The sequence below is a fragment of the Megalops cyprinoides genome, chromosome 3 (assembly GCF_013368585.1).
Source record: "Megalops cyprinoides isolate fMegCyp1 chromosome 3, fMegCyp1.pri, whole genome shotgun sequence".
Classification (NCBI taxonomy): domain Eukaryota; kingdom Metazoa; phylum Chordata; class Actinopteri; order Elopiformes; family Megalopidae; genus Megalops; species Megalops cyprinoides.
This window is the reverse complement of record NC_050585.1, coordinates 51,754,739-51,825,753: the sequence shown is the minus strand read 5'-3', so window position 1 is coordinate 51,825,753 and position 71,015 is coordinate 51,754,739. Positions and strand designations below refer to the sequence as shown.

General features: G+C 43.1%; 5 protein-coding genes across 8 annotated transcripts in view; 4 read left to right on the top strand and 1 right to left on the bottom strand.

Moving 5' to 3' along the window:
- The window catches only part of LOC118775230 (claudin-15-like), a 4,217-nt gene extending 2,823 nt beyond the window's left edge, over positions 1-1,394 (top strand). For both annotated transcript variants that reach the window (XM_036525041.1, XM_036525040.1), the window contains exons 4-5: positions 360-467; positions 657-1,394. In XM_036525041.1, the coding sequence (XP_036380934.1) occupies positions 360-467; positions 657-753 (205 nt within the window). In that variant the 3' untranslated portion in view covers positions 754-1,394. The remainder of the gene's footprint in view (positions 1-359; positions 468-656) is intronic.
- A 2,143-nt stretch (positions 1,395-3,537) lies between these two features.
- On the top strand, positions 3,538-13,591 carry LOC118774955 (dnaJ homolog subfamily C member 3-like). The gene is made up of 12 exons (XM_036524590.1): positions 3,538-3,731; positions 4,510-4,620; positions 4,965-5,089; positions 5,230-5,304; positions 7,202-7,345; positions 9,177-9,358; positions 10,454-10,573; positions 10,795-10,900; positions 11,021-11,141; positions 11,637-11,769; positions 11,971-12,119; positions 12,895-13,591. Exons 1-12 carry the CDS (start codon positions 3,647-3,649, stop codon positions 13,038-13,040), a joined length of 1,497 nt encoding a protein of 498 aa, XP_036380483.1. The 5' UTR covers positions 3,538-3,646; the 3' UTR covers positions 13,041-13,591.
- Positions 13,592-17,632: 4,041 nt separating this feature from the next.
- On the top strand, positions 17,633-52,094 carry LOC118773953 (chromodomain-helicase-DNA-binding protein 3-like). 3 transcript variants are annotated; one of them, XM_036523005.1, is made up of 40 exons: positions 17,633-18,020; positions 20,300-20,433; positions 21,082-21,258; positions 22,329-22,453; positions 23,414-23,649; positions 23,798-23,925; positions 24,404-24,539; positions 25,499-25,671; positions 26,355-26,621; positions 26,718-26,921; positions 27,043-27,260; positions 27,770-27,901; positions 28,449-28,545; positions 29,024-29,215; positions 29,652-29,852; positions 30,159-30,296; positions 30,427-30,548; positions 31,057-31,230; positions 31,631-31,772; positions 32,732-32,863; positions 33,337-33,454; positions 33,728-33,852; positions 34,011-34,242; positions 34,399-34,568; positions 35,856-36,033; positions 37,866-37,931; positions 38,436-38,521; positions 38,685-38,818; positions 39,380-39,524; positions 39,887-40,043; positions 40,759-40,895; positions 41,371-41,572; positions 42,049-42,168; positions 42,450-42,578; positions 43,025-43,133; positions 43,524-43,656; positions 43,943-44,138; positions 44,851-45,014; positions 45,815-45,941; positions 48,883-52,094. In XM_036523005.1, exons 1-40 carry the CDS (start codon positions 17,858-17,860, stop codon positions 49,110-49,112), a joined length of 6,249 nt encoding a protein of 2,082 aa, XP_036378898.1. In that variant the 5' UTR covers positions 17,633-17,857; the 3' UTR covers positions 49,113-52,094. The 3 variants fall into 3 exon arrangements, with proteins under 3 accessions (XP_036378898.1, XP_036378900.1, XP_036378897.1); XM_036523007.1 differs by having other exon boundaries at positions 37,845-37,931; positions 48,907-52,094; XM_036523004.1 differs by having other exon boundaries at positions 37,845-37,931.
- A 6,305-nt stretch (positions 52,095-58,399) lies between these two features.
- On the bottom strand, positions 58,400-62,227 carry sat2b (spermidine/spermine N1-acetyltransferase family member 2b). Its single transcript, XM_036525491.1, has 6 exons — positions 62,073-62,227; positions 61,692-61,743; positions 61,412-61,495; positions 59,354-59,455; positions 59,119-59,159; positions 58,400-58,595 (listed from the first exon to the last, which is right to left on the bottom strand). Exons 1-6 carry the CDS (start codon positions 62,133-62,135, stop codon positions 58,407-58,409), a joined length of 531 nt encoding a protein of 176 aa, XP_036381384.1. The 5' UTR covers positions 62,136-62,227; the 3' UTR covers positions 58,400-58,406.
- Positions 62,228-70,697: 8,470 nt separating this feature from the next.
- LOC118775481 overlaps positions 70,698-71,015 on the top strand; it is a 4,710-nt gene continuing 4,392 nt past the window's right edge. The window contains exon 1 of the mRNA XM_036525424.1: positions 70,698-70,991. The gene's annotated coding sequence lies outside the window, so the exon portion shown is untranslated. The remainder of the gene's footprint in view (positions 70,992-71,015) is intronic.

Genomic DNA, 71,015 nt, shown 5'->3' with positions numbered 1-71,015 from the left:
AACCTTATTTCTCGTCAATATTTCCCTTCAATAAGTGACCATATGTTAATTTATTTTACACACTTTGAGTGCTGTTCTCTTTGTGGGCTGCTCGATTGGGTCTTTGTACGGTGCTAACACGTGAAATGGCACTGAGCAATTGCTAAATTTAGGGTTCAACATTTAAACGGGTGTTATGTTGTATGTGTGTGTTCAGCTAAGCTAAATGCTTTGTGTGGGTATGTTAAATGTTATTCTAAAGTAAACACAAATTGAGTAAAAATTTATGTGTATCTGGACCAGTGCATAATGTGTAAGTGTACATAATGAACACAACAGACATATTGTGACACAAATGTTGTTTGTGAACCCTGTTGCAGGTATGAAATTGGCGAAGGCTTGTATATTGGCTGGTGCTCGGCTACATTGGCCATCTGTGGGGGATCTTGTCTGGTGTGTGCCTGTAAAATGGGAACTCCTGAGAAAGTGTGAGTTCATGAGTCACCCTTTCTGTGCGGCAGGTGTCCCCTTTTAACGTCACAGATCGTTTGTCTGCAGAGTACCTTGCTCTGTACGTCACTATCTGTCTGCCTGTCTCTTTGTAAGCTTTCCATTTTTAAGTTATTGAAGTGTAACCTATCCCCTGTCCACTTTGTCTGTGTCCCTCTCCTTAATAGGCCTTACCCCTACCAGCCCACTCGAGGTACAGTGTATTCTGGGGGTCCTCCATCACAGAGTGCCCCAAGCAATTATGGCAGAAATGCATATGTCTGATGGAAGGACTACTCCTCAGAACGTCATGGGTCAAGTCCAGCTCCTCATCTCGGTACTAAAGCAGAATGATCAGCACACACCAAAGCTCCTTCCTGGGAATCAGGTCGCCAGAACTCCATTCAAGCAATAGTTATGTCCCATATGAAACTGTGACTATTTATGTATTGTCATGGCTATTGCGAATAGCTGAATTAAGTGAGACTTTAACAAGCTTAATACATGCATTTTAGTGTGTCCAAACATGGAATATTGAATACTAATATATTTTTAAAGCCCAAGTAAACATATGATGAAAATAAATCCTCCCTTATAAGAAAATCAACATGCTGTAAGGTTTTGGACAGTTCTTGATTTTTATGGTTTATAATACATCAGCAGCAAGTATGTTAGATGTATACAGAGATTTACATTGATTTTACTGTACAATACAGATGGGTGAAGCTGTGGCACAATCATTTCATTAATGGAAGGCCTATTTTCATATCTCTTTAAATGGAAAGGCCTCCAGCACAGTTAATATAACGTTCTTACACTGTTCTTACAATTTAGTAGCTTCCTACAATACTAAAGCATTTTGAGAGCATAATGTGTTAGCTGGTAAATTTATACATAATGGTTAACATTACATTACAGTCTTACTTCCCCCCTCACAGAGAGTTACAGTTGTAAGTTTTTTTTTCTTTTAATTGGGTTCAAGCTGATATTAAAACATTAGGCTACACTTAATAAGTAATGAAAGTACTGTAACTTTGAAATAATACATAGCTTGAATTCCTCTCTGCTTCATTTCTCATGTACTTCAAAGTTTTATTGCACATATCTTTTTCTGTCTCACTGCATCACACGTTTTATATATGTGTCACCTAATTTTACTCAGCTTTTGAATGTCTGGACATTGAATAGATGAAGGTCAATACAGTACTCCACTCACTCAAATTGTAAAGATGTTCAAATACTGGTATTTGAATTTATACTTGTAATAATTGTTTTATATTGTTTCATTTTATACATGTTTGTATGTGTCTAAAATAAATATCTTTGGTAAACTACATTTGTTTGTTTTATTTGTTAGTTGTCAATGCATGTCTGCATACTTCAATATGTCTGTTGTATAGAACCAAGGTAGAGCCACATTGACTTAATATGCATTACAGTGCAATATCTATTTACTTAACAGATATCCACATACCCTTATCCAGGGGAATGTGCATTTTTTACAGCTAGATATTTACTAAAAGCAATAAAGGCTTAGTTTTGTGCTATGACATAACAGCTGTGCTACTACTGGGATTCACTTCTGCAACCAGCTGTGACCATATGGTCTCACAAAAATTCATTTTTGGATACTCATAATTTAAATAACACTACAGGACATGAAAATATAGATATGTACGTGAACAAGCTGATGATCTTGTTGAACCACCACTCAATAACACAGAATGTTCAAAACTTTGCTGATTGTTCACCTAAAAACAAATTGTAGCTTTATATGATGGCTGCTTAAGGCCATCATAAAGGAATCTTAAAACCTGCAAATACTAATCTTACATAGCATTTGATGTCAGACATGATGCTGGGACCACAGTGTAGCATAGTGGAAAGATTAGAGCTTAAACAGGGCTTGTAAACTAAGGTTGCCAACTCAGTTCTGCGGTGGAGAACTGCTGTATTGCCTTAAATATCCAACGGTATGAATGGATAGCATGTATAAATTGTTAGCCAAGTAATTGGCTTTGGGTAAGAGTATCTGCTAAGCTGCAAGGTACTGTGACCATTTTGTTACATTAAGTTATGGAGGAAAAGTTATGGAGGGATCTCAAAATATCCACTTTGGTAATATCAAAACCCTGAGGTAAATATCTTAATAATGCCGTTTTATTTTTAGTAAATGGAGTAACAGAAATGTGTTACTCACAAATGCATCTTACAATTTTTTTCTGAACATGAACCAACCAGCAACACCTGCTACTAAAACCACAGCATGCTCTTGCTCTTTGGATGGATGTTTGGATTACAGTTTGAATGTTTAGATTGCATGGCTTTACACCCTGGGAAACATGGAACTCAGAACATGCCCTAAAATGCACCAGCTCCCCCTGTTTAGTCAAAACCTCCAGAGTAAATTTAGAATTTCTCTGAGCGACAGGACTGTTATCTGATCCACATGAAATGTACCACAAGGGCATCTATCTCACCATGGAGATCGATAATAGACACCATACAGCATTTCTGCCTTGGGCGGCAAGCGACTCCCAACAAGCAGATGTAATTATTAGCCAGATATGGGGAAAGATCGATGGGGAGAAGTGTGGGTTGCAGACGACCAGATAAACAAGATAAGAGAAAGTCTGCCTGTTTATTGCGTGGTCGTGTGAGCGTGCAAATTCATCTTCAAATGAGGGTGACACAGAAGTAGAAGTCTGTAAGGCACAGCCATGCGATCAGCATGGTCATCCATTGTGTTATTTCTATGGGAATCCCCAAAAGAGCGGTGCGTCTCTGTGCTGTAGGCTATAGTTTTTGGGCATGCCCCGTAATTTGACGGATCTTATACCCGCTATCCCATTAAATACAAGGGTCGTTTATCCGTAGGCTGGGATTTTGAGGCAATTACATTACACAATCAGCCAAAATGAGGATCCATCCATGTATTTATAATCCCAAATTTAACAATGAAACCGAAAGGGACATAACATGAAGAATGCTTAGATTACGTTGTATGGGAACCTTAGAGCTGAATCCCGGTAAGACACTCGGGAAACTTAGTTGATCGGACCACATCAATATTATGATAAGGAGGCAGGACATATTGTGGAAATATTTGTAGTTAGTTGTCTTTATTCCTTTACCATCTTGGTGCTCCCGGGGATAAATAACTAGCCACCTACTCGATATGGAGACGGGGAGGCGGAAAGGTCTGAGTGGTGTCTTGTCTTCCCTGTCGCTGCTTTGCGTAGTTTTGGATTTGCAGCTGGATGGTGAGTTATTATAAATCCCTCTGAGGTTGCGCGCCGGTACGACAGAATGTCAAAAACGTTGCGACTGTACGCCTGTTTCGTCCTTTAAAGTTAAGAAAACCGGACTGGCGATCGGAGGTAAACAAAATGGTCATGGAAAGGGTTAACAGCCAGCGTGCCCCAGGCCGTATTGACATCTTTCAAAGCTAGCTAGCTGGCTCGCCAGCTACGCAGTAAAGCTTTATGCATTCTTTACATTAATTGTTCACTCTTGATTCATATTCATATTCATATTCAATTCACATAGCTAGTTAATAGGCTACATTGCAGAAGAGCAGTTTGCTAGCTAGATGTCTGCTGCGGAGCTGTCACTAGGAGCTTTACCAGTAATGGAAAGGAGGGTATAACATTGCCAAGCACGCAACGATAATGAGGGAAATCTGTTTGTTGTGGCCATATTAACTTGAAAAAGTTGGAATCTTAAAGTTAGGACACTAAATATTTTGTAAATAAAAGTCACGGATGCTGTACTTCGTCTCCATGTTACTTTACGGTGATTATAATCAGTAGATAACCTCATAAACATATCAGAAAAGATAGTGGTTACTACACACAAAATAGAGCCCAAGTAAACTAAAGTATGAACTGTTAGTTTTGATAATGGAGTTTGCTTTGGCATTAGCTCTTCTGTCAGTGATATGATCTGATGATCTTATTATTACCACACGTGATGCGATGCTCTTTGAGCCACAGTCCCTTTAAAAGTTGCGCTCTGTCTCACCAGTGTCTTGTGTTGCAGGTGTTTTTGGCGCCACCCCTGTGGAGATTGAGCAGCACTTGGAAATGGGCCGCAAGCTGCTTGCTGCTGGGCAGTTGGCAGAGGCGCTGTCCCACTACCACTCCGCTGTGGGTGAGCAGTGCACAGAGGCAGACAAATTTATGTTTTATGACAGACAGGAATTCAGAGCAGGAATTCAAATTCAGACAGGAACTGACCTCACTAGAGCAGGAAGTCAAATTCAGACAGGAACTGACCTCATCAGACCAGGAATTCAAATCAGACAGGAACTGACCTCATCCCTTTGACCTCATCCAGACTTAGCTCAGTAAATATCCAGCTGCATGAATGGGTAACATGTAAAAAAAAAATTGCAACCTATGTAATTCACTCTGGATAAGAGTGTCTGCTAAATGGCAGTAACTTAATGTAAAGTATCTGTTTACCAAATTATGCTGTTGTGTCTCCACACACAGAAGGTGACTCCAAAAACTACCTGACATATTACAAGCGTGCAGCTGTGTTTCTGGCTATGGGGCGGTCCAAATCAGCCCTTCCAGACCTCACCAGAGCCATCCAGCTCAAACCAGACTTCCTTCCTGTGAGTCTTTCATCTTTGATTAACTGGTGTTTCATCAAATTGTGTGTTCTGTTATTTGCTTTTGTTTGGTGCATTAGATGATGTGATATGTCACTATGTGGAAACAATGGCTCTCCCTCTCCTCTTCTGCCCCAACCAAGGCCAGGCTCCAGAGAGGCAATATCCTGTTGAAACAGGGCAACACTCAGGAGGCCCGGGAAGACTTTCAGGCAGTGGTAAGCCATGTAACATGTCCTGCATTTACCCCAAAAAAACCAACAGATACCGGGGCGGCAGTGTAGAACAGTGGTTAAGGAGCAGGAGTCATAACTGGTTCAGTTCCCCACTGGGGCACTGCTGTTGTACCCTTGATAGACAGATAGATAGATTCCTTTATTGTCATTGTACAGAGTACAATGAAAATGAGTAGCAATGAGTGCATTCACACATAACCAACAGCAATTAAAAATAGAAAAGAGTTCAAGCTAAACATATTTAAAATGCTAGATATATAAATAAAATATAAAATGTATGTATTTGCTGTAACCTGTAAAACAATAAGATATAAAACTTTTATTATTAGCAGCTGAGGTATTGCACTTCAGGATATTGCACATTTACTGAATTGCAGTGGCCCTATGTACAAGTAGTGCAGTTAGGAATATATGCATAAAAGGTACAGTTGAAATGTAAACATCTGTGCATAAATGTAACTGCAAGTGTCATAGCACAGACAGTCACACAGGTCCCAAACAGTCAGTGTCAGTGTTTGGCAGTGTTCAGTTCTCGTATGGCTCTGGGGTAGAAGCTGTTCCTAAGTCTGTTTGTCCGTGATGTGATAGACCTGAAGCGTCTACCAGAGCGTCCAGGATGGGATGAGTCTTTCAGTATGTTGGCTGCTCTACTGAGGCAGCGAAAGCTGAATAAGTCTGGGCAAAGAGCAGCCAATGACCTTCTGGGCGGTATTGATGACCCTCTGAAGGGCTCTTCTGTCTGCTGCTGAGCAGCTGGTGTACCACGCAGAGATACACTACGTCAGCACACTCTCGATGGAGCAGCGGTAGTAGGACACCAGCAGTTTCTCCTGCAGGTTGTTGGTCCTGCCTTCTTGACTACTGCGGTGGTGTTTGTAGTCCAGGAGAGATCTTCAGCGATGTGCATACCCAGGAACCTGAAAAAAGGGACCCTTTCCACACAGTCCCCGTTGATGTATAGTGGATTGAGGTCTGCACTATTCTTTCTGGAAATCTATTATGATTTCTTTTGTTTTTGAGGAGTTCAGGACGAGATTGTTCTCTGAACACCAGGCTGCCAGTCTTTGGACTTCATCCTTGTAGGCTGTCTCGTCTCCTCCTGAGATAAGTCCAAGCAGAGTCGTATCATCCGCGAACTTGATGATGGTGTTGGTGAGGGCACAGTCATAAGTATAGAGGGTGTAGAGAAGGGGGCTCAACACACAGCCCTGTGGGGCACCAGTGCTGAGTGTAAGGGTGGAGGAGAGGTGGGGGCCTGGTCAAACAGTCTGGGGGTTGTTCGTCAGAAAGTCCTTGATCCAGTGGCAGGTGGGTTGGGAAAGTCCTAAGTCAGTGAGTTTAGTGACCAGTCTGCCCGGGATGACGGTGTTAAAGGCAGAGCTGAAGTCTATGTAAAGCATCCTCACATAGCTCCCCTGGTGGTCAAAGTGGGTCAGTGCAGTGTGTAGAGCAGTATCGATGGCATCTTCTGTAGACCTATTCGCTCTGTAGGCAAACTGATGTGGGTGGGAGGCTGGCTTTGATGTGCTGCAAGACCAGCCTCTCAAAGCACTTCATGATGAGCTTGGCCAAGGTGTTTACCCCAGAATTAGCTCAGTAAATATATCCAGCTGTATAAATGGATAACATTATAAAAAATCGTAACTGATGTAAGTTGCTCTGGATAAGAGCGTCTGTTAAATGACAATACTGTACTGTAATGTACTGTAATGTAATGTTTACCATTTCTCCCAACCTCCCCTTCTTCCTGCTGTCCCGTTCCTCGCTCCCTGCCCTGCCGTTTTCCTCTCCTCCACCCTCCTGGCCGGTTTCTGCCCCTCTCTCGGTTCTCCTCCTTCCTCCCACCTTTTGACTGGTTTGGCCTCCTCCCTCCCTCCAGCTGAGTGGAGATGCAGGCCATGAGGAGGCTACATCTCAGCTGCTGAAGGTGGAGGAGCTGGAGAAGCTGCAGAGAGAGGCCCACAGTGCACACCGCAAAGGGGACTACATGGCTACCATCACTGTGCTGGACCGAGTCATAGAGGTAGTGTATGCAACAGGGATGGGCACAGGTATGATTACCTGGTTACCTGTATGACAATCTATTACTGGAATACTGAAAATATTGCTTGAGTATGGGATATTGCCAGATTAATCAGGTAGTATTAACAATGAACCTCTTTTACAGAACCATTTGTGTGTGTGTGTGTGTGTGTTTGTGTGTCTGTGTATGTAAGCGTAAGTGTGTCAACTATTGGTTAAAGTTGTTACGTAAATAGAACAAAAGTTAAATCAATATTCAAAACTTTAAAATTTATTTACTAAGGATTATTATATATCATTATTTATTTAAGTATTTTTAATTTTGAGTAATTAAATACTAAAATTGCTAGGTGCCCACCCCTAGTACTGAATAACACGTGGGTGTAGGCAGTTAGTGGCTAGTGTACTGGACTTCAGACCTTAGGGCCATTCAACAAAGTACTTTTCCTTGCCCCAGCAAACATCCTGTAAATGGGTCACATAGTGCAAGATGAAAAGTTGTTAGCATTGTAAACCTAAAGTCAATAATTAATGTTAATAATAAGGGGAACAAGAGGTTTCGACCCACAGCGATTGAGGACAAGGTCTGAAAACACAGAAATATAGCACTGAGAAAGATAACAGACCAAGTCATACAAGTGCTAGAATGCTCAAAAATAAGCCATGTGTGGCTTCGCATGTTATCTACGTGGGCCAAAGAGGTTGTCCATGGTGAAGTGGTCAAAAACCACTGCTGTGAGATGCCTCAATGGTAACCAAAAAGAGTATTATCGAAGTCAACATAGAGTGAAGCATATACATGATGTGTGTTGGTGTATGAGTAAAAACAAACCATTTTGTATTTTTTTGACAGATTTACCTTCACAATATTAAACATAAATTGTTTATGATACACATTTACATTACATTAACATTTATTCACTCGGCAGACACTTTTATCTTTTATGTCAAAGTGACTTAGAAGTGAGTACAACACAAGCAAAAAGCCACATAAGGAGTCAACAATATTAGAAGCGCTGCACCAAGTTTCAATAGTTGGCCAGACAAGGTACAAGCTAGCTGGTAGAGATACAAGTGTTTGAAACCATAGAATTGATTTATTTTAAACACATATTACCTTCACACATACTATCTATGCACTGTGCTGACACGTAGTCATTTTTGTCATACCATACAAAGGGTATGAATAAATTAGGAGTCATGCTTATCTACTGGGTGATAAATTATGCTTGAAACGAAACTCAAGTATTTTGTGTTGTAAATTCAAGACCGATACCAATAAACCTGAGAGTCAGCATTGCTGCCTTCTGTTGTCCTGTGTTGGAGATAGAGCCTTATCAAAGACATGGACCTTTGAAACTGGGCATTTCATTGTCTACACCATGTTAGATTCTTAAGAAAAATTACTATTTTATTTTTGAACATAGTTAAAGTCATTGACTGCCATGTCAGTGCTAGCAGTTTGCACAATGACATTCAAATAGCGAGAATCATGGTATTAATTTCATTTTATGAAATGATTGAATAAAGCACTCTTCATTAACATAGGTTCCATGTTTGAGGCATTTAGCTAAGGTCATTTCTCATTTAAGTATGAAAAACATTGTCAGTGTCAGTAAATATATGAATGTTGTTTTATTTATTCATCTGGAACTGTGCTTCTACGAATAAACTGCACTTGAAGAGTCTGATTTTCTTGGATGGATGTGATGTGTACATGATGTGCACTGTAGTATGTCTTAATGTATTTTGTGTGCATGCCAATTGCCCTACCTGCTTTTTATCCCCCCCCCCCCCCCCCCCCCCCCCCCCCCCTCACCTCCCTATCCCAGCTCTCCCCTTGGGACCCAGAGTCCAGAGAGCTGAGGGCGGAGTGCTTCATCCGGCTGGGGGATTCTCGCAAGGCCATCCAGGATCTGTTGCCCACCACCCGCCTCCGAAATGACAACCGGGCCGCCTTCCTGCTGCTCAGCACCCTATACTATGGGCTGGGGGAGCACCAGGAGGCTCTGAGGTAGGGACCCAAATGTCACATCCTACTGCCTTCGGTGAGGAGGCCCCTGTCATGTCACATCTACAGAAAATAAAGCAAAAATAACAACGAAAACAAGAACCAAGAGCCAGTGGCAAATTCCCTGGGTGCCTACTCTGCGTGCAGCTGTGTAGCATAGTGGTAAAGGAGCAGGCCCCGTAACTGAAAGGTAGCTGGTTCGATTCCCAGCTGGGGCAATGCTGCTCTACCCTTGGGCAAGGTTCTTAACCCACAATTATCTCAGTAAATATCCAGCTGTATAAATGAAAACTGTAAGTTATGTAAGTTACTCCGGATAAGAGTGTCTGCTAAATGCCAGTAATGTATTGGAATGTCTGCTTGCTTGTGTGCATGACTGATCCATGCTGGCTGTATATAATGACTTGTTACGGTGGGTCTTTGTGTTGATTCGCGCTGGCTGTATGTAATGACTTGTTATGGTGGGTCTTTGTGTTGATTTGTGCTGGCTGTATATAATGACTTGTTACGGTGGGTCTTTGATCTGTGCTGGCTGTATATAATGACTTGTTACAGTGGGTCTTTGTGTTGATCCGTGCTGGCTGTATATAATGACTTGTTACGGTGGGTCTTTGTGTTGATCCATGCTGGCTGTATATAATGACTTGTTACGGTGGGTCTTTGTGTTGATCCGTGCTGGCTGTATATAATGACTTGTTACAGTGGGTCTTTGTGTTGATCCGTGCTGGCTGTATATAATGACTTGTTACGGTGGGTCTTTGTGTTGATCCGTGCTGGCTGCATATAATGACTTGTTATGGTGGGTCTTTGTGTTGATTCATGCTGGCTGTATATAATGACTTGTTACGGTGGGTCTTTGTGGTGATTCGTGCTGGCTGCATATAATGACTTGTTACGGTGGGTCTTTGTGTTGATTCATGCTGGCTGTATATAATGACTTGTTACAGTGGGTCTTTGTGGTGATTCGTGCTGGCTGTATATAATGACTTGTTACGGTGGGTCTTTGTGGTGATTCGTGCTGGCTGTATATAATGACTTGTTACGGTGGGTCTTTGTTCTTTCTATCACTGCTTTGTCTTTTCTCTCTTCTTCTCTCAGCCAAGTCCGTGAGTGTCTGAAACTAGACCAGGATGACAGGGAGTGTTTCTCCCACTACAAGCAAGTGAAGAAGATCAGCAAGCAGCTGGATTCTGCAGAGCAGCTGATTTCCGACCACAGGTCTGTTCCTCACTGTCTGCTTGTGGGAACAGGCGTTTCCAGTCTGGGGACTTGTTCCTGCGTCCTTGGAACTGAGTCTGCACTAGCTTGGTATTCAGATGTTTCACAATCATATTTGAATTAATAAGGGAATGCCACAGAGCACATTGTAGAATGCATTGCAGAAAATGCAAAAATGCATTATATATGCGATGTTGAATGTTTTAAAAACTTTGTGTCAGATACCAGCAGGCAATAGAGAAGTACGAGTCAATAATGAAGACAGAGCCCAGCGTGCCATATTACACTAACAGAGCCAAGGAGAGGATCTGTCACTGTCTGGTCAAGGTGAGCAACCTGCCCATAATGAACAGGTGCCTCACAGAACAGAGACACGGAAGCCTAGTAACAAGCATGAACACACCCTCTCATCTTCTTCGCTCTTCCTCGCCCCCTCCTCTCCCTCAGAACCAGCGAACCAGAGAGGCACTGGATGTGTGCTCCGAAGCGCACCAGAGAGACCCTCGAAACATCAACATCCTCAGGGACAGAGCAGAGGCGTACATCCTAAACCAGGACTATGAGAAAGGTAATCTTTGTGTCTGTCACTGCCCACCCTAGGGTGGCTCTGTCCTTTCTCATCCATACTGCCTTTTAACAGGGAATGAAAAAGCTTTGAAGAATCAAAGGGAAGCTCCTGCCCCCATTCTAGCAGATAAGACAGCTACACAGACTGAAGAGCTAACTGCTTAACTGCAGCAGAGATTGCAGATCGATTGACTGAAAGTGCATCAGACAAATGTATGAGTTTACAAGATCATATTCATTGTGTTCCTAACACAAGCTGATAATCTGAAAGAGCTTTCAGCCAATTATATCATAACTTACCATTATTCAAAACTTTGTATAATGAGTAAAAAAATATGCTTAAAATGCTGATAGGAAAAATCTCCCTCTAAGGAGCGAATGGAAAATCAAGCAGAGGATCAATAAAGCAACAGTGTTCAATTAGCAACAATTAATTACCCTACTTCCTGAAAAGACATGACCGTCACCTCATTCTGACCTGCCGTTTCTCTCTCAGCTGTGGGAGATTATCAGGAGGCACGAGAGTTTGATGGGGACAACCAGGAGATTCGGGAGGGGTTAGAACGGGCACAGAAGCTACTCAAACAGTCCCGCAAGAGAGACTACTATAAGATCCTTGGAGTGCACAGGTACAGGGGCATATAGAGTTACCTAGTGATTCGGGATTAGGGGAATCAGTTGTTTGTTGTACTTGTTGAAATCTACTAGGTGAGTACTGTACAGACTGGTAAGTGCTTAGTGTTTGGACAACATTAGACCTATACTGAAAAGGTCAAGTACGTTTAACAAGTAAAATCACTCATATTCTTTTCCTGCCTTTGTTCGACAAGGAGTGCTAACAAACAGGAAATCATCAAGGCGTACAGGAAGCTGGCCCAACAGTGGCACCCAGACAACTTCCAGTCTGAGTCTGACAAAAAGGAGGCGGAGAAGAAGTTCATTGACATTGCTTCTGCCAAAGAGGTGCTCACAGATCCAGGTGAAACATAGAAATCCCTAGACACATGCTGTTTACATGCATTTATATGTTCACCACCAGACTGGAAAGACCATTTCTCATATTTTATAACATAAAACACCACACAGAACGAAATTTCAATGTATCATTTGTAATTCAGTAAAATGTGAGAATTGGTCAAAGGTCTGAATACTTTTTCAAGGTTCTGTATATTCGATTAAGCTGAACATTCTTAAAACATGAATACTTTATAAATGTTCGTAGATTTAAATATGCTTGCATGTAAAGTACAATATTCAGTAAATATTTCATATTGGGACACACTGCATGATGGGAATGACTGGACCCAACAGTAAGACACAAACCATGGGCTTCGGACCTGTGATGGTGAGCAAGGCAATGCATTTGCTCAGAGAATAGCAGAAGTACATTTTCGGTTCCCCCTCACCGCTTCACTAAATGTAAGCAACAAATTAGAAGAGGCCTGTGTTGCCTTTTTAGATTATTTCTCCTCATTGCTTTTGCTAATAAGCTTTCTTTCTCACTTTCGATCTCACTCCCTGACCCCTCTCACATCATAAGCCAGGACTTTGTGTTGTAAAATAATTATTGGTAGCATTTTTATAAACATCATAAACACAGATTGAAATGGGGACTCTCTGCACAGAGAACCACCAGTGCCCCAGTAGGTCCATTCTTTTGCTTCACTGTATCTAATAATCAGCATAATCCAGTTAGGTTCATTCAGGTTGGCTGTTTCATTGCCCCTTCCTCCCCCCTTTCTTTTCTCTCACAGAAATGCGGCAGAAGTTTGATGCAGGCGAAGACCCCCTGGACCCTGAGAGTCAGCATGGGGGTGGTGAAGGAGGACATGGCTGGCCCTTTGACTTCAACCCTTTTGGGTCTGGTGGAAACTTCCACTTCAGATTTCACCACAACTAGTGTTAGCGTTGTGAGGACTTCGAGAGAAGGCGAGAGGGAGGAGACAAAGGAGTGTTGAGGAAGTGCACAAAGAAAAGGAACGTGATGACGGGCGCTTGGAGAGAGGCCCTGACCATCGGGACTCGAGGTGAACGATGGACTACACCTTGCTTGCTTCATAGGGGAATTGGAGCTGAGGTATTGGTGGACATGAAGATTTGGACTTCTAGCATCTTCTTCCACAAAAGACTTTGGAACTTATTTAGAGGTGGGGGTGTAGGGGAAGGGTTGTTTGCACCCCACCCAACCCCCAATGTGGGGGTTACTGCACTGGGACTTGTGCTAACATGCTGTCCTGTTGTTAATTAAAGAAAGCACAGAGGTGAACAAACATGGTTGAAGTGCAGTGCATTGCATTTTTTTTTTCATTCATCAAAATCAGCCTAAAATCCAGACTGTTTCTTTTTAAGTCTGTTCTCATATTTGCTTTGTTTTTTGTGATGTTTGTATGAAGAAGAAGACCTTTTGTTGTCACTTCTGTGTTGCTTCTTTTTTGAAGCTTCTAAACTCCACGGGTGAATTTTGGGGGGGGGGGGGGGGGGGGGTTACAGTACTTGTACAGTATGTCTGGAGCAAATCTCAGACAAAACCATACATTTAACTTTAACAATATTTCATGTTTGATGCTGAGAGCTTTTGATTGTATAGTCACATCATTTGAGTGTAGACTGGAATGGTAAACAGGCCGGCAGACAGTGGCGTGTTCTAGCACCACCATGCAACAGGACCAGTAGTATTTTATTTATTTATTTATTTTCATTTTTTATTTATTTTTGTCTATATTTGAATTATGATTTGATATCACATAATTTTTTTGATGTTGATGTAATCGTACTGCAAAAAATGCCTTCCGCTTCTTGTTATGAATTAGGTGCGTTGACACTTGCTATCCTCTGATTCACACATTGTGAGGTCTTTGATGATTTTAAAAGTAACATATGTAAGGGATGGGTGATTTCTCAAAAATGAAAGTGTTAACTTTTTAAAATGGTTTTCGTGCTCAGTCGTATCTTGAAAGAATTCCACATTTTCCTACGCCTTTTTTTCCTGCATATATTTGTATTCAGTTCAGCAGTTGACCCCAGTGTCATTTTTCCAATGTGTCCCTTAGTTCTGGTTTCCAGGCCAAACCCAATACTGCAGCACTGGTACTGACTTAGGTACAGAAGACATTGCCAAATGGATTAATAAAAGTATTGATGTCTACATTTGATGCTACAAACTAAATAGTGTAAAACTGGTTGTGTCTACATTCTTTGCAAATTTAATGGGCAGCGCTACAAGTCAGCAAATTGATGAGCAGTCATATGTTTGCATTTTTTTTCCCAAAATTTACTATTTGCTGTCTCAAATGAGACACCAGTCAACAGACACAAGTTCATTCTGTACATCAGAGCTAACATGAATAACCTTCTGAGTGAAATGGTAACAATGTATGTAAGATATGCTAGCAAATGGTAAATGGTAATACTATAGTGATCAGCAAGACCCTCTAGTTGAATGTAACACATGGTAAGGTATTAAGTAAGCTATTTAGAAAGCAAATGAAAAATCAAAAATTTGATCTTGTCACACTATCATTGTCCTGTACTAACTTTATCACTTAATTCTGAGGTAGCTTTATACTTAGCTTTGTGAGTAGGCTACCTACATAATTATGAAAAACACACACACACACACAATGCTATGGCTATATAAACGGTTATAGTTATAGTGTTGGGAAAGTGAAGCCTCGTGAGCAACGGTGTGTTGTCAAAAACTTGAGAACACATAACAATCTGATAACACAAGATAGTTCCATGCTTTTGCGGTTCATGCTGGGGTTCCTTATCCCTACATCATTTTTAATCTAGGTATATGAGTCTGTGTTTACCGGCTGATTTAAAAAAAAATCTCTACCCGGTCAACGGAATGCCGTCGTGTAACGGAAATACAGTACGTCCCATAAGCGTGTATCCCGTCATTCAGGGGGATGCTCGTGTCTTTCGGTAATCACTGCCGCAGCCCCTGCCAGCTGGCATGGCTCTATGGAACGCTGTCCTTCTTATGGAACAGTTGGAAAGTAGCATTTTATCACGTTCCCCACAAGGTTAGCAACTCCGTTAACGACCTCCTTTCCACATTATATCTTGACTGTTGTTCATTTCCTTGTTGTCGCACACCAATTGGTAAGGTTTATATTTGGAATGTACAACGTGAACACTTGTATGCGTCGCCCCCTTTGCTGCTAAATCAGAATACAAGTGTAGAATTTAACTTAAGCGAATATTATCTTACCAAATCGAGGTTGTAGTAACTTGCTATTTAGCTATCTGCAATTTAGCACGGACAGCGTATGACATTAACGCCATGCGATAGCCTACATATAGTAGGTTACTCAAGTCAGATTTTTGTTTGTAGTTCCAGAGTGCGTGGATTATATAGTGCGCATTATCATATATTATTTGTGTTGCTTTTTGAAACAGGGTATTTTGCATTTTAGTATGACTTGTCTTGCCAGCTAGCAAGCAACTGCAAAATTCATTGCTATAGCAAGCAACAAGCTAATGACGTCATATCTGGCTAACTAAGTTAAACGTTGAAAGACTCTCACTGGATGCATAGCTGCACATTTTGTTCCGACCTCAGGAGTGACCGTCTTTAGCGTCACCATGAACTCCTCATTTACTGATCCGTTTTTCTGAAGTTCCAGACTAGGCTGTGTGTGTCCAGCTGTGACTGTTGCTTGGTGCTTTGAAATAACCTCACAGACTAACCCAGAGACTCTCCCCAAAATCAAATGAGCTGAAGCACAACATACCCATAGCAGTGCCAGGCAAATTCTGGTTTCTAACGGATTACTCTTCTGGTAAGATAGCAGCTGCCAATCAACAAGGCAGAAATCACACCTTGATGTATGTGCCTTATGATAACTGCAAAGTGTTTTAAAAGGCAGCACTGAATAGGATAGTGGGGTGCAGCTGAATTTTTATAACTGCGAAAATCACCCCATTGGAATAGAAGGAGTGTAAGACAGTGCTGGTAGTCTCTTCTCTTCGTTTGATTATGCTTTCGGGGTGGCAGTATGGCATAGTAGTAAGGACTTGTAACCAAAAGGTTGCCAGTTCGATTCCTCGCTGTGGCACTGCTGCTGTACCCTTGGGCAAGGTACCTTGCCCAGAATTGCCCCAGCAAATACCCAGCTGTATAAATGGGTAACAAAAGCTGTAGCCTATGTAGGTCGTTCTGGATAAAAGTGTCTGCTAAATGACAATAATGTAATGTAATGTAAATGCTTTTGGGACAGGCCTTGGCTTTCTTTACTTACCATGAAACCAAATAAAAAACTGCTCTCTTTAATCTTTCTTTGTTATAATCAAGATTATTTCAAGTAACCTAAATGATTTGCTATAAAGTTACTGTAATGCTACATCATTTGATACAGCTGGGGAAAAAAAAACAAAAACAGTTCCAGGACCACAAATGCTGCAGATGATCCACAGGTCTCTACTGACTCTCTGTGATGTCCTATCGAATGATGACCTACAAGAGCAAGCTCCACCTTATTTTCTTCAAGTTGTACATCCAGTATCTAAATGGACATACTGTTCTGGCCAATGTATGGAGTCTGCTGTCTCAGTCAGTTCAGGAAAACCTGTGAATCAAGTTTGTCTCCGGTGAAATGTACTTCCACCTCAGAGGGACAATGCTTTGAAAAACTTCCAGATTGTCCAGAATCCAGGAGGAAAAGATTTAATTTAAGGGATTTGATTTTATAACCTTATGTTTGTCGTAGATGGCTTAAAATGACGAATTACTTTTATTACAAATGAATAGAGAGGTGACAGAAATAGTTGTTTGTTTATTAGCAGTGGATATGTTTTACCTGTTCTCCCCTATCATACAGGACAGAGTGGTATGCCTTCTGAAACCTCGGAACACTCACAAGCAGCCTATATCGTGTATGGGAGCTTCATCTGAGTCATTTCAGAGACAGATGTGGAAGAGTTAAAAAAAAAAAAAAAAGCAGCAGGAGTGAGTGCTACTCTTTGACGTTCCGCTGCTAAGGCGCTGAGATCAGAGTCATGATGCCTCTGGTGCTGCATTTTGACAGTTTTTAATTCTTAACTTGGTAAAGTGTAACGGACGTGCAGTCTGTCTATTTCTTGCGTGATTAAGTAGTTAATTTATGAGCGTGAGTTCCAGCATGGCCGCTTGATATCCCGCTTCAGACCAACCCACTCTGTCTCCGACGCACAATCCCTCCGCTCGCTTCTCCTAAATAATTTTACACTGCGGTGGGGGCCTTTAAGAATACAGTATTAAGGCGGCCATATTTGTTAGATTTACATTTCGCTCTGTCTGCAGTGCGGAGCGACGAGTTATCATGGGAAAGTCTACAGAAAGACAATGTAGCCGGTCAGGTCTGGCTTAAACATAATGAGGGAAGGAAATAAACTTGTAACAATAAACTATATACCCCACATATGCGCCACTTTTCTTGGAACAATGTGAATGCAAGAGGGAGGAGAGAAAGAAGAGCGATAGAAAGGAGGAGGGGGGGGGGGGGCGTTCTGAAATAATATAGTCAGCCATTTTTTATGTAAGGGGATTTTTTTCTTATGGGGGGGTTGTTAAAAAATAAATATAAGGGCGGCCATCTTTATTCCTCTCCCTTGTAGTGTAAAATATTCCAGACCGCCCCCCACATTTTGAGTGTCGATTTGAATATTAAATAAAATTTTAAATTCCAGAGATACACTTTATGTGTTCGTGCACGAGTCGCTGACAGGATTATAATGTGCTCTCCTCTTCGCATGAGTGAGGAAGACGAGGGCATGGTGGTTAATTCCGAGGGAGGAGATTTCGATGAAGAAGACGAGGACAACGGAGACATAGACGAGAAAGCAAGCGACATAAACTCGCCGGCGGCACCTAGAGAAACTACACTAGCCACACCAGGTACAGTAAGGTCTCTGGCTGACACTGAGCGCGCTTGCAAAATAGTAACGCAAACCAGACACATGCAAATTGAAAGCAGCTCTAATTTTATTTTAACATGTATATATTTATATCTATATAACAATGTGGATAATTCAGTAAAAGTGGTCATCAGACATTCAGTCGCTTAACGCGTTTAAAGTTTAAACACAACTTTATGCTAAACTTGACCTCCCTCCGCGGCTATTTTTTCGAGCGGATCTTCCTCTAATTGCCCCCTTACTGTGCATGAATCCAAAATTAACAGTGACGAGGCACATCATTGAATAGTTTTACACGACATGGTTAACGACCCAATTTCCAGGCAACATGGACATCTTCTGTTCCTGAGCACGGTTTTTCTGACCGGTGGCACTTTGCCGAAACCGGCCGCAATGGCAGAGTAAAGAGCGCGAGAGTGGCAGCAGATGCGATGGGAAAGCGCGTGTCTGGTGGGAAAGGGGTTGTGACCCAACCTTGACCCAGACCACCAGTGTCGCAGTACTGACAGTCACGGTTCAGGATAGGACACAGAGGTTGGTTACCACCGCCCGGCCATAAGAGCGCCTAACGTGTCCTCCCACTTTAATTGCATTTCTTATTCTCCGGCTACAGAATCGCTCTTAAACTGAATCGCCGAACAAAATTCTCCACGAAAGATGTGGTCATCGCCTGTAAAATTATCTCAGAATGAAAAGTTGGAAAGATGTTTGGGCCTATGTTCAAGATTATTCTTGTTTAATATGCGTTAATATTAATGTGGATATCAATAAAATATTATTAGTATTTTATTCATAATAATGTGCATAAAATTAGCGAAATTCAAATGAAATGGAGGCATTTAATTACGCAGTTGCAAGTGAAAAGTTTATGTTCTACCCTAAAGTAATCACTTTTTAAATCCATAAAATGTACGATAGAAACGTAAAAAAAATCAAAAGCCTCGCCTAAGGCGTTTTCGTGTAGTTTGTGAGGAATTAAAATGACTGTCATTGCATAAGATCGGGCCCTAATTTTTTATAATATTTTTACAACAATCCACTGAGCTTGCCGCCCGCTAACCCCTAGCCCGAACTTGTGGTCAGTCTAGCTGTCAGGACGCAGATGTGGGGAGCAATAGGTGGGTGTCGCGTCAGTTCACAGCGCTCCGCTGCGTGCGGCCTCGATCACCGAGCCCACAGTGCGCATTGCTGCCGCCTCTGGCTATGCTTCGCGGCTGAGCGGAGAGAGCAGGGACCTCCACCGGCGGGAGCTGCGGGTACATTCCTACCAAGGGATAAAATCAAACTACGGCGGCCTGTTGAAAGACATTTGGTGTCAGAGAGTGTGCTGACAGATGTGTCTGCCTGTTGTGTAAATAACGTGGGAAGAACACAAATAGGGATAGCCTACATTACGTTACACCTAGCAATATAAACAGAAGCATAGCCAGTCTTTCTTAGGTTTTTGCATTCGAACAGAAAGCCAGAGGTTTCCGTCAATAATGTAAATAATATGTCCGCCAAAAGACATTTTGTGTCTGTCGGCTATTCTGTATTCGTGGCCTTAGTGTGCAAGATAATGTGTACATGGTATTTTGGGTCATGCTTGGTATGGTCGTTTTAAACTGTATATTATCAAAATGTTGACGTTTTATTCATCAGATTGTTACAGACCGATAAAAACGAGTTATGCGAAATGTTCATCTTATGCATCTACAGTCAACTCTCTATTTGTGGTCTAGTTTGTAGTTTATGTGAAATATAGTATTTTTCTTGTAAAATTATTGCATCATAACAAATGTCTTAAGCAAGTATACATTTCTACTTTGACACACGTTTTTTATTCCAGTGGTTTTAAATTGACCACGTTTGTAAGGTAAACTGTGGCCAAATATTAAATGAATTTTGTTGCTTTCTCCCTTGTCACGAAGCCATTTACGTAAGCCCTGCCCAGATTTTTTTTATTCAGAATTCTATAGGAGGCAGTGGTTAGAAAAACACTGATATGGCCCTAGAGTATTAACAACAGAAAATACAAGGCATGTTCAGTTGCCAGTTTCATACTTTTGTGTTTTTGTTGTTATTTAATTGTATAGTATTTTGAAAATATTATGTAAGTGTTGCAAAGCATGCAAGTATTTTTTAACTATTGTTAAAAAAATTCTGTTGTGCTTCCCAAAACTACCCCCCCCCCCCCCCCCATACAAACACACACACACACGCACGCACACACACACGCACGCACTCTCACACACGCACGCACACACACACTACTTATAGATGAGGCTGAAGAAGGAGGAGAGCCGTCAGATAGGGATGGAGGTACAAAGAAGAAGAAACGGGGCCCTAAGAAGAAGAAGGAGCTGAAAGACAAAGAAGGGAAGACATCCAAAGGCCGAAAACGCAAGAAGATTGTGAGTCAGCAAAACTTATGAGAGGCTTCTCTGTTATTTTATTTTATGTTACTTTGCTTTATATGATACGTTTAATATTTAGGGTTATTATTTCATTATATAACGTTCTCTGGACTTCTAGGACCACCTCACTCTTGGTTACTTTGTTCAAATCTATATCCCTTTCATCTTTAATTCACTTAATGTACATTCCCTCCATTTTTGCATAATAGTTGACCTAGGTCTATCAGAGGCTACACTTTGGTAAAAAAAGCCAAAAATGCTGAGATATAATTTTTAGTGGGTAGGGAGGTATATAAATAGCATATCCACCTGCATGTATAACATATTGTAACCTGCACTAAACTATAGAGATTTTTTCAAGATGGGCTCTTCTGAAGAGGGCATAGGTGGTTTACTTGAAGGTTTACACTGATGCTATGAAGTATTTTTATATGCAGAGACTTATTTAATACACAGGATAGCTTATTAGAGTTAGTAATGGAAGCAGAGATCCATAGAGTATTCTAGAACAGCCTTGACACAGTGCTAGATACATTCTAGATGAGACACAAGATGTTGAGTCTAAATGGTCTGAATGAAATTCTGTCGTACTATGCACCCCGTCTTTATATTTTTCTCTGTTTCTTTGCTCTCTTTCACTCTCAGGATAGTGATGTAGACAGAGATTCAGAAAGGGAGTATGGAGAGAACTCTGATAGTGGTGCTAGTGGCTTCACATCTGAAGCAAAAAAGAAGAGAAAAAAGCACAAAGAGAAGAAGGAAAAGAAGGCTAAGCGGAAGAAAACAGAAGATGGTGAGAGCAACCAGGAGGAAGTGGTCAAGGTAAGCAGGAGACTGAATCATGAGCTCAGGGCTTGCAGTACATTTTTATGTATTCATCACAGTTTCAAATAGGCTGTATTAGTTTTCACTCTAACATAGATACTACGTCATACTAGGCCAAAGTTAAGTAGGTATTGAATACAAAAAAATACAAAAATACAAAAATGTACTTTATCAAGCCAAAAAGATTAACTTTAAATGTTTTCTTACTCATAGTATATGTCATCTGCTGAAGTGAAATCCAGTATGCTGCTAATAATTATTTGCATGTTTTGCAAAAACAAAAATTGCATTTTCCTTATCAATTTTAAAATGAAGTACTGCAGTTTTTGTAAAACAGTCAGGTCTTTTGTCAAACGACTGTAAGTTGCTTAATTATCTTCGGTGAGAGATCCTCCAAACCCTTTAATTTTCCCTGGCTCTTCCCTGCAGACTTCTGGGGCACTTAAGTGTGTAAAATGGCTGTTTTGTGCGCACCTCCCGTCAGCGCTTCCTTGTGCATGTGTGGGAAAGCGTTGCAGTGCAGCGAGTTTAATGCTAAGTGGGTCATTGCAAAGTCATGGTGTTTATCTGCTGAATTCACATTCTATGCACCGGCATCACTTTAGCCAATGGTGCCAGCTTTTTCTATGTAGTATTAGCATTAGCATTTTTACTTTACGTTACATTATTGGCATTTAGCAGATGCTCTTATCCAGAGCGACTTACATCAATTACAGGTTTTTACAATGTTATCTATTTATACAGCTGGATATTTACTGAGACAGTTGTGGGTTAAGTACCTTGCTCGTGGGTACAGCAGCAGTGCCACCATGGGGAATCGAAACAGCAGCCTTTCTGTTACGAGTCCTGCTCCTTAACCACTATGCTACACTGCTGCCCCATTTTTTAGGAGTTTTTAAAGTCTTCTTTGGGGAAAGAAAACCCTGAATTATATTTGAGCCATTATGGCGGGATCATGATGCAGAAATTATTTTCACCTCATTGTCAGTTAGTTTGGTAAGTCATACTCTATTGGTTGGCTTCATTTGGTGTAAGACGCCATTATTCATTTATGCAACCCTTTCCAGCCAGTGGAACAGAAGTCATCAGGGCAACTGGCACGAGATTGGGGATTAGAGGATGTGGATCATACTTTTACAGAAGAGGATTACCACACACTAACCAACTACAAAGCCTTCAGCCAGTTCATGAGGTAAAGTGTCTTAGTGGCCCAGCCAAGTACCTTATCATAATACTATGTATAAGCTTACTACCTTGCTTAATGTCACAATGTCACTGTAAGAGTAGGTGTGAGGTGATGGATGGTTCTGTATGGGGTGCCCAACAAATAGAGCACATTATCCCATCCTTATTGTAACATGGTAACAAACAGTCAGCGTGTTCCCTTATTTTTACTGACATGTTTCGTATGTATTTCACATGCTTTAGCGGACAATACTTTCAGGTTTCTACTCCACCCAACCATGAAACCATCTGTCATTGATTGAACCATTTTGACCAGTAAGAGAGCTTTGAATAGACTCTTGAGTGACTCAGTCAGGTAAGGAATACATTCAAAGTGCAAGATCAGCCCTGGAACCAAAAATGTCATTAGTTGGAGTCTGGGCTGTGTCATTACCAGGCCCGGCGATATGGGGGTGCTTAGGGGTGCATTGCACTCTAGATGGACCTCAGCGCACCCCCAGTTGTCTCCTTATATCCCAAAGTCTACATAGTTTTTATGACTTTTTGTGCACCCCTCTGTATTTTCTCCTGGTGCTGAGCCTGGGCATTAGCCACCAATGACCCAAAGTCCACAGCAGCAGAATATAATTGGCTTAGCTGGTCAGTTACATTTGCCAGGTTCTGCTCATCACACCACTCAATAACACCCTCTAGTAACTCTTCAGGTGGCTGTGAATTCCTCAGATGAGGTGGGGGTTGTGCCAATCCAATATTTAGTGTTTGCTCTTCTGTGGTGCACTGTGGGACTTATAGTGCCTGAAAGAAAGGCAATCCGTTAATCACAGGAAGAAAACCTGTTTGACTGTAGCCCTCCAGGACTAGGGTTGTGTATTCCAATGTCTTGGTCAATTCTAGGCAACACCGCTGGCCACAGGACAGGTGAGTTCATTTAAGTGATCCGGTGTGCGGTTGTCTCTCTTCCCCACAGGCCCATGATTGCTAAGAAAAACCCCAAGATCCCCATGTCTAAGATGATGACCATCCTGGGGGCCAAGTGGCGAGAGTTCAGCTCCAACAACCCCTTCAAGGGCTCCGCTGCAGCTGTAGCTGCAGCTGCTGCCGCTGCCGCCGCTGCCGTCGCAGAGCAAGTGTCCGCCCCCCCCTTCCCCGAACCTCCTCCCCAGCCGCCTCCACTCCGCAAGGCCAAGACCAAAGAGGGCAAAGGTCAGGGCAGCAAAGGGTAGCGCCAGCAAATGAAGACTATAAATTTCAGAATTTAGGCATTTTGCCCCCAGATATCCCACTTTGATTAATGTCAACATCCTCATCATCCTCATCTTCTTCCTCTTTTCACCCCGACCCCTCCCCACAGGCCCAGGGTATAAGAAGCGCAGTAAAAGTCCTCGCGTCCCAGAGAAAAAGAAGGCTAAAGTCAAGAAAATGGCCCCTCTGCGCATTAAACTGGGGATGCTGGGCAGCAAGAGGAAGAGAAGCAGCTCTGTGAGAATCTGTGTGTGTGTATGAGTGAGTGTGTGTGTGTGTGTGTGTGTGAGTGAGTGTGTGTGTGTGTGTGTGTGTGTGTGTGTGTGTGTGTGTGTATGTGTGTGTGTGTGTGTGTGTGAGTGAGTGTGTGTGTGTGTGTTTGTGTGAGTGAGTGTGTGTGTGTCTGTGTGTGTGTGTGTGAGTGAGTGTGTGTGTGTGTGTACGTGTGTGTGTGTGTGTGTGAGTGAGTGTGTGTGTACGTGTATGTGTGTATGTGTGTGTGTACGTGTGTGTGTAGGTGTGTTTGTATGTGTGTGTGTGTATGTATGTTTGTATGTGTGTGTGTGTATGTATGAGTGTGTGTGAATGAGTGTGTGTACGTGTGTGTGTGTGTGGGTGTGTTTGTGAGAGAGGGTGTGTGTACATTTGTGTGTGTAAGGGCGACAGGTTTTTAAGTGTGTTTGAGGTTTATGACCCCTCTCCCCTTCCTCCTCAGAGTGAGGATCTGGACGGGGAAGAATCGGAGCAGGAAGACTCCAGCATGCTCGGCTCCGCTGTTCGCCCTGACAGCAGCAGCCTGGTCAAGAAGAACAAGAGAGGTCGCCCTGCCAAGAAGAAGAAGAAGAAGAAAGGTATGCATTAGGAACAAATGCTTCTGCTAAGAGCTCTCCTGTACATTTGGTTGTTGGTTTGATCATTTAACCGAGAAGGTTTATAAAAGGAGAGATCCCGTGGTGTACACCCTCTCATAGATGACCTCACCCCTGCCTGGTATGGTGTGTTTGAATATCTCTCTTGCAGTGGATTGTGTGGGTGGAGATGGGTGGAGTTGTCTCAGAGTGGTCATAACTGCGGCAGTTCCATGAGAACTGGTAAAATAATAACAAAAATATTCTGCCAAGGTTCCCGTCACTGAACAAAACATGTATCCTAGTAACACGGTGATAATTATGCTGTCTGCCATATATGAATCAACTCTCTTTCCCTAGCAGACCTAAGTGAAAATCACTACTTGTATTGTGCTCATAATATATTAAATTAACTCATTGTTGCTTTATTAGACAAAAAACTGCCTTTCTTTCACATTATTATATTACATAATATATACTATATAATATAATAATACAATTATTATATTCTGTCATTTAACAGAAACTCTTATCCAGAGTCACACACAGTAGGTTACAATTTTATCCATTTATACAGCTGGATATTTACTGAAGCAATTGTGGGTTAAGCACCTTGCCCAAGGGTACAGCAACAGTGCTGTAATTCCAATTCAATTGAATTGGAACTACTCTGAGCAGGGGTTTGTTCCGGCAAATTTTGCTGTAATGTCTGAGCCAATCATAGCAATCAAAGACATGCTATGACACACTGCAAACAAAAAGACGTCGCTGGAGGTTACAGAAGAACATGGCATTTAACACAGCGCTCCATCCACCAGTAAACCTTGCCTATTTAACAGCTGGTGAAGTGTTGATTTTGCTCTATGCATGGCGACCTAACGTCTCACTTCTTCCTTTTCTGTCTCTCTCTTTCTCTCTCTCTCTCTCTCCCCTCCACCCCTCCCTCCCTCGCTGTGTTGCAGTGTTGGGAGAGGACGGGGATGGTTACGAGACCGATCACCAGGATTACTGCGAGGTTTGTCAGCAGGGCGGTGAGATCATCCTGTGTGACACCTGCCCCCGTGCCTACCACCTGGTGTGCCTGGAGCCGGAGCTGGAGAAGGCCCCCGAGGGCAAGTGGAGCTGCCCTCACTGTGTGAGTGTCCAAACGCCTTTCGTACCAAAGTAACTGACTGCCCCACACGCAGAATTAGTACATTTACATTCATTCATTTAACAGACAAGTACAACACAAGCATGGAGTCACAATATTAGAAGTGCTGCATGACCAAGTTTCAGTAGTTGGCCACATACAAGGTACAAGCTGGCTGGTAGAGACACAAGTGCATTTAAGTTTTTTTTTTTAAGAAAAATAGAGTTTAGGACATAAGAAATTGCTTTAGGTGGTAGTGATTCAGGTGAGCGCGGAAGAGCTGTGTCTTCGGATGTTTCTTAAAAATAGTGAGGGAATCGGCAGAACGGATGAAGTGTGGAAGTCATTCCACCATCGGGAGACAATGTCAGAGAAAGGTCTGGAAAGTGATTTTGTGCCGCGATGTGATGGGACCACCAGGCGCTGTTTGGCACAGTGGTCGGGAGGGAACGTAGGCTTGTGTCACATGACTCCTGTGTTATGTTATGAATCATCAAATACCTGGTGGATATTTTTATCTGTTTGTCAGTAGCCCATTTAGATTGTGTGTAAATGGACAGGAATACGATAAAAAATGGAAATGTTTGTTTTTTTATGCAGATAATTCCTTTGTTCCTGCTCTGTATGAGAGTGCATCAGTGGGTCTGTTAGCCTAAATTATCCTGAATTTATTGATCCCCCCCAAGGAGAAGGAGGGCATCCAGTGGGAAGCCAAGGAGGAGGACTTTGAGGAGTTTGAGGAGGAGTGTGAGGATGGAGGCGGGGCTGAGGCCGGCGGTGGAGCCGCTGGAGGAGAGGAAGAGGAGGATGACCACATGGAGTTCTGCCGCGTTTGCAAGGACGGGGGAGAGCTGCTGTGCTGCGACTCCTGCACCTCCTCCTATCACATCCACTGTCTCAACCCGCCCCTTCCCGAGATACCCAATGGAGAGTGGCTCTGCCCGCGCTGCCTGGTGAGTGACAGCAGTGCTGGACCAATCAGGTGAGGCGGAACCATGTCAGCTTTGTGAGTGAGCTGAAACCTCTCCCCCTCCTGTGTGCCCTGACAGTGCCCCCCGATCAATGGCAGGGTTCAGAGGATCCTCCACTGGCGCTGGGGGGAACCTCCCCCCCCAGTACCCGTGCCCCCAGCCCCTGATGCTGACCCACAGCAGCCCCCTCCCCCTCCGATGAAGGGGCGCCCGGAGAGGGAGTTTTTCGTCAAACTGACCGGTCAGTCGTACTGGCACTGCACGTGGGTCACTGAACTACAGGTGGGAGATGTCGCCTATGGGATTGATGTATATCTCAACCCTCTAAAAGGCTAATCTCACCACTCTCCCCTCCTTTTTGTCTCTCTTTCCACTTGCTCCTCCTCTTCCCCTCCTCCACCAGCTGGAGATCTACCACTCGGTCATGTTCCGCAACTACCAGCGAAAGACAGACATGGACGAGCCCCCCGCCGTGGACTATAGCTCCGGGGGTGAGGAGGACGGGGGGAAGAGCGAGAAGAGGCGAGCCAAAGACCCACAGTACGCTGCCATGGAGGAGAAGTTCTACCGCTACGGCATCAAACCCGAGTGGATGATGGTGCACCGCATTATTAACCACAGGTCTCTAAACTTCCTGCTTTAATTTCCACTAAAATTACATTACACTACATTACATTACATTCATTCAAACTCTTATCCAGAGCGACTTCCAGCACAATAGAACATAAGCGTATCCACTCAGGTTAAAATGAGCAACAGTGCCAGACCAGGCTAACAACACTCCCAGACCAGTGAGTGTGAGCATAACATCATACAAGCCCTACCACGAGTTAGCTTGTACAATCTGACTAGGCAACAGCAGCCGAGTATAGTATGATAGTTCAGTCACTGACACAGAATCCAAAATACATTGTAATGTTACATGTAAAATAGATATGAAATTATGTTTGGGTTCAGGAGGAGATAAAACAAAACAACATCTGTTGGACAGAGGATCATATATCCTTTTATATTGACAGATTTCGGCTGAAGCTTGACTGGCCTTTGCTTCACTGACACTTACGCCTGTGTATCCCGTGACTGAGACTTCCTTCACTATCTTTGTGTGGCTCTGTGTCTGTGCTGCGCAGTGTGGATAAGAAGGGGAACTACCTCTACCTGGTCAAGTGGAGAGACCTGACCTACGACCAGTGCACCTGGGAGCAGGAGGACCTCGATATCCCTGACTTTGCAATGCATAAGGCCAACTACTGGAGGCACAGGTACTGTGACCTGCAGGGTTCTGTGCCATCATTTTAACTCTTTCTCACTCTCATTGCTGTATGTGTGTGTGCAGGTTGGGATGCTTTAGTCCAGCACTCTCCGTTTTGCTGACAACGGTAGTCCAGAATAAATTGAATTAGCCAGAAAGCCACTCACAGTTTGATGTGCCTGTGTCTATTTATCATTAATATTATTTTACTGTATGTTTTTTGCTGTATGAACTAATTTCCTTGTGCTCATACAGAATATTTTGGTAAGTGCACTGACGCTTATAATGAGGAGGGCAGGTTAACAAAGGGCTAGCTAAAGTTGTAAGTAGAGTGTATCAGCATTGCAAGTATTATTCTCTGTATTACCATGAAAAAAGTAATACCCACCAACTACAACATGCTTTGTGTCATTTGGCATGTTTGCTTCTTTGTAGCTGGTCAGGTCTGGAGGGTGCTGGATTGGCGTCTGTGTGTCTGCCTCTTGGGCTGTCTCTGTATGTCTGTGAGTATATCTGTAGCTGCAGAAATGGGAATGTGTGCTGTTTGTGTCTCTTAGGGAAGAAGTGATGAAAGATGACTCAGACAAGCCCAGGAGGATGAGGAGTGTGAGGAAGGAAGAGGCCGATGAGGCGTCCAGTTCTCCCGTTACAGATGTGAGTCGGCTCTGCACCCACCTGCTCACACATGCCTAACACGGCCACGCTTCATCCGTTCTGCCAAGTCCCTCTCTGTCTTCAAGAAACATCTGAAGACACAGTTCCTCTCTCTCACCTGAGCCCCTGAAACACTACCCTTTAATGAAACTTCTCATGTCTCAAAACGCTCTCCCACTAAACTATAAAATAAAATTTTGTTACAAAAAATATATATAATCTAATGGTTTAACGGACTCGTTAGCTTTACCTGCTAGTTTGTATGTTGCCTGGCCAACCACTGAAACCTGGTCATGCAGTGCTTCTAATGTTGTTGACTCTGTATGGTTTTTCTCTTGTGTTGTACTCTACCTCACTCGTACGTATATTTGGATGAAAGTGTCTGCCAGATGAATTAATGCAAATGTTAATGCATGGCCAGGACCTGTTATCAGGATTCAGACGTCACCGTTTTCTCTCTCTCCCTCCCCTCCTCCAGCCCACGGTGAAGTACGAGGAGCAGCCTGACTTCGTGTCAGTGACGGGGGGCACGCTGCACCTGTACCAGCTGGAGGGACTGAACTGGCTGCGCTTCTCCTGGGCGCAGGGCACGGACACCATCCTGGCCGACGAGATGGGCCTGGGCAAGACCATCCAGACCATCACCTTCCTCTACTCACTCTTCAAGGAGGTAAGAATCCGACCATTGCACGGATGCTCCAAGCGCACTGAACATACTTACCGTGCACGGTTTACAGACACATTGTACTAATTAATAAATTGACATGCTTTACAGACCAAATCACTGACACGTTATAAACATTACATTACTGGCATTTAGCAGGCACTCTTATCCAGAGTGACTTAACATAGGTTACAATTTTCATGTCATCCATTTATACAGCTCGATATTTACTGAGGCAGTTCTAGGTTCTAGGTTAAGTACCTTGTCCAGTGCCCAGCGCCCCAGCTGGGAATCAAACCAGCAACCGTGCAGTTCTGCTGCCTCTTACCACTGTGCTACACTGCCACCCTAAACCAATACCACTGACACCCTATACTGACTGATTCATTGATACACTCCAGTACAGACTCTGCCTCATTCCTTTCCTTCCCCACCCTGTCAGGGCCATACTAAGGGTCCGTTCTTGGTGAGTGCCCCACTCTCCACCATCATAAACTGGGAGCGGGAGTTTGAGATGTGGGCGCCTGACTTCTACGTGGTGACCTACACCGGAGACAAGGAAAGCCGGGCTATCATCCGCGAGAACGAGCTGTCCTTCGACGACTCAGCCATGAAGAGCGGGAAGAAGGCCTTCAAACTAAGGGTAAGAAAGGAGACGGAAGAAATAAAGAAAAATGTTCCTTCGAGAACTTCTTACAGTTCCTCCAGGTAGCACCTCAAGACCCCGTCTACAGGAGAGAAGCCTTATCATATTTTCAAGGGCGACCTGCAATACTGCAGTGCTGTCTGTTATCTCTTTGAGTACTGCACCACACTGTGATTCAGTTTTGTTATGTCTCAGGAAAGACTAGCAGGCTATGCATGGAGCCTGAGGTCACTCTCGCCCACAGTGACCCGTTGTCTTTAACATTCTCCTTTTTTCTCTCACTCCACTGTGGTCCCCATCCAGAGGGAGGCGCCCATTAAATTCCACGTGCTCCTGACCTCCTACGAGCTGGTAACCATTGATCAGACTGCCCTCAAGTCCATTGACTGGGCCTGCCTGGTGGTGGATGAGGCCCATCGCCTCAAGAACAATCAATCTAAGGTACTTCTGCTGTGTGTGTGTGTGTGTGTGTGTGTGAGAGAGAGGGAGAGATTGTTTTAGTATGTGTATTTAGGTGTTCTTCAGGGTACTGAATAACAGAACTTCTCTATCTCTCTGTTTGCATGGTCAGTTTTTCAGGAAGCTGAATGACTATAAGATTGATCATAAGCTGCTGCTGACAGGCACTCCCCTGCAGAACAACCTGGAGGAGCTCTTCCACCTCCTCAACTTCCTCACACCTAACCGCTTCAAGTAAGAATGCACACCACACACACGCGCATGCTCACACACACACATATAAATGCATGTATAGTCAATACACACACACATTCTCATGCACACACAGTGCATATATTACATTATTGTCATTTAGCAGATGCTCGTATCCAAGAGCGACTTACATAGGCTACAATTTTTACATGTGATCCATTTGTTCTGTTGGATTTTACTGATTCAGTTCTGGGTTAAATATCTTTCCCAAGAGTACAGCAGCAGTGTTGCAGCTCCCGGTGCGGAATTGAACCAGCAAACTTTTGGTTACGAGCCCTGATCCTTACCACATTGCTACACTGCCACCCCACCCCACCCCACATAAACACACATTTAACAGTAGAATCATGTGTGTAGGCTGCTCTGCTTCTGTGTGTTGATACTTCGGCTTCACCCTCTTCTCCCTCTCTTCTCTTCCCTTTTCTTCTTCTCTCTGTGACTCTCTTACCCCTTCCCGCATCGCCCCCCCCCTCACTCCGTTCATCCGCAGTAACCTGGAGGGCTTCCTGGAGGAGTTTGCGGATATCTCCAAGGAGGACCAGATCAAAAAACTGCACGACATGCTGGGGCCGCACATGCTGCGGAGGCTGAAGGCCGACGTCTTCAAAACCATGCCGGCCAAGACCGAGCTCATCGTGCGGGTGGAGCTCAGCCCCATGCAGAAGTGAGCGGGAGGGATGGGGAGGGGCCATGTCTCCATGGAGACTGGGTTATAGCATGGAGGATGATGTTTCAATGTTTTTTTTTTCATTGACTATGTGCTATAAACATGCATGAACGGACACATCCATAAATGTGCACATGTCATTATGCAATTTTTGTAAAACCACATTTTTGGTGATGTTAGATTGACATTGTTTGAACAATGTTAGGTATCACAATTTGGTTTTAAATTCAACCGCTAATCCAGCAGTTTGATCATTTTTCATTTTCTTCTATATCTGGAGGTCTCAAACATAGCATTGATATAGACCTTTTCCTTTTGTTTCTTGACATTTATGTTGTAGCCGTTAAGGTGACTAAGCTTGTTGTTATAATTAGAATTTGTTTGCTCTTACGTTCAGGAAATACTACAAGTTCATCCTGACGCGTAACTTTGAAGCACTGAATTCCAAAGGTGGGGGGAATCAGGTGTCCCTGCTCAACATCATGATGGATCTGAAGAAGTGCTGCAATCACCCCTACCTGTTCCCTGTAGCTGCCATGGTAATCACCCCTACCTGTTCCCTGTAGCTGCTATGGTAATCACCCCTACCTGTTCCCTGTAGCTGCCATGGTAATCACCCCTACCTGTTTCCTGTAGCTGCTATGGTAATCACCCCTACCTGTTTCCTGTAGCTGCCATGGTAATCACCCCTACCTGTTCCCTGTAGCTGCTATGGTAATCACCCCTACCTGTTTCCTGTAGCTGCTATGGTAATCACCCCTACCTGTTCCCTGTAGCTGCTATGGTAATCACCCCTACCTGTTCCCTGTAGCTGCTATGGTAATCACCCCTACCTGTTTCCTGTAGCTGCCATGGTAATCACCCCTACCTGTTCCCTGTAGCTGCTATGGTAATCACCCCTACCTGTTTCCTGTAGCTGCCATGTTAATCACCCCTACCTGTTCCCTGTAGCTGCCATGGTAATCACCCCTACCATTCCCCTCTTTCTGCTATAGAATCTAGTTCTCATTTATGAAGTATTTTCCTTTGAGCTGGGAGAAATGTGTGGCTTGGGTGAGGGGTGGGCACCTCATTCCAGTGATTTAGTCAAACCGTGTCTGCAGCTGTAGTGTCTGTGTAAAATATTTTTGTCCTTTAGAAGTAAGGTCACATGACCCGAGAGAACAAAGCGAAGGAAAGCAGAAGAAGGAAGGAAAAGCTGCAGGGGCGGAAATGGGAGGAAAAGGAGTGAAAGTGATCAGAATAACGCACTTCTCTAACACTAACATGCGTGCATGTCTTTTTCATGTCAATGCTGTGCTGACGTTTTGTCCTGTGTACTGTGTTCTGGTTGCATGTGCGTGAATGATTGTATTGTTTTGTCTGTGTGTTTTATGTGTGTTTGCCAATGGGGTGGCGTCTGTGTTGTCTGTGTTCCGGCTGGGTTCCACATTCTGTGTCTGCGTGACTGTGTCTGGGTTTGTCTTTACTCTCTCTCTCTGTGTCATCGGGGGCTCAGGAGTCTCCAAAGATGGTGAATGGAGCGTATGAAGGGGTAGCACTGACCAAGGCCTCCGGGAAACTGATGCTGCTACAGAAGATGCTGAGGAAACTGAAGGAACAGGGCCATCGTGTGCTCATATTCTCCCAGGTAACCCCCCGAATCTTGAATACTACATGCTAACTGAAATACTGCTGAGTCTGCATGCTAGAGGCTGCCTGGAATTCAGGGAACTGGGTATGCTCTGTACTCAACTCATAACTGACATGCAGTACAGTGACTACATATGCCCAAATTTACCTCAGTTGAACCCATTCTTTAATTGTTTTCTTATGTTGTCAAAATTATGTTTTTCAGGGGTAGCTTTTTAGTGGTAATAAGATGTGCATGTCATTTTGTACTTGTTACGTATCTTGTACATCTTCAAGTAAAGGCACTGTTACTAGAAGGGATGCGAGATAGATCCATTCCAGCAGAAGAGCTAGAAAATTAGGTTATACACACTAGAGTTTGGTACTTATAACTTTGTGAATGGTCCATAGAGTACAGAAGCCTTAAGCTGACCAACTCCGGGTCTTCTCTTTCTCTCTGATGCACCCCTCTTTCCACTTCACTTTCTTCAGATGACAAAGATGCTGGACCTGCTGGAGGACTTCCTGGACTTCGAGGGCTATAAGTATGAGCGCATCGATGGCAGCATCACAGGGGCTCTGAGACAGGAGGCCATCGACAGATTCAACGGTGAGAAACGCAACCTCACGACCCCTCCTTTACTGTGACTGCTTCTCTTCTCTCAGTATGCATCCTTTTCGTTGTTCTGTCTTTTTTGTAGTACAGAGTTTCTGTGGGTGTTTCCCTTGTTTTCTTGAATTTAATTTCTTAGTGTTGGTTAAGTAATATATGAGTGATACATACACTAGATTTCACAGGTAGAGTCCATATAGTGTAACTTGAGCTCACGTTTTCTCTCTCTCCGTGTACCCCTCCCTCTCTCCCTTCTTCTGTATATTTCAGCACCTGGGGCACAGCAGTTCTGCTTCCTGTTATCCACGAGGGCGGGGGGTCTTGGTATCAATTTGGCCACCGCAGACACAGTCATCATCTTTGACTCTGATTGGAACCCCCACAATGACATACAGGTATGCTCTGCACTGTCACGTTGGAACTGAGCCATTGCCATTCGGAGCCATTTCTGGACATAATTATTAAGATAGGAAGGCCATACTTTGAAGACATGGCTGTTAGATGTGTCTAAAATGTGACTGGTGTTGATAAGAGATTTCTGCCTTACCCCCAGGCGTTTAGTCGAGCCCACCGCATTGGGCAGGCCAACAAGGTGATGATCTACCGCTTTGTGACGCGGGCCTCGGTGGAGGAGAGGATCACGCAGGTGGCCAAGCACAAGATGATGCTGACCCACCTGGTGGTGCGGCCCGGGCTGGGCTCCAAGGCCGGGTCCATGTCCAAACAGGAGCTGGACGACATCCTCAAGTTCGGAACCGAGGAGCTCTTCAAGGACGAGATCGAGAGTGAGTGAGCGCGGAAGGGGAGCTGGGAAGGGGACGGACGATGGAGCGGGAGAGAAAGCGGGACAGAAAAAGTGGAAACCTCCTTTTCACCCATCACCCCTGTCTCACCGCCTCCCCATCACCCCCTGTCTTCCTCCCCTGTCTGCCTGTGTCCAGGTGGGGACAACAAGGACGAGGACAGCAGCGTGATCCACTATGACAACACGGCCATCGAGCGGCTGCTGGACCGAAACCAGGACGCCACCGACGACTCGGACGTGCAGAGCATGAACGAGTACCTGAGCTCCTTCAAGGTGGCCCAGTACATGGTGCGGGAGGAGGACAAGGTGAGACGGGGAGAAGGGGGTAAGGAGGTGGAGTTTAGGAGTCAGAGAGGGAAGGACAGATCAGAAAGGGAGAGAGAGGGAGGGAGAGTGTGAGAGAGAGAGAGAGAGAGAGAGAGAGAGGGGCAGAGTGAGAGGGAGAGAGAGAGAGAGGGGCAGAGTGAGAGGGAGAGAGAGGGAGAGAGAGAGGGAGTGTGAGAAAGAGAGGGGAGTGTGAGAGAGAGAGGGAGTGGGAGAGAGAGAGGGAGAGAGAGAGAGAGAGAGAGGGGCAGAGGGAGAGTGGGAGAGAGAGAGGGGCAGAGGGAGAGTGGGAGAGAGAGAGGGAGAGAGAGAGAGGGGCAGAGGGAGAGGGAGAGTGGGAGAGAGAGGGAGTGTGTTAGAGAGAGAGAGAGTGAGAGAGAGAGGGAGTGTGAGAGAGAGAGAGAGAGAGAGAGAGAGAGAGAGAGAGAGAGGGGCAGAGTGAGAGGGAGAGAAAGAGAGAGGGAGTGTGAGAGAGAGAGGGAGAGTGGGAGAGAGAGAGAGGGAGTGTGAGAAAGAGGGGGAGTGTGAGAGAGAGAGGGAGTGGGAGAGAGAGAGGGAGAGAGAGAGAGAGAGAGAGGGGCAGAGGGAGAGGGAGAGAGAGAGAGGGAGAGAGAGAGGGAGTGTGAGAGAGAGAGGGAGAGAGAGAGAGAGAGAGAGTGGGAGAGAGAGAGAGAGAGAGAGGGGCAGAGGGAGAGTGGGAGAGAGAGAGGGGCAGAGGGAGAGGGAGAGTGGGAGAGAGAGGGAGTGTGTTAGAGAGAGAGAGAGTGTGAGAGAGAGAGGGAGTGTGAGAGAGAGAGATAATTTAAGATGCCGCAGATTCAGATGGATAAGATGGAGTGATAATGATGGTCATTATGTCAGCCTGTCTCTGTTTTGCTTTTGCAATTATGTTTTTTTTTTTTTTTTCGGAACACAAATCTTTGGAGTTCTCTGTAGGAGTATCAGTGTTTTCTGCTGAATGCTAACTCACATGGTGGCATTATTGTTTCTCTATATTCTCACTACTCTATGTGTGTCTGTCAATGCTGAACTCTGACTCCTTTCTGTTTTTTTTTACCAACCTGTGTGCATGTACTGTATGTGTGCCTGTGTGTGTTTGTGTGTGTGTGTGTATGTGTGTGTGTGCATGCATGTGCATGTGTGTGTGCGTGCGCGCGTTTGTGTGTGTGTGTGTGTTTCCTCCGTATTCACCTCTGTTTTCCTCTGTGTAGGTGTGTCAGGACTGACACCTCTCTCTGTGTACTGATCTGTGTCCCCTTGTCTGTGCAGATGGAGGACATTGAGAGGGAGATCATCAAGCAGGAGGAGAATGTGGACCCGGATTACTGGGAGAAGCTGCTGAGGCACCATTACGAGCAGCAGCAGGAGGACCTGGCCCGTAACCTGGGCAAGGGCAAGCGGGTCCGCAAGCAGGTCAACTACAACGACGCTGCGCAGGAGGACCAAGGTACACACACCTGAGAGGGAGGGAGGTGAGGGGCGGGGCAGAAGGTACCGCACCTGAGAGGGAGGGAGGTGAGGGGCGGGGCAGAAGGTACCGCACCTGAGAGGGAGGGAGGTGAGGGGCGGGGCAGAAGGTACCGCACCTGAGAGGGAGGGAGGTGAGGGGCGGGGCAGAAGGTACACACACCTGAGAGGGAGGGAGGTGAGGGGCGGGGCAGAAGGTACACACACCTGAGAGGGAGGGAGGTGAGGGGCGGGGCAGAAGGTACCGCACCTGAGAGGGAGGGAGGTGAGGGGCGGGGCAGAAGGTACACACACCTGAGAGGGAGGGAGGTGAGGGGCGGGGCAGAAGGTACCGCACCTGAGAGGGAGGGAGGTGAGGGGCGGGGCGGAAGGTACCGCACCTGAGAGGGAGGGAGGTGAGGGGCGGGGCGGAAGGTACACACACCTGAGAGGGAGGGAGGTGACGGGCGGAGCGGACCGGAGGATCACAGAGACATACCATGATGAGCTGTGGGATGGTCCATTACAGAAATGTACTGAGAATCCTCATACTGTCCCAACCGCAGGCAATTGGCCATGTACTACAGGACAATTTTTGAAAAGGGTTTAATTTGAGACAATGCACTATTGTAACATAGGGTGTCAGTACAAATACAATGAGACTGACAATGACTGTCAGTTATAAACAAGAATAACTAACCGCAGATAGAGGAGACACAAACAGCATTACAGACACATGAAAAGGTATAGATGCAGTCAGATCAAGACACAGGGGATATACAGGAGTGTGGATAGGGATGTTCTCTGGAAAATAGAACTTTACCATTTAACATACAGTACCTATCTCAACATTCATTTTAAATATTTGAGAACAGATGAATGTTTTTTAAGTGAAACCCAAGGAACAGAGGGACATGTGCAATCTACATATAAATTGCACACCATGTCACTGGCCCTTACGAGACATATTTATGAAGTCTGGATACAATCAAGCAAAAACTTTGCCTGGGCTTTTTGTTCTCTGACAACCATAGATAACCATAGGTTGTCTGTATGTCACTGGGAATTTAGAGGAAAAGGTAATATCTTAAATTCAGTTAATATAGGCGTGTGATTATGAAACGTGGTTGTTATTTTCTTAACAGACGTTTCTGAATGACATTCATATTATTCCATATGCATTATTCTCCCCAAAGTCATGGCAGGAACAGTTTTGCATTCTTTAACACTGCACACGGTATGTGCGGTATGTTACGGATGAAGGGTTTGCTTATGTTAAGTGAGGTGTTTCAGTTGGTTGCTCTTATGTTCTGTTCTCTGTTATGCTGTAGACTTCTCATTCCCATTGAAATGGTTTACACGCCTCTGCTTCCCGGCATCCTCGCCTTTAACAAAGCGGGTAGACAGAGGTGCCAAGCTGAGAACAGCCTGTTTATAGGGCCAGGCTTCTCATTATACATTACCTCCTCATTCACGTCTCTTGTGCCACAGTTTGCACCTTATACAGTGGCCTCTGCAGACTAACAACTTTAGTTTTTTTGTTTTTTTAGTTTTTCCAAATGAAGAATTAGGTAGAAATAAAGTACACAGGGATTTTTTTAATGTTTTGGTATTTCTCCTCAGTGGGATAAGAGTTTTCGGGTCTTTTCGTGTTGTGTCCTGAGCTCAGTGTTTGAAGGCTTTCATTTCCCAGGGTGCACCCCGCCGCACAGGGAATTTTCCTAACTGTGTGATAGGTGCTGTTTTCAGCCAGCAGAGGGCAGTGTGGCTCACGGCCCTAGCCTATTGACGGTAGACTATGTGCTGTTTCAGACTGGCATGCTGGTGTTTCAGATAACCAGTCAGAGTACTCGGTGGGCTCAGAAGAGGAAGATGAAGACTTCGATGACAGGACAGAAGGTAAGGAGGTTGTCTCTGTGTGGTGCATAAAATTTTCCCCACACTGCAAATCACTTTTCTATCTCGTTTTTTTTTCATTATATTGTGGTTGTTATTGTCTCAGGGCATACGTTCTGTTGACCAAATTCTGCCTCATTTTCCTTGTATAATGGAGCATTCTAAGTAAGTATATAAACAAACTATAAGTAGTGTCAAAGTTAATCGCTCTTAACCAGCCGTATATCAAGACGTAACACTTAAATGGAAAGTGAAGCAAGCAGGAAGTAATGACCTATATGCAATGGACATTAGGAAATTTACTTTTTACTCCAGACCCAACTTTTAAAAATTGGTTCATAACAAAGTTTGTTCTATTTACCATGATTTATTTATGTTCATTCATGTGCAATGCTAATTTAAGCCTGTATTGCTTTGAACAATTGAACATTTCACTCCAAGTTAAAAGACTGATAAGAAGGTCCTCTCATGATGGACCAGCCTGCTTATTCTGATCTGTCTTTACAGGGAGAAGACAGTCACGCCGTCAGCTTAGGAATGACAAGGACAAGCCACTCCCCCCCCTGCTGGCCAGAGTCGGGGGAAACCTTGAGGTAGACTTCATGTCAATATGGTACTCACAATAAATGCATCTACATTGCAGATCACCTGATAGATTTGTCAATCCATTAGTTGATCAGTTTAACTGCTCCTGAGGTGTCAGTAATATTTTTATATATATATATCGGGGCCAAAGTGCGTGTGTCTCTTTGTCAGGTGTTGGGCTTCAACACTCGTCAGCGCAAGGCCTTCCTGAACGCTGTTCTGCGGTGGGGCATGCCCGCTCAGGACGGCTTCTCCTGTCAGTGGCTTGTCCGGGATCTCCGCGGCAAGAGCGAGAAAGAGTTCAAGTAAGGCAGAGGCGCCGGAGAAGATGCACAGTAAAAGGTTTAGCGGGAGGGAGAGGTGGGGGTGCGGGGTAGGAGAGTGGGGAGGGGTGGCAGAGGGGAGCGGTTGGGGGTTGAGGAAAGGTAGGAGAGGTGGGAGTAGGGGTTTCAGAGGGCTGGGAGTTCAGGGTTTAAGACGGGGTGGAGAGGTAGGCGATGTAGGATAGGAGAGTTAGTAACAACAGCGGTGACGGTGGGACTGTACAACTGTCTAATGGTTTAACACACTCATTATCTCTACCAGCTAGCTTGTACCTTGTCTGGCCAACCATTGAAACCTGGTCATGCAGTGCTTCTAATATTGTTGACTACTTATGGTTTTTTGCTTGTTTTGTACTCTACCTCACTTGTAAGTCATTTTGGTTAAAAGCGTCTGCCAAATGAATAAATGTAAATGTAAATGTATATGACAAGAATGTTCTCCCTGTACCTTACGTATTATAACTTCGTGTCCAAACTCTTTCGTATTTCCCCTCTCTGTCTGCCCTCTCCTCTCCTCCTCCCACGCTCCCCTCCCTGTTTTAGGGCGTATGTCTCCCTCTTCATGCGGCACCTGTGTGAGCCGGTGGGGGAGGGGTCAGAGACGTTTGCCGACGGGGTGCCGAGAGAAGGCCTGTGTCGTCAGCCTGTCCTCACCAGAATCGGCGTCATGTCCCTGGTCAAGAAGAAGGTCAGACATACACGGGGCGGCAGTGTAGCATAGTGGTTAAGGAGCAGGATTTGTAACCGAAAGGTTGTCGGTTTGATTCCCTGCTGGGGCACTGCTGTTGTACCCTCAGGCAAGGTAATTAACCTACACTAAATATCCAGCTGTATAAATGGATAACATTGTAAAAAACTATGATAAGAACAACTGCTAAATGCCAATAATGTAATGTAATGTAATGTAAAAGCATACTGGCAACTAAGGGAGTGTGTAACACAGTCTGAACAAAGTGAAAGGGAAGATGTTTGAGTAAACTATGGGAAATGCTGATGGCATGATTTATTGAGATAAAGTGCCGGTTGACACTGTGTAATGGTGCCACTCAGGTGCAGGAATTTGAGCATATCAATGGGAAGTGGAGCCTCCCGGAGCTAAAGCCTCTGGTCAGTGTGGAATCGTCTCGCGCCTCTTCCCCCACCATCAAGACCGGCACATCCACCCCTGAGCCCAGCACTAACAACACCCCCTGCACCTCCACACCAGGTAAGCTGCTGCAGGAACCCACAGACACACACACGCACACACCCTGCACCTCCACACCAGGTAAGCTGCTGCACACACACACACACACCCTGCACCTCCACACCAGGTAAACAAATGCACACTCAGACACCCCCTGCACCTCCACACCAGGTAAACAAATGCACACTCAGACACCCCCTGCACCTCCACACCAGGTAAACAAACACACACTCAGACACCCCCTGCACCTCCACACCAGGTAAACAAATGCACACTCAGACACCCCCTGCACCTCCACACCAGGTAAACAAACACACACTCAGACACCCCCTGCACCTCCATACCAGGTAAACCACTGCACATTCAGACACCCCCTGCACCTCCACACCAGGTAAACCACTGCACAAACACATGCTAACAACACCCCCTGCACTTCAACACCATGTAAACAAACACACAAACACACACTGAGACACCCCCTGCACCTCCACATCAAATAAACTACAGTACAAATACACACACAACCACACACACACATCCACATCTAACTACCCATTTAGTACACATACACACCCTGCGCCTCCACGTCTAACCCAAATGATGGAGCAGACACAATTTTGTGCACTCACACGCATGTACACAGACTTGCACATACATTCACGCACAAATACACACACATACTTTGGCACCCAGCATGTGAACGGGGCTCGGGATCTGACCTGTTCCACCCCTGCAGCTACGCCCTCTCCCCCTGACAAACCGGAGAAAAATGGAAAGGAGGCAGTTAAGGAGGGAGAGAGCCAGCTGGATCGGGAGACTGAGAAGGAGAAAGAGAAGGAGAGGGAGAGCAGTGATTGCACAGATCCCGAGGAGGTAAGAGACCAGCGACATCGTGCCTCAGATTGGATGCTTATGATCATGCCTCGTGTCAGCTAATATCTTATGATTTGCATCATATTAAATTATTGTCATTCAGAAGATGCTCTTATCCAGGGTTGACTTTCATAGGTAACAGTTTTGCACGTAATCCATTTCATGCAGCTGGATATTTACTGAGGCAATTATGGGTTAAGTATCTTGCCCAAGGATACACCAGCAGTGCCCTGGTGGGGAATTGAACCAGCAACCTTTCAGTTACAAGCTATGCTCCGTACCACTATGCTACACTGCTGATTTTGTGGTCCTGGGTTAGAATTCTGGGTGACATCACTACACTGTTGCTCTGCTCATGGATAATTCAACCATTTATTCACCTCAATCCACAAAGCGGTTCACCCGTCTCATTCACACATCTGGGCAGTTCAGTAATTACCACCAACTCTGACCGAAGCCTCTGCTCACCCTAAAGGCTGAAACACAAGCTCCGCCCTCCGGCCAAAAACCTGACGGGGAGGAAGGGGCTTCTGGGGTGGAGGGAGAGGTGAAAGACACTTCGCCAGCCCCAGCAGAGGGGGAGAGAAAGCTGGAGGAGAGCAAAGATCCAGAGGGCCTTTCTGAGGGGACGCAGCCCGCCTCTGAAGCAACGCCTCCTGTAAAAGACGAGAAGCGAGGTACGGAAGTTAACGATGGGACTGTCACGCCTTCGGTTGTCTGCTTAAACATACCAAAAAAATGCCATATTAGCATGTCTGGAAAGCAAAATAAAGGCATTATGTTATAATCCTTACCACCAAGTACAAGTATAATTCACTGCCCTTTATTTCACCTCCTTCCTGCATTCAAGCCATTTTGGAAGGTTATCAGAGAATGCTCTCAAAGGATTCAGTTCAGTCCACTTTTGACTCATATAATGGGTTTAAATAGTCCTCTCTGTTTAACATTCAGCAGTGGAGAGATGGCTCGGACGAACCTTCTGTCATTCCAAGGTGTTTTTTCCCGGGTCAGCTTCAGAAAGCACCTGCCAGTCACTGCTGAATGGGTGGAGAAGCAGGAGACGATAGAAATCTGAGAACTCGAGATTTCAAGAGGGTGATGCGCTTGCCGCTCCAAAAGACGTGTGATGTGTGATGATTGGCTGTAATTGCAGAACCGGAGAAGGTGGAGGAGGAGAATAAGATGGCGGAGGAGAAGGGGGAGGAGGCCGCACTCTCAGAAACACCGGATGGCAAAAACAAGGAGGAGAGCCAGCCCTCCGAGGTTAAGAGAGGTGACTGACCACACCACACCATTGGACTGGTGGATTCATGCAGTTCAGTCAGTTTGAATTAGTCCAATCTGGATAAATTTAGTTTCTCTGTAAGTTTGTTATTCATCCTGTCCTTATTGTTTCGTAACGTGTACAGACATTTACTGGGACCTGGGAACTCAGGGTGCATGTTAGGTATAAAACAGTGTAATATCCAGTGTAATATAATAAGGAACTTTATCCCACAATGCTAAATTTACCCCGTATACATAATAATATCGTTGTGTGTCTGCCTTTTACAGATGAAGTAAAAGGTGAAAAGGAAGCTGGGAAGGAGGGTAAGGGGATGAAGGAGGAGCCTGCCAAGGGGGCCAATGGGAAGAGTGAACGGCCACGCTTCATGTTTAACATCGCAGACGGAGGCTTCACTGGTAATCTCACAGAAGCAGCACTGACACCAGACTGGCATGGAGTGTGATTGTGACTTCCAGCACCAAGGGGATTCTTCTTTATTTTTACGGTTTTCCACATTTTAGAATAATAGTAAAGACATCAAAAATATGAAATAACACAAATGGAATTATGCAGTGACCAAAAGTGTTAAACAAATCAAAACTATCTTATATTTCAGATTCTCCAAAGTAGCCAAAAATATTAAATTTTTTTTTTTTTGGAAAGACATTCATACATAGGCATCAACTTCACTATATATATTGGTCTAAGAAACAAATTTCAAGAATTTAAGTCTTTAGATCAAAATGTCTTTGAATGTAATGATTCCCATTATGTTAATCAGGTGTGTCCAGCCTTTTGACTGCTTCTGTATTTCAGTGTCAGGATTGTGAGACTGATTTCTCTGCTCCTGTGTATCCCACAGAGCTGCATGCGCTCTGGCAGAACGAGGAGAGGGCGGCCATTTCCTCAGGGAAGGTGAACGAGATCTGGCATCGGCGGCACGACTATTGGCTCCTGGCGGGCATTGTGCTGTATCCTTGACAACTGCTGCCACAGAGGCCATCTCAGATGCTCAGTCACCATAACTCACAGCTGTTCTCTGACAGTTATGGAGTTGTTTTCAGTTATACGCCAATTTTTTTTTAAATATTCAGAATTCGATATATCACCCAAGGGTGGAAAGCCACACTGCTTTTTGAGTAAGTATATCAATTAAAACTCACATGAGGTTTCTTAAGCAGAAAAAGCTAGAAATAGAGGTAAGGATTCTAAAAAGTCCCAAAGCTGAGGACACGTTAACAGGGGTTTTTTGACATATCCCTGCTATCCCTGGCTCCTGTTCCCACGTCCCCTAGTTTCCCCTGTCTCTTCTCCTTTTCTGTCCCTCACCTGTTTCCCTGGGAATCCTTGACACCTGGAAGTCACGGATACGCACGCTGGCAGGACATTCAGAACGACGTCCAGTTTGCCATAGTTAACGAACCCTTCAAGACTCAAGCCAACAAGGGCAACTTCCTAGAGATGAAGAACAAGTTTCTGGCCCGCCGCTTCAAGGTGAAATGAGATCCAGAAACCGAGGGAGTGAGAAGGGGGGGGGGGGCAAAGAGGAAAAGTAAAATGTCTGTCCTTTTATTATGATGCATTTAAATAAGGCGATGGGGTAACAGCAGTTAAACACCCCTTGGGACTGAAGAGTATGATTCCTACATTGGACACTGTCATTGTACTCAGTACTCAAAGCTACTCATTTTGAATTCTCCCATAAAAAGGAAGTGTTATGGGAAAAAATGACCTGTATCGGGATTCTACAGAGCAAATAACTGTGATTCTGTGCGTTCAGCTGTTGGAGCAAGCTCTGGTGATCGAGGAGCAGCTGCGTAGAGCAGCCTACCTGAACATGACCCAGGACCCCACTCACCCGGCGATGGCCCTGAACGCCCGCTTTGCTGAGGTGGAGTGCCTGGCGGAGTCGCACCAGCACCTGAGCAAGGAGTCGCTGGCTGGGAACAAGCCCGCCAACGCCGTTCTGCACAAGGGTGAGACGGGGGGGGGGGGGGGGGGGGAGTCACAGAAAGAGGGGTGAGGGTGAGAGGGAGAAAGGAGGAAGAAAGTATGGGTGGGGGTAGATACAGAGTGGAGCTTGGACACCAGCAATGTAAATAACCCTTAAGTTCTAAATATATTTCCAGCTGCCCCCCAGCGTGATTTATTTCAGCTCGTACACACCTGCTGTTCTGAAGAATTCTAGAATTTGGTTATGACGTCATAATAATATCTCAAAATATAATTTTAAGAATACATAATATGATATAAATTGCATATAGCCAGTATTTGTATACTTTATTTTTGCAAATGTTAGCTAGAATTTTTCTGATTTGGGAGTCAGAACTGTGTTATGCCACCTTATATTTGCAACTTATGTGAATCTGCATTGAAAAATAAATAATCGTATTGCATTTGTGGAAAGTTTATATGTGAAAAAGCAGTGGGCTTAGAACAAATGTTGCTTTGTTGCGTCACTTGTAAATTTGAATCTAGTGTTCTAACCACACCAGTTTTTACCGTATGCTGTAAGGACCACTCTGGAATGATCACTCCCGTTTGACCGTACGCTTGAAAGGGTTAATATGAGTCATGGTGTGTAGTCCAGCAGTATCCATCCAGTGTCAGATTTGGTGTCATTTAGTGTTGGTGTTGTGACTGCTGTAATCATACTGTGTGTGTGACGGGCTGTGGTTGTAATTGCAGTGCTGAACCAGCTGGAGGAGCTGCTGAGCGACATGAAGGCAGATGTGACGCGGCTGCCCGCCACGCTGTCCAGAATCCCGCCCATCGCCGCCCGCCTGCAGATGTCAGAGAGGAGCATCCTCAGCAGGCTGGCCAACAAGGGGACGGAGGCTCACGTACCCCCGGTAAATACACACACACACTCGCACACGCACACACACACGTGTACCCCCAGTAAATACACACGCCCTCCCTCTCACACACATACACACACACACACACACACACACACACACGTGTACCCCCAGTAAATACACACACACCCCCAATCTCACACACACACACACACACACACACACACACACACACACACACACACACACACACACACACACACGCACTCCCAATTACACTCTCATTCAGTCTCACACATATTCACTCCCAAATCCATTCCCACAGAACCTTTGTGTCAGGAGTAAACCTTTTCTGCTGGAAGTACTTACTGTGTCAGCTCACACACATGCATGCATGCACACAGATACACAACAACACAAAGGCACGTGTGCACAAACACACATGCAAATATGTGCATTACATTACATTACATTACACTATTACCATTTAGCAGACGCGCTTATCCAGAGCGACCTGCATTGGTTACAGTTTAAATAAATGTTACCCATTTATACGGCTGGAAATTAATGGAGGCAATTGTGGGTGAAATACCTTTGCACAAGGGTACAGCAGTATTGCCCTAGTGGGGAATCGAACCGGCAACCTTTCGGTTACAAGTCCTGCTCCACTATGCTACACTGCTGCCCCATACACATGCCCACATACACTTTCGCTTACAAATTCGCTATACAAATTCCAAACCATACACATGCTGGATATCAACTGTATACGTACGCTATCCAGATGATGTACACAAAATATCATCAGATGCCTACCTGACTGTCCCTCCTGTCTTTCTCTCTCTGTGAAGCCCATTCCTCTGGGACCGTACGCCACGCCACATAATTTTGGGGCACCCTTCACTCCTGCCCCGCCTGGAGCCATGCTTCTTGGAGGAGCAAACTACAGTCAGATGCCCCCCGGGTCATTCATATCAGGTCAGTGTGCAGATCTCATCCATTACATTACATTACATTACATTACATTACATTACATTACATGCATTTAGCAGAAGCTCTTATCCAGAGCGACTTCCAGCATAATAGAACATAAGTGTGTCCACTCAGTTTAAATGAGCAACAGTGTCAGACCAGGCTAACAACACTCCCAGACTAGTGAGTGTGAGCATAACACTGTTCAAGCCTTGCCACAAGTTAACTTGTGCAACCTCACAGAAGCCAAGTATACTACAGAGAGAGAGAGAGACTGGGTTGTATGCAGATCTTATTCACGCTGGAGGTAATCAGATAATTAATCACAAAGTGTTCAGTATACAGTGTCGGTGTCAGTGTACAGATATCATTAACACTATGAGCTCGTATGTGCAGGGCGTATGTGCAGGTCTCATACACTCTTTTCTACAAGCTGCTGAAGGAGGCACTAACATGAGTTATTTTATCTCCTTGCCTTCTTCTCAGGTTTTTTTTTTTTTTTTCCATACAAACGCACCATTCTTAAGGCATTCGGATTTCACAGAAAGTAACGCTGAAAAAAAAATACAGTAGTGAATTTTTCGGTGAAAAATGAGTATCTGGAACAGAGGACCTGTCGGTCTTTGAGGCAGACTAATGATTGATTGTGTCTTGAGTCATTTTCTGAACATGGTAGTTTGTTTTGTAGTATTGGGTAGAGTGATATCAGATATATAACAGTTATAGTCCCCAGCTATGTTGAAGCTGAATGATCTTCGAGTTCTCATTTTGACCAGCTATGCACCAATATCAAGCAGTTTGACAACAGTAGCATGAAATCAGTAGGAAATGGACCCTTTGTAAGGAACACTGAAACTGTGTAGTGTGAGGTAGTAGGATCAAGAATGACAGCTCCGTTAATAAACCAAATGTAAAGGAGAGTATCCTGAAAAGATATGCAAAATATGGTCAAAATATGATTTTGACATGTTCGGTATTCCTTATTTGTAAGAATTAATGAGTGTGCAAATCTGTGAAACACTAGAAGCACAATGAAGACAGACACAGAATTTACACAGGAGATGTGGGTGTTGATGGCTTGCTTCTGTGAGTGCATCATCATAAGCCTTGTTGTCACAGTGATGTTTTAGTTTATCATATCCTAATGAACATTTGTTTATATGGAACAAAACAATGCTGATGTAGCCTCTATGTATATATGGTAAAATACAAAATGCAAAACAATTATTTGGCAATATATATATTTTAGGCCAGATAGTGTATGGTTAAATACATTACTTTCAAGATAGCAGTAATTGCTATATACTGAAATACACAATTTAAAAATTTGGATGTTCGGCTTCATATTTTGCCATGTATAGACATGAATGGTTTTTTTATTTCTTTGCTGATGTGTGCTTTCATAGGCAGCAGTAGTTAGGGTACTGGTTTCCTGAGCAAGGGATTACAGTTTTGAATCCAGATGGGTCACCTGTTATTGCAGTATTCCTTACCTGATCTCCCCATAAAAATGCAGTTGTATAAAAAGACTTTCATGTCAAATTTATTATGAAGGGGAATGACAGATGATGTTGTCAGGAAAAAATAAAATGGAAACCACTTATTTTATTTTAAGTTACCTGACAAGGGCATTTCTGTGCTCTTTTGGCTTGGCAAAGCCAAGATGATGAACTCTTGCAATTGTGGGAGTCTGCTGTATCAATAAGCCAGCCACTTGAACAGGGTAAAGCAGTGACTGCAGTTTAGAAAGCCCTTCATGAGAAAAATCAAAAAAATATATAAAAGGTTTTTTTCATCTTACTAACAGTCTTAAGTCCTAAAGTGTGTTTGATCCTAAACCAGACCAATCATCCTGATTTTGCATCACTTCATTGTGCTTAAGTCTATCCATATGTGTGAAGAGAATTTGTCCATAATTGCTCCTTAAGATGTCTTGATGAAAGAGAACATGGTCAGGTTGTTGGAACATCAAGCTGTCTAAGAGAACAGGGAAGCTATAACTGTAAGAAAGGACAATTTCATGCCATAACAAAGGAGCATGTCTGGTAGAATTAGCATTATAATGATCATGTCCAATTTAAAAATCTCTTAAAAAATTTGAGTCCAGTGTATTTATTTTCATGACTTATTGCATTAAGTATGTAAATTTCCATGACTGCTAAGTTCCCATGTCCTATTCATGGCCTTTACTAAATACTTCTGTGCTAGCTCTCTTTGTTCTGACCTGCCTTCTCCTTCTTGAAAAAAGGTGAAGCATTTAAGATTGCTTAGGGCTCCATGCAGCCCTTAAAGTATGTAGTCTGTATCAGTGTATGTGTGCGTGTGTGTGTTTGCGAGTGCAGGAGGATATATGATTAGTACTGCTGTCCAAAGGGGTTTATTATTTTGAATCCTGGGTTCTGCACTCATGAACACTGAGCTTGCGGGAAAGGGCTGCCACTTAACCGATAAATAATGAAACGCAATAACCGTGACTGCAGGGACTCTTACCAGTAGCCAGTGAAGGATTGCTTTGAGCTTGTAATGCTCTGACCCCACATTGAGTCTAATCTGCACAAACATCAGATTCCCTCTGCCTTGGCCCTTAAACTGTCATATCTAAAAGAAAAGATATGACTGGTTCTGTGACTGCCCAATGCCCTTTTTCTGCCATTGGCCTTTTCTTTATGTTATTAACCTGAAGCCGATATAATGAGCTGTTCTCTCACTTAACTGGGGATTGTAAAATCTCATTCTCCTTATCGGACATTTTTTCCTGTACCCTCACAAGTTTTCTGTTTTTTTTCTCTTTGGTTTGAAAACAAACCATTTTTTCTTGAATTTTATAGTTAAAATTTTGGGTTTGTCACTATTGCAGCAGTTTTTTTTTTGGTGAGGAAGTGATACCAGTATTTCATTTTTGGGATTTTTTTTTTGCCCTCCTGCTCCCTTTTCCCGGTCTCTACAGTGTGCCGCTTGTCTACCCCCACAGAGGCCGGCACCTTCCTGAAGACCAAGGAGCACGACGTCCTACAGCGCCAACGTGTGGTGGACCTGTGGAAGGACGGCAAGTCCGAGGGCGCTATCGGCCTGGAGCTGAGGATGCCCAAGTCCACCGTGCACAGCATCATTGTCAAGTACCGCCTCAGCAACACTGTGGAGAACCTGCCGCGGAACGGCCGGCCGAAAAAACCCTGAGACCCCGAAAGAGGGGGGGCGGGGGCACGGATGTGAGAGGGCGAGGGGAAGTGGCCCTGAAAACTCTTACAGAGAGAGAGAGAGAGGTGGGGTGAAGAAAGGAGGTCTGAAAAGCCCTGTGGTGAGGTGAGAGAGGGAGCGGAGGTGGCCAGACCACCGGAGTCAGAGCAACATTCTCTGAGAGAAAAATGGTTAAAAACGAACAAAGGAAAAGGTAGAGTTAAAGGTCAGTGGGAGGGAAAAGTGAAATATGGATGAACAGGAAAAAAAGACCAGTGGAGGAGAGCGATACAGAGAAAGGCAGGGGGAGGGTAGACACTGATGAGCTCTGCGCCGACCTCTTTCCCCCCTCACCTCATCCCGTGCTCTTTCACACAGGGGAAGCCCCTCACACTACCCCCTCCGCCAGCCCAGATCAGCCCCTCCTGGACTGATTTATTCGAGATTGTGGCTTACCGCACCCTTACCCAAACACAGCCCTTCCTCACCCTGGCACCCCGTTCCCCTCCTCTCTCTCTCTTTCATCGCACCCACAGATCCGTCAGCCCTGAGTGACAGCGTGGGACTCATTTTTTCCTCAAGAATAAAAAAAAAAAGAAACTATTGCAAACACTAAGGGGACACACTTTAGGGACTGAAGATTTCAGCATGAATATATGCTGAAGAGGAAGGTTGTGCATTTCTAAACCCAAGGAATGCACCAGTTCAACACAAAGCTTCTGTACTCAGTATTCCTTCAACAAGCTGCAAAAAAAAAAAAACTTTTCTGCACTTCGGGTTTTTGCAAAGGAATCTCTGGATGACCCTGCAATACAGATGCTCAGGAGGCCGTGGTCTGGATGGGACATTCTCTGTCAGAGAGGTCATTTGAAAGCTCTCCATTGGTCAGAAGTTGATACTTGGGAGAGAAAGACCAAGAGGAAGGACTGGTGGGAAACTGAATTTTGCTCTCTGCAAAGGAACCGATGAAGCTGCTTGGATGAGAACAGTTACCAAAGTGTGAAGCTGCACAGACCAGACAAACCCAGTCTCCTGTCCCACTCCTGGGGGGTTTGGCTTTTGGCGTTGGAGGGAAAGGGAAGGGATGGGGGGTCATTGTAGCACATTGTTGTCTGACAGAAGTATTCAAAGCGCCGCTCACCTCCTCAGTTCGATTCTGACACCAACACTTGTAAACATGGCAGTAAAGGCGGCTAATGCAACAGACCCAGAGAGACAGACAGAATGTTAGTGATCTCAGTAGGGTTTCCCAGTAGCAAGTGTGTGTGTGTGTGTGTGTGTGTGTGTGTGTGTGTGTGTGTGTGTGTTTGAGTGTGTATAGTAAATTTTAGTATTTGACATGCAGTTAATCCCCTATATCCATCATTTTCATGGGAAAGGAACACACCCCCTGATCTAAATCTTGGTCTGAACTGGAGAAGGTCTTTCAGATCAGATGATTAAATTACTGTAACAGAAAATGTCATGTTTCATTCAAAATACTTGCATGGGATTCTGCAGTGTACCCAAATTTGCCTGGCTCATTGTGAAACACAGATCCACTATAGGTCTATAAGCTATAGGTTTTGCCAAAGGGACTGTGGCCAATATGTTGTCCACTTTGTCCTTGGTTTGCATGGTGGTGTAAACACAAGTGTTGTAGGTGGCCACTACACTCGAATATACAGTCCACTCCGCTCCTCAGGGCTGCTGGTACTGCCTGGCAAATTGTTAAAATGTATTGAAGGTGGCTGGATATTGGTGTGGCTGTGATTTTTTTTTTTTTTCTGTTTAAGCTCCGATACCTGGTTTTGCGGGACCACAGGCTTTCATTGTTATTGGTCGGTTGGAAAAGGAAATGTTAGTCAGAGAGAGTTTATGAGCTGGCAACATCAAAGCAGTTGTTGAGAATCTCCTGATTTAGAGCTAACTGTATCTTTTCCAGTATGCAAGGATTTTGGAAGCATTTCCTTAAGTCAAGACTGTGTGCAGAAAAAACTGTGTTTCGGTGACACATAACATTCTTACCACGTTTCAGTTACATTGTGACGTCATTACCACACTGTTACAGTATCACAGCAACATGATGAGGACTTCACGTAATACTTAGTGGAGGCGTCCATTCTGGTGAAACAGTGAAAAGGCTTGCTCGTTTGGCATATGACCTGTGTTTGGAACACTGGATTGGATTGTACCAATCCTGAAAAAGTGTTGCTATATTTAATACGCCACTGTTACTAGCATATTTGTAATAATACAGATTGAAATGAAATGAAATGAAAGCCACACCCAGTTTCACCCTCCCTAACGTGCAGCTCGTCAGTGTTTGTAGTAGAGTGTTAGTAGAGTGGCCTGTTTTTTGTTTTTTTTGTTTTTCTGTATGTCTCTTAAGGTAGACCAAAGGCTCAGTGGTGTCTGCTGTGAGTGATACCTCTCTTCTCTTTCAACTGTAAAAGCCAAAAGCATTTTAGATGGGAAGCAATAACAATAACATTAATAATAATTCCAGTAAAATGTAACAAAAACTTATTGGATTCAGTGAAAAGTGCAAAAGTAGATTAATTCGTGACTTAAAGCCTAAACCAGAATTACTTAAATGGGACCAGTGCATACACATCGTTTGAGTCAGTTCGTTTTCATTCTTTATGTTCAGTTAATGTATTTTTGCCAATAGCAGCTGGTGCAGTGTTCTATGCCATGAGGCAAACATATACCTCAATGTCTCTAATGCTGATACACCCTGATATACTGTCACGCACTGCCGTGTAGATTTTTATAGATGAAAAGCCTTTAACCTGTGTGTAAATGCAATCACAGTTCCTCCTCTTAAACGTAACTCCAAGCTAACCTCACTGCCCCATTCACGGAGTGGTCAGTTCCTGCATAACAAGGTTTCAGCCGATGTTCATCAGACTATGTGTTTGTGAGTTATATTGCCCTGTCTGTGATCGCCACCCAGTCCCCAAGTAAGCCCTTTTGTCCAACCTGACAACATACAACAAACCTGACAGATTATTTTTTCATTATTCTCTTTTTATATAGTATATGTTACTATTAATGTATAATGTATGCGTTCACATTAAAAAAGGTATCACAACTGTTATTTGGCAGATGTGTTATTTTTAATCATTGTTATCGTTGGCATTCTTGTTTCATTGTTCTTTCAGACTAAACAAGAGTGCCAAAATCTGGATCATCTTAAATCCACTTAGCAAAAGCATGGAACCTACAGATATGATAAACCTGTCATGTTCAGTATGTTATCATGAAACATTCTACATCTTATGTCACATGCAGAGTCCCATAAAACTACATGTAATTCACTTAAATAACAGGAATTGATAGCTTAATTAAACTTACTGGATGAAAGGAATATGGCGCATATATATATATATATATATATGGCATATGGCATTACCAAGAAATCACAAGTTTTTGAGATAAGAGGGCAATTGGGCACCTTCGAATCAAGATTTGGGACGTTAGAATTATGGTATGTTCAATTATGACATCACACTGAGGTCGCCACCAGGAATGCATAAACAGTTAATACCATGTCCGATAGGTTCTTTTCTTCATCCCTCTACTTAACATCTAAAATACTCAGGAGTGGCTTTTGTGGTGTTTCCAGTATCTGGAGAGTGTTTCATAGGTAATATCTTAATTTTCTGCTGTCTGTTGAAGATTTGTGGCATAAGGAATTGCCTGTGCAACATAACGCTTTTGGAGGATTGGTGAGAATTTGTGCAAGTGCATAGTAGACTATATCCATAGTGTCCAGTAAAAAATTACTAAAATTAAATTAATTTCCATGACCATTATCCTGAAATCTATCCTAAAGATTGACAGCTCAAATGCTAACCAAAGTTGAGGAGGAACTCTCTGGACACATTTGTACCTGATGTCAGGGAAAATAGGAACAGAATGCATTGCAGTTTGGACACATTTGATGCATGTGGAAACTCAGGTTTGTCAGCAGTGTTATAATATGGACCTCAAAATCAGTATGTTAATTTATTGAGTATATGTGGCTATAAATTCCATATATTTATAGCCATATTCCATATATATTCCAAATTGCATGCATTGGTCGATGTGGTCTACACAAATTACTGCATTATTGCTAGACATTTAAATAAAGATTTTATCTATTCCGTATGGCCTTGACTTCACTTTGGTTTTTCTGTGTTACAAGAGATGTTCATGTGGCCTGCTACGCAGAGAGTGGAGTGGAGGAGTGATTTAGAGGAGGTGCATGTCTGTCAGAGAGTCATGGTGAAATAGTATGTGTGTGAAACATATACTGATAACAGCACGTGTGTATCATAGCGGATGTTTTTTCCATAATTCAAAGGCTTTATGTTATCATGCGCTTTATCATGAAACGTGCTCCTACCTTTACTTTATTACCTTAAGATTGTAATGGCTGTTGTTTCAAAATCAGCTCTTTCCTGCAAAAAAAGTCATCTCCCACTGGCCCTCATTTGAGCAAGAGCATAGTAGCTCATGCATTCTCATTTGCAATGGAAGACAGTCTGGTCTGTGAGACGTAACTGCCTGGAAGAGGGTCCGTCAGGTCAAACGTTTCACATTTCTGTGATTCAGGTCCAGATGCATTGTTATACAGTACCAGTTTGCACTCACCTTTCTTTCTTTATTTTTACTATTTTCCACATTTTAGAATAAAAGTAAAGACATCAAAACTATGAAATAACACATGTGGAATTATGCAGTGACCAAAAAAGTGTTATAAACAAATCAAAACTGTCTTATGTTTTAGGTTTTTCAAAATAGCCAAAAAACATTTTTTGTAAGGAAATTCATACATAGGAATCTTCATTATTTATGTATGTAAACAAATTTCAAGCATTTAAGTGTTTAGATAAAAATGTCTTTGAATGCATGTTTCCCGCTGTTGTGATCAGGTATGTCCAAACTTTTGACTGGTGCTGTAGGTCTGACTGCATCTCCAGGCTTAAGCACAGAAGGAACCGTGTGACTGTATAAAGTAGTTCTGCTCTCACTCCCCTTTACCGTCTCTCTCCCTTTCTCTCCCTCTCTCTCTTGTCTCTCTCTCTCTCTCTCTCTGTCTTTCTCTCTGCCACACAGTGCTGAACGGGCCGCCCCTGGGGGTGAAGAAGGAGAGAGAGGTAGAGCTGCTGCTAGAGCGGAGAGAGCAGCGGAGCGGGGAGGTGATCTGCATCGATGACTGAATTCGGCTTCCCTGCCCTGCCCTGTGTCACTCACAGCACCCCCCCCACCCCCCCCCCCACCCCCCCGCCCCCAAACACTGTCACACGGTGCGCAGCAGTATTCAGGAGAGATCCACACACACACACCCACTCTCACACACCCACAGCACAGACAGGAAACCACTGTGGCACGGTGCACGGCAGTATTCAGGAGAGATCCACACACACACACACACCCACTCTCACGCACCCACAGCACAGACAGGAAACCACTGTGGCACAGTGCACAGCAGTATTCAGGAGAGATCCACACACACACCCACCCACTCTCACACACCCACAGCACAGACAGGAAACATAATTCTACCTGCTGGTGATCCTGACAGTTTTAAGAAGTTTGTTTGAATTTCAGTCAGCTTGGCCATACTTCACCAGGTGAACCAGGTGAGAGGTCTCGGTGTGTGGTCTGCCCAGACAAAGGGTCAGTCACCATGCAGATAAAAACACTAGCTGAAGCAGACAGATTAGCCCAGTTTATAGCATATATCTGTTCCTACAGAACAGATTCTAGTCAGGTTAACATACACCCACACACAGTAATAAGTTCTAACTAAATATGTTTAGTGATTTGTACATGAATGTCAACATGTTTTGACAAAGTAATTCAAAGCTCGGTTTAACTGGACATTCTCAGCATTTAAGTGGTTACTACATATAACAGTTAATACATTTCTGAACCAAATGTCAGTGTTTCTGTCTTAAATACAAACTCATAACCAAAGGTACTAACCTGTAAAACAGGTGCGAGCTACTTCAGTCCATAAGGGTCTGAATGGCACCACTTCAGATATTAATTGGACAGGAAGCCAAATCACCTTTGAATTTAGCCCTGAAGATGTTCTATAAAGGTACACAGTACACATAAAAAGCAGATCCAATCCAGCATTCGTAGACATGCCTGCCCCTGCTGGAAAATATTTTCCTTTATCATCAATTGTTTCTCTGAACAGAAAACAGTAGACCCTAACTGACACCAGTTCAGCTGGGTTACACAACACGCACACACACACACACACACACACACACACACACACAGTAAAAGATAGCTTACGTGTCACACTTGCTGTCCATGTGCTGTCAACATACTCTGCCCTTCTCCCTCCACCTATCCCTCTGCTCTTTATCTTTCTGTGACTGCCTCGAACCAAGACTCTGCCTAGAGTCGGATGAAAGACGTGCTTACTTACTAAAACCCAGAACTCTCTCCCCTTAATATGTGACGTGAAGCTGTACTTGGGAATGTGTAGCTGTACATTTGCAATCCCCATTGCCGCTACCAGTGAATTCTGAAGCATGTACACAAAATGATCAGTATTTTCAGTCTGAGAGAATATTGTGTATCCAGCTGTGCATCCTGTATTTAGCGCTGATGTTCCTTTTCCCAGGCTCATTTACCATTCACCCTCAGTTCATATAACGATTTCGCACTTGGTTTAGATATGGCTGGGAGAGGGTGCCCTGTTCTAATTAACAATGTGTGTGTTTTGGTACCTCTGTGTCTTATTCCAACCAGGTGGAATGTCTATACTGTAACTCTCTTGGTTTAAGCAGTGCACAACGGTTCAGGACAAAAATACAGGCATGCACAAGAAGAACGCTACACAATATGTTTGAGACTAAATGAGAAAGCCAGCTGGTTTTGTGGAAAAAAAAAGTGTTCCTCCTTTAGAGATTTGCAGTTCTCAGTCCCACTGGACAGACTCGGTCATTTGCAGTTAGGTCAGAGATGTGCTGTTCTGGTTCTGGAGGGCCCGTCAGCCTGGCAGATACAGAGAGGTTTACTCAAGGTGCTGCTGGAGATGATGCTATCGTTTGTTTCTGTCCTTCCTCCCTGTAAAAGGCTGAGAGAGCTCCACATCTCTTACTCCCCAGTTCCCCTTTCTGATGTCATGGGTTCAACTTATTAGTTCTTTTTATGAATTCTATGATATTCTTTGCTTATTTAAACTCTGCTTATTGTGATTTCTTGTGTTTTCATTATTTTTATTACAACCATGATTTTTATTATTGACGCTGTTGACTTTATCCTTGTTGATAAAATGTTTCTGTCAGAACAAATAAAGCAGGAATCATAATTACCGCAGAAAATCACTAAAATACAAAAAACTAATTCGTTTGCAGATGTCTTCAGTTTGGATTTTACAAGACGATTGCATAGACAGAATGTAATGCCATTTACCTTAAAAGAATGGTCTCGATATTTGAATACCACTAAGTAATTTCGCATTTAGGATACACAAAGTCATCTGAAAATAAGCCACTATAACAACAGCTCATTGGACAAGTAGAGTGTATGTTCCATAAATCCATGAATGTCTGAATGAAAATTCATAATCCCCCATGGTCCTTTGAGCTTAATAAGTCATTTTTTCTGCATGTCAATCATTCTCACTACAATATTATTAATGATTAAGGATACATTTAATGTTTATTTTACTAGCCAAGACCCCGCAAGCTGACTTTTAAAGCAGTTAATTTGCTGCCTGAATTAATTTGACTGAGCACTTTTCTTAGGATCCATTGTGCAACCTCAGAACTAAAATACTTTGTCAATGAAGCACTTTTTTTTTATATATTCTCTTCAAATTTTGTGTTCTCTGCCTCTATTTTTCATTTCTCGATATGTTACTGTGAGCGTTGTGGTGTAGAACAATCAAGTGAAAGTGAAACATGTCAAAAATGCATCTTTTCTGTTTGTAATAAAATAAAAATAAAATATTTGGTGGCCGTGTTTTATCTACACTAGACATGATGAACCTTCCAAAACAGAGAGTTTGATGACTGGCCTAAATGGGGTTCTAGTTAATATTTTAATGTCCTAGTAATTGTGTTGTTGAATACATGAAAAGAGAAAGCAAATTGGTAGGTGCTGAAAATCTTCTTAAAATATTTTTCCTAGATGAATTTTTATCCACCAGTGTATTCACTACATTCCCCTCATTAGGTTAGAAGTGATTTATGCTGTATGACAAACCTCATATACACAACAAATACAATTTATTTCAAATCTCAAAGTTTACTGTTTATGCATGATGTCAGACATCACTTACCGACATGACTGTTGTGGGTTTCTGTCCTTTCAGATATTACCTCTGTAAAATTTTTATTCACAAAAAAATCCTGGTACATAAGAGTATGATTTCTGAATATCAAAAATGAGTTTATGACAGTGGTATGGCAGGTATGCCAGTACACATACAGCTTTTCAAGTTCGGGTCTTTCTGAGGTTTCTTCTAGAAATAACCACAGTGACCCTGACCTGTGGACTGATTACAAGTGTTTACTTCTCAACCATCTAACCTCATTTAAACATACATTTGGATACAGCTACATATGGCCTCACAATAAATGCCCAGACTAGCACCATTTTCATATTTTCCTTATCCTCTGGTTCTTCTGCTCATGATCATCAATCCGAATGCTCCACTACCCCTTCCTTTGCTGACCATTGGTTGTTTCTCCTCATTTTCATCCAATAAGCCTATTTCTGTATTTTAGTCAATTGCAAGTCCCTTACTGCGCTTGACAGACAACAGTTTACCACCTTGACTGTGCATGAAATCTAGCTAGATAGCTAAGCTCCAAACCTAACATTTTTAAAATGCATTCCGTCATCTCAGATTTAACAGCATTGATTTGTGTTGCATCTGAGAACTGGCAAGGTTAAAAGACAGGCCTTAAGATCCCCAGTCGAGATATATTATTCGCAGCCAGCCATTGCCTACCAAGGGTCGCAACCAAGCTGCCCAACTCACATATCACCTAGATCGCCAGGTACCTCAATAGCTAGGCTGGAAATCATTTGTCTTTGTTATAATCTAGATAGGTTAATTATATGCTCATAGCCTATTAAATTTTTCACTGTTGTTCGCTATTTCAGTCACTCAAATGGACACTGGTAGCAAACAGCCCACTGTCATGCCTCTACCACCAAATTATGACAACCTTTTATGAAAGTTGTTCATAGAACAATTGATGCAAAATAAATCAAAATTAAACATGTATTTCACTACCTGCAGGAATTGTTTAGAAAATAGAAAGTAAATGATGGGGAGGGAGATGCTCAGAGCTGTTCATTTTTGGGTGCTTCTTGTGCTAGTTTGTCGAGTGCTTCCCCGTCAAATCGGATGAAGTGCCAGCCCTCACTGGCCGTCAGGTCCTGCGCACCCTTGGCAAGGTAAAAGTCCAGGGATGGTGTGTTCCAGTCCAGCACTGCCAACTGCAGGCGCACACACTGCTGCTCCTTACACACCTGTACAGATACATGAACTACATTACCCATAATGCACTGCGATGGCAGCAATGTGCTCACTCAGGGAGGTTTATGAATGAAAGTTCCAGAACACTATGCATACAATGTAAAGGTCTACAGTTCAAAGACCAACAGTTCGAAGGCACCAGTTTTCGCTTTGACCATTCAAATGCTGTAGCTGAACACAACACTACCCAAAGACACAACATTAACCATCACCCACACCTACATTTACCCACTGTACAAACACACTGCACGTTACACAGCTCACAGTACGCATTTTTACTCACAAGCATCAAGACATTGCAGAAAGGTATAAAGGTGTTTTAACCGGACGGGACGCGAAATTTACAAGCAACCCAAATGCATGAAAAGTCAATGGCAGGAGGCGAATGGGCGGAGTTAATCGCGGCAAACTGCGAGCGACGCGAAATGGGTGAAATGAGCGTTCACTTGAGTTAAAAAAATGTTCAACTCACCATGCAGCGAATGGTAAAAACAGTGAATTAAGGTAAATACACACCTGGGCTACCTTACTAATCAGTGCCTTGCCAATGCCCTTTCCTGCAGATCGAGAACAAACAGAAGGAGGTGAGCATCCGAACGTGGCTCCTAAGGCCCCGCAAATCCTGTGGAATTCAATGTGGACATTCTGTCACGTACAGACGTATATACGTGCACGGCACATATGTGAATTCTCCAGCTACGGTCCGCGTATGAATTTCAACACAGGAAAGCACATGCACATAAATACTTACCTCTGAATTCTGGCATTACATAAAGGTCCTCCAAATACACTGTGCGCCCCTTCCATGTGCTGTAAGTGTAAAAGTACAGGGCATATCCCACCTTGGTATGTCCTACACACAAGCAAGGAGAGACTCACGACGTAAGTGCTAGTTGCGCATATAAACTTAATTAAGGTAATGTCACAACCAAATGAATGTTCTGAACACTTCAAACACATTTCGTCATCTCTGGTTGCTGGAAGTCACAATCTAACATGTTTTACAAGTCACTTAAAAAAACAATCCTTCTCATATACACAGAGGAGCTAAAACAGTCAAATTAAGATAATAATTAGACGACATTAGGCGTTTCAGAAATTGTGTGACACAGAAAAATACTGACACAGTAGCCTCGTTGGAAGAGTACTGCTATATGACAACACAGCCAGTGGGAAAAATCAGGCTCCATTTCCAAAATGATTTTTAAAAAGAGCAGAGGCAACACAATTCTGTGCTGCAGATAGAGTATCCATTTGAGGCTGAAATCATCTATTCTGTGATGTAATGCTGATAAGGCTACTGTGGTTTGAATGAAGCGCTACCTCTTTAATTGCTCTGAATCAATATACTGCCTGTGACTGCAAGGTCAAGCTCTTGACGGAGAAGCTGTGAGACCCCCTTTGCCAGAGGGTAATGTAGGAAATGTAGCATACTTATAGGTCCTCAGTCATGCCCAAGAGTCCAGCTACACACTATTGACTATATGGGTTAAATTGAGATCAATGGTTGCTGCAGAAATGGTTATATGCAAAGTCTTTAATACAAAAACCTGTTGTATCTTGATTAAACGGGGAATTTTTGGGGACTACCTAGCACTATTTACAGGACAAAATGTACCCAGGCACAAACGACTGATGGTCCTTTCTTGGATCCAGTGTGTCTGCACAAGGAAAACAAAACAAAAACCCTAGATGGCAGTGAAACAGGTTCTCTTGCTTTAAAGACTTGGTTTAAGAATATCCAAACGGCACACTCTGGATCCAAGAGATACAGCAACGACAGCAGGAGGACACACTGCTGGCTGTCTTGTTAAGTTTAGCTGGAAGAAAGGTCAATTTAAACATAACAATTCAAAAACCATGCAGCTCAAACTATCTTGGTCTCAACCTCTTATTTGTATTATTACGTCGCAATGCCCAGGTTTGGCAGTCTAAATTCTACATGTAAAATTAGAGGAAAAAGTTCCATCTGCTTAGGATCAACCTGCATGACAGACTGGGTGGATTGCTATATGGTCGCCTATAGTTTTTTCAGTCTATAGCAGCGTTTCTCAAACCTCTCCTGGAGTACCCCCTGCCCTGCAGGTTTTAGATCTCTCCCTGCTCCAACACAGCTGATTCAAATGATCAGTTTGTTATTAAGCAGCTTCAGGAGTTCATAACGAGTGGATCATTTGAATCAGCTGTGTTGGAGCAGGGAGAGATCTAAAACATGCAGGGCAGGGGGTACTCCAGGAGAGGTTTGAGAAACACTGGTCTATAGCACCCTTAACATTTGCATGATACAATTAGCACTTCTGTGGGGCATGTAAAAATTCCCCTAACATAAATTCCCCGTCAATACCACCCTTCAGTGAGGTTAAGGCAAAACTGCACATATTCACTAACCGCTTTCAAAGTTTTGTTACTGCATGAAATAATCTGTCATGTGGGTCAGCTAGGCATATTCAAAGTGGTTAATTATCGTTTGAGAAAGAAGAATCAGGTGCACACAGCTTTTTCTCTGCTTCTCTCCCATCTTATGCAGATCAGCTGATACCAGAGATAAAGTCATGTAAATCTGCTGATACATATAGAGAAAATTATTCTAACTGATGATCCTCCTTCATAATTGGACAATGTGTAGTAGTATCACTTGTAGGCATTTGTATGCATGCATTATGCCTATTATTCCTTTACTTATGTCTAATGTTCCAAGTCACTTTTCCATTGCAGGTGCACTTCCTTTTTCTGGATGAGAGCCAGTTTTCACTAGTGCATCACTACAACATAAAAAATATTATGTTATTATTTTGGTATTTGTTTTTACCTTCTTTGTTCTTGTGTTCCTCTGGGACCTCTGCTATGAGGCAACGAAAGAAGGGGTTTTCAGAGAATCCATCCTGTTCCAACTCTGGACAGGTAAACACACAGCGAGAGATCAATAATGGGTTATGAGAGGGTTCTACTCTCTAAATCACAACACCGGGTCCTCCTCCAAGTCAAACTGGTCTCTGGATATAACCCACATTCACCGATAACCGTCTGTATTTGGGGTCTGAACGTACACCTCTCAGAATCTTTGTGGCTATTCCTTATTCCTACAGTACCTTTATGTGAAATCTTCACTTGGTCCGGCATTTTCTCATATATGGCGAGTTCCTGCGAACACAATATACACATTTAGAGTGAATTTGTAGAGTACACAATAAACAAAGCTACTGTCATTAGTAGCTTTGTGGCGTTAAGTACAATGTCTGAGTTTCGCAAAAAAAAGTGAATGACATCTAACAGTAAGTCCATACACACGCCATAAACCCTACCTACTGACACATTTCTGTTACAGTTTTTTTTTTTTTCCAAGACAGCAAGTTTTTGCATTTCTTTGCAAATCACTGCTTGCTCCTGGTAAAACACATTGCTTTTCTGCAGACAGCACTGACTTCTTTCATGCTCAAACCCTACACAGAACTAGCTTCGTATTCGCTCACCATAATCATTCGAGATATATCTTTACAGTCCTCTGGCGTAGCAGCACGAATTGTGAATTCCATTTTTCCAAAACAGACATGCACACAGTCCACTCTACTGAATTTACCAGTTACCGCAACTGATTTGCGCTTATGTGGCGGAAAAATTCAACGCCGGCTCGAACAGAAAGCCGCGTAAGACAAAAAGAGTTTTCCGTCACGGATCTCCGTTAACCAGAGAAAAGGGCGTTTCGAAAAAGGGGGCGTGTGGATCGAAAGAAGAGTGTCGGAAGAGCTTCCATATTTGTTGGCTCTTTAAAAAACGGCTTTAAATAGCACTTTTCCTTACATGTATAGCTTATCCATGTGATCCCAAGCAATATCAGCTGAATGAAGCAGGGCAGACGTAATCTAATGTTCAAATAATGTGGTGTAATGTGGTGTTCAAATATATTATAAATTGGTGTTTACCCAGGTAACTCGCATTTGTCCAGATATAATCCTATTTATAATGAAACCAATGCTTTGCAATGCTAGTTAACAACAAAGACTATATTTTATTGGTCATTTAGCCATCCTGGAACAACAATATAGGATGGTAGGCCTAACAATGGAGGCTATCCTGGTTTAATCAAGTAAAACCACATTCTTCATGATTGCTACTCTTTTGAAATGGAGTGGAGAGCCACGCGATTGCTAACCATAATTTGATTGTATTCTTCCTCATGTAAGTGTTACCTTTCAGTTTACTGGAATTTTATTTTAAAAAGAGTTGCTTCAATCCCTTGTGTTTATGTACTGAAAGCTGAACGCTTGCGGTCTCTCAGCTGGGCATTTGTGTATTTCTCATATTCAGCTTCAACTGGAACACCACTGACAAAGTACGTTAATAGGCTCAAAGCAGACAGGTGGTGATGGGACCTGCCTTGTCAATAATCAACATGAAGAATCTCGAACACTCATTGGGCATCCCTGAGCGAATCAGAGATGCAAGGACCAGGGTGGGTACCAACACGGGGTATAAGTGGGGGGGGGGCAGGTACAATTTGACACTCATTGGGAAGGAAAAAGAAGTATAACACACAAAGCACTGTAGTTAGGAATTTGTTCCACAGAGTCCTTGGGTTGACTGTGTTTGTTTTGTGAACATGGACAAAGCGTTCCAACAGACAATAAGGAAGAGGAATTGGTGGATCTGACTGAGGAAAACTCCATGTCATACCATGCAATGTCAAAACATTACTGGAACAGAACTGCAAAGTCTAATGCTTGGTTAGAAATAATGAGCTGTAATTACATTTATCTTTGCTCCATTAACTAATTTTGAAATGCATTCCTTCTGTTCCAAAATGTTAAGTATATTAACATTTAAATATATATTCTAATGAGCTGGAAGCATCTGTTGTACAAGTCAAACGTTTACATTTAAAATGTCATGCTGTTTCAACTTATTTAAGGTAGGATGTTAAGGTATGTCAAACACACAAATTCACACATTTTTTGCACATTCTTTAAAAATTCAGTTATAAATTGTAAATGCTTTAATAATGCCTTTGCTCTTTGCCACTATGAACTGCCCTACTGTATGAGGTTTAGTCTGAGCCTGTGTGAATTCATTTGGATGCTACAAACAATAGCAATGACACATGACAATATGGGGGATTATCAATTAAATGTTTATTGATACAGTCAGATTTTAATATTTGAGATATAACAAACATTTACAACGTTTGGATTAAGGTGTCAAATGTTATTGTGCTTACAAAAGGTGCCACAGGCTGGAACAAGTCTTCACAGGAGTACAACTACATAATTTCCCACTTGACAGCATACCTTGACTGAAAATACCTTTTCAGCAACTTTGCACCAATATATTCTGAATGTCAAAGGTAGGTTGGTAAAGGGTGCGGTCCTGAAATTGGATCGACTATGCCTCAGGCCAGCAGAGTGCATTTGCAAAGCAGTGTTGATTTAATAAAGCAAATCATTCAAATACTGTGGAGTAGCTGAGTCGCATTCTTTGCTCCATGTGTTTTATGTTCAGTTATGTTTTCTGAAAAATGTTTCCTTGTCTGTACGTAAATGTAAAGAGGTCAACAAAGGCAGACAAGTAGCACTTACCTTACAGGAGTGTGGTGAAATGACTGTGTGCATCATGGAAAATCCCAGGATCCCTGCTAATAAGCAAGGTAACAGGGCACGCTACACTGCCACATGGCAAGTAGAAAAATAACCCTGCTTTACGAGGCACGCAAAAGGTCGGCCTCACTCAGGAACTGGGGGATACACAGCAACGTGAGTGAGGCTAGTGTACAAAATACCACTGTGTAGTCCTGAGAGACACAAGGGGCACATGGAAATTCATGTAAATGTACACAAAACATGCACAAAAATAGGCCAAACAGCCTCAGTGAAAGCTCAACAGTGTAATAGAAGAAACGACTGTGTTACAAAAAAAGAGTACCTACCTGTCACATTAGACACTTTTATGGGTTAAAGCAGGGCAGACAGGGATTTCTGACTCTGTTGATAAGGTAGTTGTAAAGGGCAGGCAGGGGGCACAGCCATCAGTTTTTATCAGGGTATGAAGTCGTAGATGGTCACATAATACGGCGTCAAGTACAGATAAAAGAAACACTTAACAAGGCTAAACAGTGGTGTATGTAATAATGAACTGATAAATGTGGTGGACTGCTCTCCAGAACCGGCAGTATCAATGTAGCATAGTGGTAAAGGAGCAGGACTCATAACCGAAAGGTTGCTGGTTCGATTCCCTGCGGGGGCACTGCTGTTGTACTTAACCCAGGCAAGGTATCGAACCCAGAACTGCCTCAGTTAATATCCAACTGGGTAACATGTAAAAAACTGTAACTTATGTAAGCTGCTCTGGATAAGACTGTCTGCTAAAAATGCCGAAAATGTAGTGTAATGTAATAATCTAACTGCAACCTAGTAACAGGAAATTTGTGTTAACGTCAGTAGGTGAAAGATAATATGAGGACCTGTCAGTGTGGTGTAATCTGTAAACAGGAAAGAATATGTACACATGGAGAGAGGACGCTATATAAGGCATGGTGGTGTGCTTAGGATGGCAGGTGTATATCCAGGATGAAAGCAAGTAACCTCTATAATTACTACTGCAACCTTCACCATGAATGCATGAGGTGTTAGGTTTTGAATGCATCTTCCAAAAATGATTAATGATTATTATAAAACTTCAGTGTGCTAGAAATGTCTTTGTATTTAGTATAAATTTAATCCATGATGATAGACTGCAGAGAAATATTCTGATACACCTGTACACAGCCAGCAGCTGTTTTTCACACTGTGAATCACACAGCGAACCTCAGTGAAGTGAGCTCTCATTGGAGGATATGTGCTACTCCACTAATGTCGTCTGTGAAGGTGAGGTGTCTGAGAGTGGTGAGCCAAGAAATCTCTGGCTGCCCCACCCTGACAACTGGCCCCACCAGATCAAAGCCCATTTTTTCTGCTGCTGTGGGCTCCCATTTTTTGTTGGCAGATGCCATTTTAGAGCGTTACACATTGCATTAAATTGCTTGGCAGACAGTCTCATCGAGTGCAACTTACATACATGACAATTCCTACACGTTATCCATTTATATAGCTGAGTATTTACTGAGGAAATTCTGGGCTAAGAAACCCTGCCCAAGTGTACAACAGCAGCCTTCCAGCCGGGAATCGAACCTTTGCTTCATGCATCGTACCACAATACCACACTGCTGCCGTATGGAACGTATTCCATAGCGCTCATCCCACGCTCAAAGCAAATGCCTGGCTGACTGAGCTGCGCCAGTTGTAAAATACCCAGGAGGGATCATGAAAAATAATCTTATGTGAACAGAGTTCAAAGAAGATTTCTGACAGGAACATTTTGTGGTACTTCTGAGGGAATAGCATGTAGGAACATGTGCAAGAGAGATTTTAGACATAACTATCATGATACACGTCAGTGACTCTGGCAGAGATGATGTGCTATGGGTAATGGGGTTATTTGACATGTTGATTCTCAAAAATTTAAGAGGAAATAAGAAAGGAACAGCATGTCTGATTTATATAGAAAACAATGCAGTTTTGCCATTGGTATGTTAATCACTGCCCTACATTAGTCACCACCTGGGCTGCTTGGCACCAGCTACTAAACTCAAATAAGATCTGCGAAAACATTACAGGCAAATACTGTTGGTCAATGACAGACCACAGTCTGACAGACTGTGAGTTACAACACCTCGTCAACACTGAGACATTGTTTCAGTGATTGTTTTTCCACTCTGAAAACTGTTGCATCAGAAATACCCAGAGGCAACACACCATGAACCAGCAGTGGCTACACAATCATCACCTGTTTGCCAGACAAGGCAGGGGCCCCAGGGCTCCTCAATATTTATTGCCACAACAGGGTGAGATGGTGTCAACAGCTCAGGTGGACTTATCAGCAATGCAGCCAAGCTGTCTTTAGGGTTAGTTTAGATTTTGTGTAGGTCACTGAGATGGATATCAGGGTGTATGGCACATAGTGTATGTGCAGAACAACACACTGATAAGTGTGGAGATACAGGTGTGATTACATTACATTACATTGCATTACTGGCATTTAGCAGACATTGCTCTTATCCAGAGCAACTCATATAGGTTACAGTTTTTTTTACAATGTTACCCATTTATACAGCTGGATATTTACTGAGGCAGTTGTGGGTTAAGTACCTTGGCCAAGGGTACAGCAGCAGTGCCCCAGTGGGGAACCAAACCGGCAACCTCTCGGTTACAAGTCCTGCTTCTTAACCACTATGCTATACACCGCCATCCCATTATCTAGGCAGGAGTGCCTACACTCCACCTGTAGTGCTGTTTAGCAACCAAACTGCACAGTTCTCTGTTCATAATGTCCTGGAACCTCATCTTCTGCTCTAACATTCAAGACAACGCAGTTGTTTCTGTTGGTCTTGAACCAGTGGCACTCTTAAATGATGTGACAATTACATCAAGGATGCCGTACTCAACAGTCCTGGGTCCCAGTGAGCATTTTTGGGAAGGGATATGTCACATATAGGACTCAGCGGCTAACAAAAAGGTGCATGCCCTTTTCCAGGCTTTGCAATAGGAATGAGGTAAAATCTCATGAGACAGATACTTGCCATAAAGCACCCATCACAGATGAACAGTTTGTATTGCTTTCAGTGGTAGTCACACATGCTACTTGTCTGTCACTTTCACAGTCAACCCCCTGTTGACCTCTGAACTGAAACCAATCCTTCTAAACAAACAATTCAGTCAACAATTTAGAATGGTTAGTTGCCTGAAATATGGTCTCAATGACCACTTAATTAGTAGTCAGCAATCCACAAATCTTTGTAACCATATTTCAGAGTTCACCTGGCTGTCATTGTGGCCAGTAAGAAGTCAAGAGGTCAAAAGATCCAATTAGGAGCCAAAATATGTGACACAAATTCTATAATTGCTTTCTTACATTGATTTTCCACACAAAACAGTAATCCTTACTGTCTTATGTACTATGTAAAAATATATGCTGGATATATTACAGTTCAGTTCACATATAGTACAGACTTGATGGATATTTGAAAATGTTGTGTTAAACATATAGATCAGTCTGATCAGAGGATAAAGGAAAAGCAGTGAGTTGTCCCATTTTGGTGCTTGAGTTATATTCACACTCTATTCACAATGATTACATTTATTCATTTGGCAGACACTTTTATCCAGAGCGACTTACATAGGTTACAGTATTTTACAATGTTATCCATTTATACAGCTGGATATTTACTGAGGCAATTGTGGGTTAAGAACCTTGCCCAAGGGTACAGCAGCAGTGTCCCAGCGGGGATCGAACCGGCAACCTTTCAGTTACGAGTCCTGCTCCTTAACCACTATGCTACATGTTATGCTATGCTAATGTTCTTGTTTTCATAAAACATCAACATTTTACCAGCAATGTGCTGGCATTACAGGGGCTAAACCAATGCTGGCACTTTGGTGGCAGCATTTGTACACTAATGCAGAGATGTATTTGATTATATATACACATATACATAATTGTGTGTTGTTTATATTGTATATTATATAATCATAATAGTACTATTATTAGCATTTGTAATATGAAACTGATATTAATATATTAGATTTATATTTGTTTTGTGTGCAGCTTGAAAGCATGTCTGTCTTCAGAGTTGTCATTTGATATTAAAATTTACACGCTGGCATCCATGATTTTTAATCGACTTAATCAAGCTGGCATCCATGATTTTCACAAGTTTCAAACAGAGAAGGTAATTGTCTCTTAACAGTTGTTTGATCTCCATTAACCACAAACAGATTTTCCTCAGTTCTGCTGCATCACTGTGCTCACGCATACACAGACCTCATTGCTTTAACTGTTTTCTGTGTGTGTCATACTCAAGACCCCTGTGTACATATTTCATAAACCGTACCATCATGTAAATAATAGTATGAAAATATAGCAAATGTTTTCAAAGCCCCTCTTGTCTCTCTTAATCTTTAATTGTGAAATACTGTATTTTCCTCAGTCTACCATACTGTATATACTAAAGGCAAATATGGACTGTGTGTAGAACAAAATTAAGAGGCTTTCAAGATGAATATTAATAATCCCAAATAAAAATTTCATGATTTTTCTTAATTCATTGTTCAATAAATACTCCCTCCTCCACACACACACACACACACACACACACACATACACACACACACACACACACACACACACACACACACACACACACACACACACACACACACACACACACACACACTCACTTAACACCCCACCCCACAAGCCCAACTCACCAGAGAAGCTGAGTGAGTTTTTTTTTATTCTCTGGCAATGTGGTTATTTCTGTTCTTCCTTGTTCCACTGTGATTCACAAAACACAACAGTGGGTGCATATAGCACAACCATCTCATGTCGGTTAATCCCATTTTCCCATGGACAGCTCTTTGTGTACTTCCCTCTATCCTAAAGCAGCGCTGGAATAAGAATATAATCCTCTGTACATGTCCAGACTAACAAAAACGCCCACTGTGGCTGTTTGCACAAGGCTGCCTCCATACTGCACACCCTTGGAGGGAGAGTAATCAGTTTGGTATGAAAAAAGTATTTAGCCTGTAAAATAGCAGCTGTGGCTTGGCAGTTCTTTGTAGTTTCATTTTGCTTCAATATAGGACTTCTGGTCACAATGACAAGTCTACGCAAAGAGTTGGACCTTATGAGTCGAACATCTCAGGAAGTAACCTCTTTTCCTACATTCTGGAGTATATCATTTACTACTCCTTAAACAGGTTTCCTACACTTTCCCACTTTCCCAAGAGTGTCACAAATTATAACGCAGATAAAAATTCATTTTAAATAGATCTTAAAGACAAGGAGTGTGTAACATTTCGTGCCTCATAAACTTAATAAGTTTATTTACTTTAACTAGCTGTATATTCTTTGTGAAGAATTCATGTCTTGTTGAGCCCTTGTGAAGGTTCAACATACAGGGAGCCACCAAAATATGACTTTGACACTATTCACTCTACACATGGCCATATACAGGTAAATTCCCCTGAAACTATGAAGTACGTTTCGTGGAGTGACAGCATGTAACAAAGTAATTTTTAACCACTGTGAACTCACCTTGTTACTTTCTCTCCCTCAGTGCGTATAGACTAAAGTTCAACTGCCCTCTTTTCACCATTTTTGGAAATCTGCACAAAACGTCACAGTGTCACCTGAGTGTGAGGCAATGGAGTCCTACACAGCATATAACACCTTGGTTCATATGCAGACAGGAAGAGGGTCATGTGAATCAGAATATGATCAAGGACACACTGAACTGCTAGCAAAGGAACAAGACTGATAACCAACAGACTATTGTTCAGAAATCTGGAAGCATATGTATATGTATATGTATATGTATATGTATATGTATATGTATATGTATATGTATATTCACATATCATAATATGTGAAAGAGCTAAATCACTGAAGTAGTTATTAATTATCATCTTGACTGAAATGACTGGAACAGGGATTGGCAGTTTTCCTGTCTTCAGAGAGAGCTAGAGGGAAAATCAGGTTGTTTTGAAGTGGGGAAAAAGGCATAAATTTGCTTTAGATCAGACCATGGATTACACTTCAGACTGGTACAGAACAGAACACACTTCTTAAGTAAAAGTTTTCATATATATATATATATGAAATATATATATATAAATATATATATATATATATATATATATATATATATATATATATATATATATATATATATATATTTGAAATACATGAAAGACAGGCAGACCTACAGCACCTTGGTTATAACAGATAATTTAAAGAATTTTAAAGAAATCGGCTAAATCACTGGGGAATGTACATGTTGCTGATGCATAATCATAGCAAGAAAAATGTTATGTATCGCATGTAACAGGTCTAGATCTTTAAGTTTGCATATCAATTTACATATTGACGCTATTTGTCCTCCCTCTTCGTACGCTGTGTACTGATGACAACTCCTTCAAAAACAACTACCATTAGATACACATGAAGATGTAGCCCAGCCCAAAGTGCCCCGTGGCCTCCCTTCCACCGCTCAAAAGTGACGTGTGAGACAGTCACGGCTCACACACGTTTACACGAACTGTCTCCTGCGCTTGCCGATACACTTATAATCCGTTACTACTGACTGACTACACTGTTCTGGCAGCCTAATTTTAATAATACGCACAATGTAATAAGTGGATTAATAGTTCTTGGTCCACCAAATGCAACGATTAAAGCGTAAAGGCTAGATTCTGGAGAAAGCCACGGAACTTGTCTGTACACTACAGTCACCGGACCTGTTCAACCGCTTTGGAAAGGAGAGTGCAGCAAACCTGAGGCGGACGTGCAAACACGGATGCACGGTAAGAAACTTTGGTGTGTTTTAC

Bases quoted from the DNA above. Each gene is read 5' to 3' on its own strand.
- LOC118774955 (XM_036524590.1), top strand. From the start codon at position 3,647: ATGGAGACGGGGAGGCGGAAAGGTCTGAGTGGTGTCTTGTCTTCCCTG. The intron at 9,359-10,453 runs GTAGGGACCCAA...TTCTTCTCTCAG, and splicing joins GAGCACCAGGAGGCTCTGAG to CCAAGTCCGTGAGTGTCTGA. The intron at 12,120-12,894 runs GTGAAACATAGA...TTTCTCTCACAG, and splicing joins AGAGGTGCTCACAGATCCAG to AAATGCGGCAGAAGTTTGAT.
- LOC118773953 (XM_036523004.1), top strand. From the start codon at position 17,858: ATGTGCTCTCCTCTTCGCATGAGTGAGGAAGACGAGGGCATGGTGGTT. The intron at 26,622-26,717 runs GTGAGTGACAGC...GTGCCCTGACAG, and splicing joins GGCTCTGCCCGCGCTGCCTG to TGCCCCCCGATCAATGGCAG. The intron at 38,522-38,684 runs GTAGACTTCATG...TCTCTTTGTCAG, and splicing joins GAGTCGGGGGAAACCTTGAG to GTGTTGGGCTTCAACACTCG.
- sat2b (XM_036525491.1), bottom strand. From the start codon at position 62,135: ATGGAATTCACAATTCGTGCTGCTACGCCAGAGGACTGTAAAGATATA. The intron at 61,744-62,072 runs GTGAGCGAATAC...TTGTGTTCGCAG, and splicing joins ATATATCTCGAATGATTATG to GAACTCGCCATATATGAGAA. The intron at 59,160-59,353 runs GTAAGTATTTAT...CTCGATCTGCAG, and splicing joins TGTAATGCCAGAATTCAGAG to GAAAGGGCATTGGCAAGGCA.